Source organism: Lipotes vexillifer, unplaced genomic scaffold (genome assembly GCF_000442215.2).
Source record: "Lipotes vexillifer unplaced genomic scaffold, Lipotes_vexillifer_v1.1 scaffold973, whole genome shotgun sequence".
NCBI classification, from domain to species: Eukaryota; Metazoa; Chordata; class Mammalia; order Artiodactyla; family Lipotidae; genus Lipotes; species Lipotes vexillifer.
In genome coordinates this window covers 644,401-716,489 of record NW_006792653.1, presented here as the reverse complement: position 1 = coordinate 716,489, position 72,089 = coordinate 644,401, and positions in this window count along the sequence as shown.

Sequence of the window (72,089 nt, the reverse complement as noted above, 5' to 3'; positions counted from 1 at the left end):
AGAAGGGATGGGATTTGGCTAGCTGTTCTTCTACTAATTCAGATATTCAATGTATCAGATATTTTTCTGATAAAGTAGTTCCCTGGGAGTGTTGGCATTTGTTATGGAGAATGTTCTAGCCAAGAAGGTGGAGAAGTGATGGGCACCGTGGGCATCTAACGTTCTGCCTGAGACCGCGACCTGTCCACATCCGTGTGCCTTATGTCGGCAGGGAGTGGCCTACTGCATTTGCACACTTGCCATGGCCACGAGAAAGAAGGCTCGCATTTAGTCTCTTGTACTTACGCCTTTTGTCCTGTGTTCCTGGTGGTGCAGCCAGAGTCTGGGGAGAGCCCAGCTGTGAGAGAGGGGAGACCTCAGGATTCGGGGTTCCCTCTCCTTGGCAGTATCCTCCCAGTCCCCTCACAATTTGAAATGCAAATCGAGCAACCCTCTTGTTACTCTTCCCACATTTTACATCTACCATTTTTATCATTTTTTTTTTAAATTAAAAAGAAACCCTTTTAAAGAAAATCATTGGGCTCTGTGGGGCCTGTTTTTTTTTTACTTAGAAAAAAAATCTTTTAAATATTTGAGATGAAGTACTGTAAGATGACTTCAGTTGCTCGGATTTTTTTTTTATAAGATGGTTTCAGATATAGGAAATTTTTAGAAATTCCATGTTCATGCATGATGGCTAATAGCTTCAGGTGGCATGGAGATGGGTTTTACTGATTTTGGAAGAGTCAGGATGCCTCTTGGATGGCAGTGGAGGGGATGGAACGTCCTTTCTGAATGTGATCAGTCGCACTCTCCCTCCCACTGTGGTGCCGAGGAAGGGGCTTAGGGGGCAGCCTGGTCTGTGCCACATTGCTGAACTGGTAGAATGTTGTGCTCACTCTGTAGAGAAGAACACTGGGTGATGATGGTGATGATGATGATGTTGATGTGAATGTAGATAGACGTGGAAACACATTCACAATGTCTTCATTTGAGCTGTGTCCTTCCACTTCCCCCTCTCCTCTCTACACAAGGATGCTGGTTGGAGGGGCAAACACATTTTCTTGGAAAACAGTGTGTGTGGCTATTTGGCTTCCTGTTTGATTTAAGGATGGGCCCCTTTGGGCTCACCAAGAACTGTTTACTTTCCATGTGTGTATTTGTTCAAAGCCTAGGTTCTGAGAGCTGTATGGTGACTTCACCACACCTCAGTGTCAGCTCCGCCAGTCAGTACACATCCTTGTTCCTCATGGTGGGCCGAGGTCTTGGGCCTTCTTTGGGATACCTGGTGTTGGAAGGACACAGGCCATCTCAAATGAGGCTCCCATATCCCTTCCCACTCAGGTCCACTCAGAACTTTCCCTTTGGGCTCCCTAGAAATTCCTGCTGTCCTACATTTGGATGGTCTCTTGGCCTCATGGTGAAACACCTCTTTTCTCCCCTGAGTCCAGTGTGGGAAGGTCACATTGCTCAAGGCCAGCAACATACTTTCCAGGATTCCAACCAGGAAACTCCCTAATAGGTAAAGTCTTTAATATAAAAACAATAATTTAACCTACCTGACTGTGGGAGCCAGTGCCTAAGAGGGAAAGGAAAAGTCTAACCCAAACACAATACATCATAGCAGAAAGCTGGAAAATGTGTTGAATTACACAGGGTAGTTGTAAAACACTAGGAGGTGTTTCACAATGATTCCTTTTGCTCTCCCCTTGCTGGAAATGTGAGGGGAGTTTTCTCAGAACTTCAACATGAGAATCTGGTGGAATTCTTGGAGGTAAAATCCAAGAAAGTGTTGGGGGGACCCTGAGATTGGGACCGAGAGTTTCTTCTTCTAAAGCTAGTCCACACTCAGCCTCCAGCAGTCATTAAATCACCATGTAAGTGGTCCTATCAGTTTATGGCTCCAGCCACTTCTGATTCAGCTAAGATCATCTCAGCTGTGGTTCTCAGTATTCACTTGTCTTTCCAGATTTTGTAATGGGATTTTGCCTTGCGATCTCAAACCTCTGATGGATTTAAGAAAAATCACTGACTTTTAGTTGGCTCAGTTTTTATTTTGTTATAAGGATGGGAGTAATAACTTCCAGGCTCTTTATATTTTAAAGCTGAAACCACATGTATACATTTATAGGTCATTTATATTAAATTCCTGAGCACTTCCCATTTATGTCCTTTAACAGTGTCTCCTGGCTTTTTCATATTTTGTTATTGATTTTTAAATTCTCTTTCACAGCAACTAAATTAGCTGTAATGAAGTACATAAGTAGTTTCAAATTTGGCTTTTGGTTTCGAAGTGTATCTATGTGTGTGTGTGTGTGTGTGTGTGTGTGTGTGTGTGTGTGTGTGCATCAATATTCCCAGAGGCTTCAGTTATGATAGTCAAAACATGTAAAAGATTCTGTCCCTGAATTTCCTTCTCCATCACTTGGCAATCATCTCTAGGTAGCTCCATCTACAGAGCCTTCACCGGGGAGAAATATGAGAACCATGAAAGTTTTAAATTTTATGAAGTCAAACTTCTCAACCTCATTTTTCATCAGTTTTAGATGGTGCTATTTTAGGAAGGCCTATGTGTATTACATAATGATAATAGTAGTAATAATAATAATAATTTTATTTTTATTATTACTACTATTAATAGCTTTATTGAGATATAATGATACATTTTGTATATTTAAAATATAAAATTTGTTAAGTATTAGCCTGTGAAACCATTACCACAATCAAGATAATAAACATATCCAACAACTCCAAATGTTTCTCATGGCCCTTTATAATCCTTTCTCTTACCCCTAATTGCCCCACCAACCCACTGGAAACCATTGATCTGCTTTCTGTCACTATTGATTAGCTTGTATTTTCTGGAATTTTATGTAAGAGAAATCACATTAATTTTTTCATTTTTTTCACTCAGTATAATTATTTTAAGATTTATCCATGCTCACCCATATATCAATAGTTAATTCTACTTTTGCTGTTGTTTTTGCAGAGTACCATTTTATTTTAATACTGCAATATTCATTCACCTATTGGTAGACAATTGTGTTGTTTCCAGTTTGGGACTATCACATATAAAGCTGTTATGAACATTTGTTTACAAATCTGAGTGTGAACATTAGCTTTTATTTCTCTTAGATAAATAAAGAATAATAGAATAGCTAGGTCATGCGGTAGGGGGATATTTACTTATTTAAGAAACTGCTAAACTGTTTTATAAAGTGGTCATTCCCTTTCAAAGTTCAACCTACAGTTTGTGATCATCCCAGTTGCTCCATATCATCGTTGGCACTGGATATTATCAATCTTTTAAATGTGGATACTTTAATAGGATTTTAATGCTTTTCAATGTGAATTTAATTTGCCTTTTATAATGATTAACACTGTTAAGTATCTGTAGATGTGCTTATTTGCCAAATGACTATCTTCTATGGTGACTTGTGTGTACATATCTTTTGCAAATCATTTTTTTAAAATAAATTTATTTACTTTATTTATTTATTTTTGGCTGTGTTGGGTCTTCTTTGCTGTGGATGGGCTTTCTCTAGTTGCAACGAGGGGAGGGGGCTGCTCTTCATTGCGGTGTGCTGGCTTTTTATTGCAGTGGCTTCTCTTGTTGCGGAGCACGGGCTCAAGGCGCGCGGGCTTCAGTAGTTGCAGAACGTGGGCTCAGCAGTCGTGGCACGTGGGCTTCAGTAGTTGTGGCTCATGGGTTCTAGAGCACAGACTCAGTAGTTGTGGAGCACAGGCTTAGTTACTCCATGGCATGTGGGATCTTGCCGGACCAGGGCTCGAGCCCATGTCCCCTGCATTGGCAGGCGGATTCTTAACCACTGTGCCACCAAGGAAGTCCCTGCAAATCTTTTTAATTGGGTTGTTATATCATTATTATTGAGAGTTCTTTATATATGCTGGATACATGTTTTATTTATCAAATATTTGATCTGTAAATATTTTTACCTCTCACTTGGCATTTCATTCTCTCAATAGTGTCTGTCAAGGAGCAGAAGTTCGTATTTGTTATGATGTTCAATTTATCATATTTTTTTTTGATAGAGCCTGCTTTGGTATTGTAGCTGAGAAATTTTTGGTTATTCTAACTTTACATAGACCTTCTTATTATATTGTATTCTAGAAATTTTATAAAGTTAGGTTTAACATTTTAGTTTATAATCAATTTGATTTGATTGATCAAATCACTTCATAAATTCTCTACCTTAGATACCCGGTGTCAAACCACTCTTATGTTGATTTTTTGTCTGTTCTGGTGAATCTATGGGATTTTAATTAGTTTACAGACAATTATCTTGAATGATAGTACTATACACTTTAGCCTAATTAACAGATTTGTTAATTGTGTTTTTATGTTTACAAACATTAGATGAAATTCTGGTTTTAATCTGACTACATAGATGTGTTTTCAGGAGTAAAGTATCCCTTGTTTTTAGTTAGTTTTGGTAATACAGTGAAAATTCTTTATTTTCATTAATATGAACATAGAAATTAACTATTCATATAATATGATATTTTCATTTCTGATTTTTCAATAATCACTATCCAACTAATGTTTTATAGATCAGCACTCATCTTAATTCTTCTTTGGCAAAAGATATTTCATAGGAATTGCAGGGAAACTGCCAAAATGATCCCATATGTTTGCAGCACCAAAATGGATTAATCTCAGAACTTCTGGAAGCCACAGCCTAGGATTTCAACTGCCTGTGTATAGCTATTGCCAGAGAATGAGATTTCCTTCTCTTCCATCTTCTAAGTTTTTCATTGTCAGCTCCTATTTTGGGAACATATTGGAAAGGGATTTTGGGAAATGCATTTTCAAGCTTCTCTCATACGATATAGGAAAGAAGGTAAAGGTTACAGACATGATGTTGAATTGCCAACATTTTATGTAGCATGGCTGTACCCTTTGTCAACCCCATAGAAACATCTATCTATATTAAAACTATTGAACATCAACAGCCCTGTCATTCCTCTACCTAACACTATCAGCTCATTCCTACTACAAATGACAGTATGCTTACTGTCTCTGTAAAATTATGGGCATGTAGTTCCATAAGTCTCTTTATCCATATCTGGACAGTGTTTTACTTTACTAAACTCAGTCTCAATATCCTTTTGATATCTAATCTAAATACTAAAACCCAAAGTTAAATATTGCAGACAAATGTTAAGTAAAAGTACAGGATGAAGGGAGTGGGGAAATCAGTTAATATATACAAACATATACTTGTTTTTGTTTTGTTTTTCATTAAGCTGCTTATAGGGGACTTTCTGTGAGATCATAGGAAATATTGAAAAAAAAAGGAGCAATGAAGCAGGGTTCATAGGAATCTTAACCTCTCGTTTAAGCAACTACTTGTTCCTTCAGGACCATTGAGAATCCAACCTCCTATCAAAAAGAGTCCTGCTACATGCCATAAATTTAGTGTACACTCGGGATTATAGCCATACTATGATAGGTAGTTCAGGTTCGTGGGTCTTATAAAGCATTCAGTCTCCATAAGGGCTTGGTGGTAAATTGATTTCTGTTTTTAAAAAAGGGAATATTTTACTCAAGAAAAGAATAAGAATCTTCTCTAATGCCCTCAGGTTTTGTGCTGTGATACTCCTTTCAGTAATTAGCAGAGGTTTCATAAACCTTTTCTATCTGCCAGAGAAACTTGAAATTGGATCAGATACACTGGATCATTTGGTCAAAGAAGCAGAATAGCTCATGCTGTATTCTGAAACTGATGGGAATTTTTTTTTTTTCTGCATCCCATTCAAAACTGAAAGCCTAACAGTTCACTTGGTAAATTGGTTAAATCAGGGGAAGGACATCTCAGGCAGAGGAAATAGCACATGCATATTTGGTTTTGTCACTTCTACTATCAAAAGGGACCAATGAATAACTATAACTCTTTTTCTTTTTTGTGTTACAGGGTACACGGTATAACAACTGGTTCTTAATTTTGGAGCAAACACCTCAACATGCTCAAGATAATGTATTAGGAAAACTCTTCTTTTAGTCTAAGGCCCTGTGTGACTATGTTGACAGACCTTCCCATAGACCTGTATCGGATATTTAATATAGACAAAAGATAAACCTTTATTTTGATAATTAAGTGAGATTTTGGATTTGTTTGCTAATTCAGCAAAACCTAGAACATCCTGAGTGATATAAATGCAGTAATCACATTGAGAGCTTTCTATGTTTTATATTTTACTAAGATGAATGTGCTCATTCATCTACTAAAATTTTATGCAGAACCTAGGTTCTCTTTTAGGGGACAGTGTTTGGAGCAGTAAAAAAAAGAGAGCCAGAGACAGTAACAGGGACAGAGATAGAAACAGAAACAGAGAGATACTTGCCTTCCAGAGATGGAAAACAAATATCAAACCAAGTGAAAAAAAGCAAAATTATATAAGATTTCAATGGTGATAAGAACTGAGGAGAAAAACTAAAGCAAGCAAGCAAAATAAGGTATGTTGTGGTAGAATGTTACCATGTCAGATAGATGACCTCACCATGTAACATTTGAGAAAGACTTGAAATTAGCCAAGAGGAGATTCTGTTTTTCACCATTCCAGTTAGTAGATACAACATGTACAAAATCTCCAAAACAAGAGAGTGCCTGATTGGTTCAAAGAAGAGAAGAAAGCATGGATCAACTGGGGATGATTTTTCTCTGCTTTGAATGTTTTACCGTGATCTTCTTCTATCTGGTTAGCTAACCATTATTCAAATTAGACAAGCTCTTCTGAAAACTTTGCTGTTCATTCATTTGTTCAGCAATATTCATTTATGTTCTGTATCAAACTTCACTGATTCCCCCCAAAACTGCAGAGAAAACTGCTTAAAATAATGCAAAAAAGCATGACAAAATCATGTTTCTATAGGGACATGGGGAACTATTTCAAAATGATAGAATATATTTGATTATTTGCCAAAGACTGGCAGGGTGGTAGAAGATGAGGCTGGAAATATTTTTTTTAGGGATTTTGTATGTCATCTCATTTTTATTCATTGCTGGCTACATATAAAAATATCCTCTGCTACACTTTTGGTAGATGGAAAAGTATTTCAAATTTGCCTCATTCACTACATCTTTATCTCTGTGAAATTGTGAGTACATAGTAGATGACAAACTCAAGTATTCAACTCCTTGTGCCCTATTTTAATTTTCTAATATAGTCCTCAAATCTTAAAGTTATAATATAAAAATACTTTCTGTGGGCAATCATATTTTTCAAGAAAATTTTCATCGAATTGTGCATTCATTTCCCCAGAAATAAAACTCTCTATTCTTTCTTTTTTCCTGTTTCCTTCCTTCTCTCCTCTCCTCTTCATTCCTTCCTTCCTTTCTTTTTTTCTACTTTGTTACTTTTTAGGAGAGGATATGCACCTTATATGTATTGCTAGAAAACTGGAGTTTTCTATCTGTTGGTTAGCATATTTTTTAAAAATTCCATATAAAATACACACTGAAACTAGACTTTTTATTTTTTTTAATTACATACCCTGAATAAATAAAAGATTTTCTCCAACTGGGAAAAATAATCTCTGGTATTAATTTCAGCATTGACAGATAAACATCCAAAGGAGTTAATTTCTCAATTAATTCCATAATACAATCTAAAACCCAGGAATATAAAAGGTAGGTTTTACTTATTGACAGATAATTTTTACTGATGAGAAGAGTTTGAAATATAATGAAATTATGAAAGAAAGAAATGATTATCATGAAATAAAGTGAACAAATAAACAAAGTGGCTTTGTGACTAATACTGCAAACAGGTTGGCTTTTATTTTGTGTATATATAGTCGTTTGAGCCTAGCCCCCCTATATGACTGATCCTAAATTCTCGCTAAAATCATCCATAAAATTCAGTTCTTCAGTCATCTGAAAAATCAGCTCTATTGTGTTTCTTTGAATAAATTTTTGTATTGGCTGAATTCACAGACCATTACATTCTAAAGAGAGGGTTTCATTTAATAATAAAATAAATCCATAAAGCCAGGGTTATATGGTTATATTTCTCAACATCATTCTTATGTATATATCATGATTTATACTTATGAATAAATTGTGACAACAAAAACATATTACTTTTAAATATTTATGAGGAAAACAAACTCCCTAAGTTCTAATTCAAGAAACATTCAATTTAAAACATAGCTGTGCTATCAAAAATGATGACTGTCTGAAAAGATTTGCTTATAATTTAAGATCAACCTTTTTACTGGTGTCTCTATTATAGGATTACCATGCATAACAAATGTTCAGTATAGTTATTTTAGGAAGTATAATATTGGTTATTTGTAAGTTGGAATTGCTACTGTAATATATGTGTATATTTTTTCATATGTATATACACATAAATATATATATTTTTTAAATTTTATAATGTTTGTGCATTATACATCCTGAAAAACTAGTATGTAAACTATTCATTGTAGGCTAAATCTCATTTATTTCCCAACAATATCAGTGTGCTATTGAGGTTGCCATTTCTAATATACAACTGTCTAGGTATACTTACATGTGTTTTGAAGAAATATACTTAGCCACAATATTTTTAAAAAGCAATATAAATTGATAAGAATACACATATTTCTTTGTGAAGACATTGAAAACTTTGCATAATAGTGAGTATTTACTTGCCTAAAATATAACATACTATGGTCAAGATGTTCAGAGCATGTCACCCCCATAATATGCCAATTTGACATATTGATTATTTTGATTTGAAGACACTGGAAAAATTGCAAATGTAGACCCTCCTTTTCTTCCTGAAAGTAAAAGATAAAACTCCCATATGAAAGGTGTCTCACCTGTACTAAGAGAAAGGAAAATATTGTCATTACCAGAGATGGGGTATTGGGGATGAGAAATCTGTTCAAAAAAACCTTGTTAAACTAACCTTTATCTTCCTAGTTACTTCTCTACAATTTACTAACCTTACCCCAAACACTTTTTTCCTGCCATTTCTCTAAAATTTATTGTCCTTTATTGAAGATGCTATATAAGCTGAAATTCTAAGCCACCATTTTGAGTCACTTTGGTTTAGGTTTCTTCTCTGGTGTGGGCTGCATGTGTTGATGAAATGTTTTTCTCTGTTAATCTGTCTTTCTGTTATAGGGGTATTAGCCAAAAACTCAGAAGGATAGAGGGAAACCCTTATAGGAGGGGAAACCGACAGAGGTGGACAGAGCACTAGAGCCAAGTTTGCTTTAAGGTAAGTTACAGAACCTGGTTTGGGCTTTGGTGTTCTCTGCTTTACAGGTTTCTGGAAATAAAGAGCAAATCCCCAAATCAAGGGAAGGTCAAATAGGAGACAAACCCCTTATAACTGAGTTCCCACAGATGCACCCTCTCCAGAAGTAAACAAGTCCCCCCTCCAATCTAAGTGACTACAAAGAAAGTGTTACTACATAGTCGGGGAGTAAAATTAATTATCCTTGTGAAGTTATCATCATGAACATGCCCTCATATGGATTTGCAACACAAATGCATATTATCTATGTTATGCAAAAACAAGACAACACCAAGCCATGAATTTAATTGAAATGGTCTTGGGCTAATGGTCTCTCAGTGCCTGAAAGATGCAAACACCTATCCGTTCTGGAGGAGTAATTTATTATCCAAGGCTTGAAATAATTTTCACAGACACTCTTCCACTGAAAGTTGCTCACAGAAAAGTCTTTGTATGTGTGTGTATATTTCCATATACAGGAAAGCAGTGTATATTATCTAAAATGGAAAAATCAGGAAATAGTAAAATAACAAGCATAGGGAAAACACTGAATGAGCTAAATTCAATTTAGTGTATCTTAGGGGAAAAAAGAACTATATATTTTCTTTTTCTGTCTCTTTCTATGTACTTGTAGATTATTTCTTCTTCACTACTCTGGAAAGAGGTCTTCAGAGGCCTCACAATTTTTGTGTAAAGTAACATCACTTTTATCCACATGAACGGTCTACTCTCTTGACAAATGTCCATTCCAGTATCATAGTCATATAACTCTATACTCTTGTTCACTTTAACTCTACTGCCTCTTCCAAGCCATATCAAACCTGTGAATCTTTAGTAAAGTGAAGGGAAGCAACAATTGCCTTTCCGTCTCATGATTGTACCTCCTCACCATCCTTGAATTCTGTCCACTTCTCTGCAATCCACCTTAGGTATCTACTCCAGACTATTGTCATCTCCTTTGAGAAACTAGAAACCATTTTTCTTACCTTGGATTTAACTCCCTTGCACTCATTCTCCATGATACATCCGTGGAAATCTTATTATCTACAGACTTTTATATTTTCTTTAGGTAGTAGGAGGTAATCTTATGGACAAAAGTGAAGGAGAAAGTGGCAGGGCAGGAATGAAAAGAACCAAGAAGGTTTAAAATGAACAAAGGAGGTTAAAAAAAAGTAGGAGAGAGTGGAAATGAGTAAAGGACATGTCAACCACCAACAACTTGAAACCTATCCAGAACAGATTTGCACTGAGACAAATCCAGGTTTACTCAGTTTGTTATAGCAAGATGAATCACACCCAAGGAAAGAACAAGGAAAATTTTAATAAGGAGAAGTTGGGAGGGGCTTAAGGAAGGATTTAAAAAGAGGGGACCATTTCTGAATTTGAATCAATGTTATTTTGATGATTGGGTATCTCAATAATCTTTATACAAGGGCAGGGATATTAAAGCACGGCAAGTTTTGTCATTGATATAGAAGTGGAGATCAGTTAAAAATGAGGGTGGTATGCATTGGAAGGGGAGAGTCTTTTGGTGATTGTGCTTGTGCCTGTACCTTGTTTCTTCAAAGGAACAAGAGGAAGAAGGATTGACTGGAAGCACTGATCACCTAATCTATCTGGAGATCATAAATGTACAGTGTCACAATTCTGCCTGCTTTTATCATAGAGGAAAAACATTGAAAAACATTTGATTAATCTTAAATGGGTGTTTTTGTCAAGTGAGATCACTGAAATGAATGAATCAAAGTAAATTAGAATACTGACAAGATTTAGGTAGATTGATATACTATGAAATATTCATCGAACATGGAAGAAAATGAAGATAGAAGGAATCTGATTAGCAGGACATAAGAGAGATTTGAGTTGTTTGGGAATTTGACAATAAGTATAGCAGCAAAAATGATGCTCTTCAGGAATGGAATAGCAGCATTAATATTTTACAAATGGGAACACTCTGGGTGCTGACTAGGTCCACGCTGTAGCCATGCTAAGGGGGGTGAATTGAGGAAGGTGAATAGCACTAGAGATGATGTCTAGTTATATTCAAGTTACCCAGCTTGATGCCAGTACAGACAAAAAAAGATATAAGCCCAGTACTCACTGATTTGGTGAATGAGAAAGAGTGAAGGGGATCTCAGTACAACTATGAAGGTCATGAGAAAACAAACCGAAAAAGATTGAGACTTTATATTTTTTTAAATTTTATTATTTTTTTTACATATTTATTGGACTACAATTGCTTTACAATGTTGTGTTAGTTTCTGCTGTATAACAAACTGAATCAGCTATATGTACAGATATACCTATATCCCCTCCCTCTGTGTTACCCTCCCACCCTCCCTATCCCACCCCTCCAAGTGGTCACAAAGCATGGAGCTGATCTCCCTGTGCTATGTGGCTGCTTCCCACTAGCTATCTATTTTACATTCGGTAGTGTATATATGTCAATGCTACTCTTTCACTTTGTCCCAGCTTCCCCTTCCCCACGCCCACACTGTGTCCTCAAGTCCATTCTCTACATCTGCATCTTTATTCCTGTCCTGCCACTAGGTTCATCAGAACCATTTTTCTTTTTTTTTTTTAGATTCCATATATATGTATTAGCATACAGTATTTTCTTTTTCTGACTTACTTCACTCTGTATGACAGACTCTAGGTCCATCTACTTCACTACAAATAACTCAGTTTCATTTCTTTGTATGACTGAGTAATATTCCATTGTGTATATATGCCACATCTTCTTTATCCATTCATCTGTTGATGGACACTTAGGTTGTTTCCATGTCCTGACTATTGTAAATAGTGCTGCAATGAATATTGTGGTACATGTCTCTTTTTGAATTATGGTTTTCTCAGGATATATGCCCAGTAGTGGGATTTCTGGGTCATATGATAGTTCTATTTTTAGTTTTTTAAGGAACCTCCATACTGTTCTCCATAGTGGCTGTATCAATTTACATTCCCACCAACAGTGCAGGAGGGTTCCCTTTTCTCCACACCCTCTCCAGCATTTATTGTTTGTAGATATTTTGATGATGGCCATTCTGACTGGTGTGAGGTGATACCTCATTGTAGTTTGGATTTGCATTTCTCTAATGATTAGTGATGTTGAGCACTTGTGTTTGTTGGCAATCTGTATATCTTCTTTGAAGAGATATCTATTTAGGTCTTCTGCCCATTTTTGGATTGGGTTGTTTGTTTTTTTGATATTGAGCTCTATGAGCTGTTTGTATATTTTGGAGATTAATCCTTTGTCAGTTGCTTGAAAGTGAAAAGCTTTTGCACAGCAAAAGAAACTATAAACAAGATGAAAAGACAGCCCTCAGAATGGGAGAGACTTTATCTTAAAGAAGTCTAAAGAAAGATGACAAAGAATGATATTATGTGATTCTGAACCAGATAAAAAGAACATTAGTGGGGCAACTGGTAAAAGTTAAATAAAATCTGTATATTATATAAATAGTACTTTGTCAAGGTTACTTTTGTGATATGTATTATAGAACTGTGATTATTTAAGACAATGCCCTTTTAAAAAAGCACACTATTATATAGATAATTATTCAGATGTAAAGGAGAAACTCATTTACAACTTACTCTCACACATGTGTGTATATGGGTGTGTATACACACACACACACAAGTTTTGTAAAACACATAAGTAGAACATGAATGAAATTTGCAAGGATTTTCTTTTTAATATTTTTCAGATGGAGTATAAGTTTAAGGTATTTCAAAATAAAGAGGTAAAGAAAACCTGAAGAGAACATAGTGCATAGCATACTGGCAAGAGCCTCAAATTCACAGATTCCTTTACATAAATGTGAAATCATGATTTAGGAAGAGCACCATGGCAGCAGGGGTCAAAGAGGATGCTTACATTTCTTTCTGACTCCTAATTCTTTGGGATGTGGAAAATGAGCAAGCTCCATTTGAGAGAGCTTAAGATTAAGTACTATATTCAGGAAAATGGTAAACTAAAATTATTATTTTATTATTATTGGAATGGAGACTAGTTTCTCAAACAAACATAAAGGTAAGCTTATCTATGAATAAATTGATTTTTTTCAGTTAGTATTGAAATTAAAGATACATTATGTAGTTATTGTTTCTGTGTGAGACTAAGTGGCTCCTACTGGGACTGGGCATAGATCCTGGACCTCATTAGGGAAATATACCAACTGACTGAGCCAAACACCCAGACCCAGTCAGCCTACACTTCACAGACTGAGTGATTAACAATGTGTAACTAGGAAAGGGAAATTGATAAATTAGTAAAATAAGTTCCAGTTTGGAAAACATAACCCAGTGAAAGTAAAGTAAATAATATACTCAAGTTTCAACTAAAAAACTAATATTCTTTTCTAATTAATTTAGTTTTTCATCCAGGTTTTATTAATTCAATTCCATAATGTCTGTTACATATCATGAAAATGAAACAACATATATTTTAAACATGGTTTTCCTGCTTTCTTTATTCTGCATTGCCTGTTTTTGAGGACAACATCTAAATTTAATCTTATTATATAAAAAGCAGTGAAACAGAAATTTAGAAATAGTGCAACCTCCTTATTTGTCTGAATATAGGAAACATAATAATTAATAAAAATATTTTAACTGTTTAAACTTATTTTTAATTGCAATTATGTGGAGTTAAATGATGCATTTATGTGGAGTTAGAACACTTGACCATCTTCTAACATTCAATAAAGCATTTCTATGGCATAAATCAAATTATTAATTTTGAAATTACTTCTTGAAAATGCTTTGTTTATAAGTAATAAACCCAAATTATTTTTACAATATTCTATGCTTTGTCCTGTGGCTTCTCCTGAGAACTTGGAATTATTCAGTATCTTCATGAATGTTAACACATTATCACATAGTGTCTTAGACAAAGTTATTAGGTGACTGTTAAAACTGTCTTAGATTTCAAGCATACTATTGTACCTTCAAGGACATAATATATAAAAGATGTGTTCGATGACTCTGAAAATGTATCAGTCAGGTTCCAACTGGAGACAGATGACATATGCAAATTAAGATAATCTGAAAAAGTTTTATTTATATAAGGATACATTATAAAGGTGTGAGGGAGGTGTAGTGGAATCTTAAATGTCAATGCAGATTCCAGCAGTAACAGTAATGGAAAAATTAAGGAAGGGTGGGGTTATACAGGAAAGAAGTGACTTTGAAGTTTTGTCATCTGTAGTCAAGGAATACAGCCAACCTGTGTTGACCTTACTCAGAGAGAGCCTGAGGATAATTTTCCTGATCTATCTTTCTATCATCCTTCAGATTTACTACTACAGCTCACAGTTGGTGCAAGTCAACCAGAAGCCAGAGGGCATGGGAGTCATGTAGACGTAGCCCACATGTGTCATTGTCCTGCGTCAGAAGCAGAGCCGGCAAGTGGGAAAGTGGATGTGGAGGGGCAAGTAAGAAATAGTTATATTTAGAAGACTTTGAATTTGTTGCAACAAACATTGAGGAACAACCAAGTAAGAATAATTTTCTCTTTGGAGCTGAGTTTGAAATTTATTTGGGGGTAAAAACAAATAAAAAAAACCTGTGCACATAAGGAACGGGTCAAAAGGAAAAGTTCAGTGCCTGGTTTTAGATCTTAATCATAACTCTCTTAGTCCATTGGAGCTGCTCTAATGAAATATAATAGATTTGGTGGCTTATAAACAGCAGAAATGTACTGCTCACAGTTATTACGACTGGGAAGTCCAAGATCAAGACACTGGTAGATTTGGTGTCTGATGACAGCCGATTCCTGATTAATAGATGGCTGTCTTTTGGCTGTGTCCTCACATGGCAGAAACAGGGAAGGAATTCTCTACAGAGAGTAGAGAGAAAGAGAGAAACTCTCTTTTATCAGGGCACTAATCCCATTCATGGGGGTGCTGCTGTCATGACCTAATCACCTCCCCAAGAACCTACCTCCAAATAACATCACAATGGAGATAGTTCTTGACCTATGAATTTTGGGAAACAAAAATATTCAGTCTATAGATATAACTAAATGACAAATGAATTCAAAAAGTGAAAAAGTGTAATAGACAAATACAAGTTTCAACTATTTGAGCTGGAGCATGGGGGTCTGTGTGAAATCTTTCACAGAAAGTTTCTTATATTTCCCTAGGTACACACATTGTGTATTTGCATATACAAGCTATGTGTGTAAGTACAGACTATGTGTAATCCATACTGTGTATCACACATAATGTATATTTACATTGATTGTCACACAATACTCAAGAAACAGGATTTCTGAACAATACCTTACAGAGAACCACAGTAATTAATCCTCTTAGATGAGGCCATTATTTCAAGTGCTCCAGTTAGTGCAGGTTATATTTGTTACCCTGTGGCTGTAACTATAGATGTTAGCAGTTTGAATTAAGACAGACACAGTCACTCTTACATGTAACTACATTCTAGAATTCACAAATCTGTAAGTTAAAAAGCACAAGAAAGTATTCTCATTGCATATTTTGCTATGATTGATACTATATTAGTTACAGATGCCTCAGTTTGGATAACCAAGAAAAAAATGATTCTAAAACATTAGACATTTTTTTAAGTGAAGTATAATGAACACAACAATATATTAGTTTCGGGTGTACAATATAGGGAAGGGATTCAACATGAATATACATTACAAATTGATCACCATGGTAAGTTTAATAACCTACTGTCACCATACAAAGTTATTGCAATATTATCAACTATATTCCCTACAGTGTACATTGCATCCCCATAACTTATTTACTTTATGACAGGAAGTTTGTACCTCTTAATCCCCTTCACTTATTTTGCCCAATGCCCTCCCCCACCCCCATCCTCTCTGGAAACCATCAGTTTGTTTTCTGTATCTTGAGTCTATTTCCCTTTAGTTTTGTTGGGTTGTTTTATTTTTAGGTTCCATAAATATGTGAAATTGTATGGTATTTGTTTTTCTTTGTTTGACTTATTTCACTTAGCATAATATCCTCTAGGTCCCTCCTTGTTGCTGCAGATGACAAGATTTCTTCTTTTTAAGGTTGAGTAATATTCCACCGTGTAGATATACTTTATCTTTTTATCCACTCATCTGTCCATGAACACTTAAGCTGTGTCCATATAGTGGCTATTGTAAATAATGCTACAGTGAACATAGGGGTACATATATCTTTTTAAATTAGTGTTGTTATTTCCATCAGAAATACACCCAGAAGTGGAGTTGCTGAATCATATGGTAGTTCTACTTTTAGTTTTTTGAGGAAACTCCGTACGGTTTTCCATAGCAGCTGCACCAATGTACATCCTTACCAACAGTGTAAGAAGGTTCCCTTTTCTCCACATCCTGGGCAACACTTGTTATTTGTTCTTTTTGATAATAGCCATTCTGACAGATGTGAGATAATGTCTCTTTGTGGTTTTGAGTTGCATTTCCCTGATGATCAGTGATACTGAGCATCTTTACATGTGTCTGTTGGCCATCTGTATATCTTCCTTTGAAAACTGTCTATTCAGGTCCTCTGCTCATATTTTAATCAGATTTTTTTATAATGAGCTGTGTGAGTTCTTTATATATTTTGGATATTAACCATTATTGGATATATCATCTGCAAAGATCTTCTCTCATTTATTAGGCTGACTTTTTGTTTTGTTGATGGTTTCCTTCCCCTTGCAAAAGCTTTTATAATTTGATAGTCAACTTCATCTTCTACTCACAGTTTTTAAACATTGAATGCATGATATTTCAAATGATTATTTTAAAGTCATTAGAGTGACATCGTTAATTCCATTATTTGATTACTGTTAGTCTTGCATCAATAATTTTGAGGAAAAATTTATTTTCTTGTGTTTTTTAAAAAGCACATTATAATCAGATTTAAAATCAATTAAAAAGTGTCAGTGTAATGCGATTATGGAAATAAAAATCCCACAGTCTAATTATATAAGAGAATTCAGGCAGAAATGCAGTTAAAGAGAGTGTTTGTATATAATGTGAAAAGGTTGGCTAAAAAACTAATAGTGTGGATTCTACAATCATGATTTTCACAAAACCTCTCAGGTAAGGAAGCTACATGATTACGTTTTATACATTATGAATTTAAAATACTCTAAGAGATAGTGGTGAAAAATAAGCATTTATTGAATATCCAGAAATTATATTTATTACTGTACATACTTTATATTACCTAAACTAAAACTCAATCTTATATGATAGCTACTACATTCATTATTCTAATCATGGCCCTAGTTTTGATTCAAAATATATATTTGCAGTATTTGGTTACCCAGGGGAGGAGCACTGCATTTAATTAAAGTTTAGGTATTTAGTTCATATAAAGAATTGGATACACCAAAAACCAAACTCATGTATCTGTTTTTAAATAGATTATACTATAGAAAGAGAGAATTATTGATCAGTCATCTTCTAATGAAATTCAAGTATGCTCTCCTCTGTGTTCTAATCAACACACAAGAGGATAAAAGGGCATATGTGAGAGATATCCAGAAATGAGTAGCAGCCAAAACGGAAAAATTTACAGCAACTTTCAGGAGAAAATTGAAAATGTATATATTCAATACTTCAGGGAATGCTTTTCTTTCTTTAATTTGAGTTATCCATTTATAGATGTCTATTAATTGATATAACTATCCAGAACTCCAAGGAGAAATAATAAACAAAAACTGTTGTGTATATTACAAAATTATATCTAAGAAATATTTTCATTTTTTTGTGCTTTAAAGAACCAAGATGATAAGTAAATACACACTATAATATAATTTGAACACTATCTAATTCCTCATTGGCTCAAGTCTATCATAGAATATAGAGTCTAATGCCACCGATATTAAGTATTTTTTAAAGAAAAGATGATAAAAGAAATAAATATTTATGACTAACAGACTTCTCAAAGAAGAGTTTATAAATGCAAGTTCATAGAAGTAGAAATGAGGTCTGAGTGTAAGAAACAGAGCATTAGAAGTCGTTCCATGTTTAGGGAGTGAGAAAACATTACATATGTATCATGAGTTTATAAAAATCATTAAAATCATTTGCCTGAAACAAATCTTAATAGACCTTATTAATTGGCTTTGGTTGGTTAGTTTGTTGTAATTTCATGAGGTGGAAAATCTCCTTTAGAATTTGGTGATTTGCCTAACTTTTCAGGTTTTTATTATCTGTTCACACAGTTTGAAGAGAAGATTCTTTGACAATATACCTATTTACATTGCCTCTGCTAATTATCTTTATTATTTTTACTACTATTATTATTATTTATTTTTTATGTTTCCTGATTTCATTTTGTTACTATTACATAGCTCTCTTTATTTTCTTATTTCCACCATATCGTGCTTCTGTTAATTTTGTTTTATATATATTTAAGGAGAATAATTGCTTTACAACTGTGTGTTAGTTTCTGCTTTATAAAAAAGTGAATCAGCTATACATAAACATATATCCCCATATCCCCTCCCTCTTGAGCCTCCCTCCCATCCTCCATATCCCACCCATCTAGGTCATCACAAAGCATCAAGCTGATCTCCCTGTGCTGTGCAGCTGCTTCCCACTAACCATCTATTTTACATTTGGTAGTGAATATATGTCAATGTTACTCTCTCACTTTGTCCCAGAATCCCCTTCCCCCCACCCATCCTGTGTCCTGAAATCCATTCTCTACCTCTGAGTCTTTATTCCTGTCCTGCCACTAGGTTCATCAGAACCCTTTTTTTTTTTTTTTTTTTTTTGGATTCCATATATATGTGTTAGCATACGGTATTTGTTTTTTTCTTTCTGAGTTACTTCACTCTGTATGACAGACTCTAGGTAAATGCACTTCACTACAAATAACTCAATTTCATTTCTTTTTATGGCTGAGTAAATCCCATTGTATATATGTGCCACATCTTCTTTATTCATTCATCTGTTGATGGACACTTAAGTTGCTTCCATGTCCTGGCTATTGTAAATAGTGCTGCAATGAACATTGTGGTACATGTCTCTTTTTGTATTATGGTTTTCTCAGGATATATGCCCAGAAGTGGGATTGTTGGGTCATATGGTAGTTCTATTTTTAGTTTTTTAAGGAACCTCCATACTGTTCTCCATAGTGGCTGTATCAATTTACATTCCCATCAACAGTGCAAGAGGGTTCCCTTTTCTCCACACCCACTCCAGCAGTTATTGTTTGTAGATATTTTGATGATGGCCATTCTGACTGGTATGAGGTGATACCTCATTGTAGTTTTGATCTGAATTTCTCTAATGATTAGTGATGTTGAGCAACTTTTCATGTGTTTATTGGCAATCTGTATATCTTCTCTGGAGAAATGTCTATTTAGGTCTTCCGCCCATTTTTGGTTTGGGTTGTTTTTTTGATATTGAGCTGTTTGAGCTGCCTGTATATTTTGGAGATTAATCCTTTGTCAGTTGCTTCATTTGCAAATATTTTCTCCCATTCTGAGGATTGTCTTTTTGTCTTGTTTATGGTTTCCTTTTCTGTGCAAAAGCTTTGAAGTTTCATTCAATCCCATTTGTTTATTTTTTGTTTTATTTCCATTACTCTAGGAGATGGGTCAAGAAAGATCTTGCTGTGATCTCTGTCAAAGAGTGTTCTGCTTATGTTTTCCTCTATGAGTTTTATAGTGTCTGGTCTTACATTTAGGTCTTTAATCCATTTTGAGTTTATTTTTGTGTATGGTATTAGGAAGTGTTCTAATTTCTTTCTTTTACATGTAGCTGTCCAGTTTTCCCAGCACCACTTATTGAAGAGGCTGTCTTTTCTCCATTGTATATTCTTGCCTTCTTCATCAAAGATAAGGTGACCATATGTGCATGGGTTTATCTCTGGGCTTTCTATCCTGTTTCATTGATCCATATTTCTGTTTTTGTGCCAGTACCATAATGTCTTGCGTACTGTAGCTTTGTAGTATAGGCTGAAGTCAGGGAACCTGATTCTTCAAGCTCCACTTTTCTTTCTCAAGATAGCTTTGGCTATTTGGGATCTTTTGTGTTTCCATATAAATTGTAAAATTTTTTGTTCTAGTTCTGTGAAAAATGCCACTGGTAATTTGATAGGGATTGCATTGAATCTGTTGATTGCTTTGGATAGTAGAGTCATTTTCACGATGTTGATTCTTCCAATCCAAGAACATGGTATACCTTTACATCTGTTTGTATCGACTTTGATTTCTTTCATCAGTGTCTTATAGTTTTCTGCATACAGGGCTTTTGCCTCCTGAGGTAGGTTTGTTCCTAGGTATTTTATTCCTTTGGTTGCAGTGGTAAATGGGAGTGTTTCTGTGATTTCTCTTTCTGATATTTTGTTGTTAGTGTATAGGAATGCCAGAGATTTCTGTGCATTAATTTTGTATCCTGCTACTTTACCAAATTCATTGATTAGCTCTAGTAGTTTTCTGGTGGCATGTTTAGGATTTTCTTATGTATAGTATAATGTCAGTTTTACTTCTTTTCCAGTTTGGATTCCTTTTATTTCTTTGTCTTCTCTGATTACCATGGCTAAAACTTCTAAAACTATTTTGAATAATAATGGTGAGAGTGGGTAACCTTGTCTTGTTCCTAATCTTAGAGGAAATGGTTTCAGTTTTTTATCATTGAGAACAATGTTGGCTGTGGGTTTGTCATATATGGCTTTTATTATGTTGAGGTAGGCTCCCTCTATGCCAACTTTCTGGACAATTTTTATCATAAATGGTGTTGAATTTTGTCAGAAGCTTTGTCTGCATTTATTGAGATTATCATATGGTTTTTATTTTTCAATTTGCTAATATGGTGTATCACGTGGATTTATTTGCATATATTGAAGAATCCTTACATCCCTGGGATAAACCCCACTTGATCATAGTTGTATGATCCTTTCATTCTGCTGTTGGATTCTGTTTGCTGGTATATTGTTGAGGATTTTTGCATCTATGCTCATCAGTGATATTGGCCTGTAGTTTTCTTTCTTTCTGACATCTTTGGTTTTTGTATCAGGGTGATGGTGGCTTCATTGAATGAGTTTGGGAGTGTTCCTCCCTCTGCTATATTTTGGAAGGGTTTGAGAAACATAGGTGTTAGCTCTTCTCTAAATGTTTGATAAAATTCGCCTGTGAAGCTATCTGGTCCTGGGCTTTTGTTTGTTGGAAGCTATTTAATCACAGTTTCAATTTCAGTGCTTGTGATTGATCTGTTCATGTTTTCTGTTTCTTCCTGGTTCAGTCTTGGAAAGTTGTACTTTTCTAAGAATTTGTCCATTTCTTCCAGGTTGTCCATTTTATTGGCATATAGCTGCTTGTAGTCATCTCTCATGATCCTTTGTATTTCTGCAGTGTCATTTGTTTCTTCTCCTTTTTCATTTCTAATTCTATTGATTTGAGTCTTCCTTTTTTTCCTGATGAGTCTGGCTAATGGTTTATCAATTTTGTTTATCTTCTCAAAGAACCAGCTTTTAGTTTTATTGATCTTTGCTATTCTTTGCTTCATTTCTTTTTCATTTATTTTTGATCTGATCTTTATGATTTCTTTCCTTCTGCTAACTTTGGGGTTTTTTTGTTCTTCTTTCTCTAATTGCTTTAGGTGTAAGGTTAGGTTTTTTTTTTTGAGATTTTTCTTGTGTCTTGAGGTAGGATTGTATTGCTATATACTTCCCTCTTAGAACTTCTACTGCATCTTTTAGGTTTTGGGTCATTGTGTTTTCATTGTCATTTATCTCTAGGTATTTTTTGATTTCCTCATTGATCTCTTGGTTATTAAGTAGTGTATTGTTTAGCCTCTGTGTGTTTGTATTTTTTACACATTTTTTCCTGTAATTGATATTTATTTTCATAGCATTGTGGTCAGAAAAGATAGTTGATACGATTTCAGTTTTCTTAAATTTACCAAGGCTTGATTTCTGACCCAAGATATGATCTATCCTGGAGAATGTTCCATGAGCACTTGAGAAGAAAGTATATTCTATTGTTTTTGGATGGAATGTCCTGTAAATATCAATTAAGTCCAGCTGGTCTAATGTAATTTAAAGCTTGTGTTTCCTTATTTATTTTCTGTTTGGATGATCTGTCCATTGGTGTAAGTGGGGTGGTAAAGTCACCTACTATTATTGTGTTATTGTTGACTTCCCCTTTTACATCTGTTAGCATTTGCCTTATGTATTGAGGCCCTCCTATGTTGGGTACATAGATATTTATAATTTTTATATCTTCTTCTTGGATTGATCCCTTGGTCATTATATATCGTCCTACCTTGTCTCTTGTAATAGTTTTTATTTTAAAGTCTATTTATTCTGATATGAGTATTGCTACTCTAGCTTTCTTTTGATTTCCATTTACATGGAATATCTTTTTCCATCCCCTCACTTTCAGTCTGTATGTGTCCCTAGGTCTGTGGTGGGTCTGTTGTAGACAGCATATATACAGGTCTTGCTTTTGTATCCATTCAGCCAGTCTATGTCTTTTGGTTGGAGCATTTAATCCATTTACATTTAAGGTGATTATTGATATGTATGTTCCTTTCACTATTTTCTTAATTGTTTTGGGTCTATTTTTGTAAATCTTTTCCTTCTCTTGTGTTTCCTGACTAGAGAAGTTCCTTTAGCATTTGTTGTAAAGCTGGTTTGGTGGTGCTGAATTCTCTTAGCTTTTGCTTGTCTGCAAAGCTTTTGATTTCTCTGTTGAATCTGAATGAGATCCTTGCTGGGCAGAGTAATCTTGGTTGTAGGTTTTTCCCTTTCATCACTTTAAATATATCTTGCCACTCTTTTCTGGCCTGCAGAATTTCTGCTGAAAGATCAGCTGTTAACCTTATGGGGATTCCCTTGTATGTTATTTGTTGCTTTTCCTTTCCTGCTTTTAATATTTTTTCTTTGTGTTTAATTTTTGTTATTTTGAGTAATATGTGTCTTGGCCTCTTTCTCCTTGTATTTATCCTGTATGGGACTCTCTGTGCTTACTGGACTTGATTGACTATTTCCTTTCCCATGTTGGTGAAGTTTTCAACTCTAATCTCTTAAAATATTTTCTCAGACCCTTTCTTAATTTCTCCTTCCCTGGGACACCTATAGTTTGAATATTGGTGCCCTTAATTTTGTCCCAGAGGTCTCTGAGACTGTCCTCCATTCATTTCATTCTTTTTTCTTTACTCTGTTCTGCGGCAGTTATTTCCACCATTCTATCTTCCAGCTCACTTATCCGTTCTTCTGCCTCAGTTATTCTGCTATTGATTCCTTCTAGAGTATTTTCAATTTCAGTTATTGTGTTGTTCATTACTGTTTGTTTGCTCTTTCATTCTTCTAGGTCCTTGTTAAACATTTTTTGTTTTTCCTGTATTCCATTTCCAAGATTTTGGATCATCTTTACTATCATTACTCTGAATTCTTTTCCATGTAGTTTGCCTATTTCCTGTTCATTTATTTGGTCTTGTGGGTTCTTATCTTGCTCCATTGCCAGTAAGATATTTCTCTGTCTTCTCATTTTGTCTAATTTACAGTATATGTGATCTCCTTTCCATAGGCTGCAGGGTCATAGTTCCTCTTGCTTCTGTTCTCTGCCACCCAGTGATGGGGTTAGTCCAGTGTCTTGTGTAGGCTTCCTGATAGGAGGGACTGGTGCCTGCTTTCTGGTGGGTGGAGCTGAGTTTTTTCCCTCTGATGAGCAGGGCCATGTCATGTGGTATGTTTTTGGATGTCTGTGAGCTTCGTATCACTTTAGGTAATCTGTGTGCTGATGGGTGGGTTTGTGTTCTTGTCTTGTTTGTTTGGTGTGAGGCGTCCATCACTGGGAGCTGCCAGCAGTTGGGTAGAGCCAGGTTTTGGATTCAGACAGAGGACTCTGTGAGAGCTCTTGGCGATTAACCTCCCTGGGGCTGGGAATTATCTAGTGGTCCAGCAACCTGGACTCAGTGCTACCACTCCAGAGCCTCAGGCCCGATTTCTGACCAAGAGACCAAGACCCTGCAAGTCACTCATCCTGGCAATAAAGGGGAGTAAAAAAAAACAACAAAAAGAGTAACAAAATCCCAGACAAATTGTAAAAAGTAAAATCAAACAAACAGAAACAAGGAAACACACACACACAAGAAACAAAAAGAGAACCAACTGAATCAAACAGCAAGACAACCAGACAAACAAAAGAACCCAAGAATGAAATCAAACAGTTAAGGAGAAAGCTGACAAAAACCCAAAACCAAAAAAGCAAAACCAAAGCATAGTGCCAACTGAAGAATGAAGCAAAGAAACAAAGCAAACACACAAAAATGATAGGAAAAAAGCAAGAGAAAGAGAAAGGGGAAAGAATACAGAACAACAGAAAAACAATGTAGAAACAGAAATATAAAAAAAAAAATAGAAAATATATTAAAGAAAGAAAAAAAGACAAACAGAATCCCAGAGCAATGGTAAAAAACAAAATCAAATGAAAAACGGAAAAAAGGAAACACACACACATGTAAAAGAAACAAAAACAGAGCCAAATAAAACAAAAAGCAAGAGAACAACCAGACAAATAGAACTCAAAAAATGAAATCAAACAAGATTAAAACTAACAAAAACACATAACCTAAAAACAAAACCAATAAAAGTGGTTTAAAAAATAATAATTATAAAATAAAATAAAATAAAAAGGGAAAAAATACAGAACAACAGAAAAGCAAAGTAGAAATGGAAATAAAACAAAAAAAAAGAAAATATGTGAAAGAAAAAGAGGAAGAAAATATAAGGGAAAAGAACACAGAATAACAGAAAAGCAAAGTAAAAATAGAAATGTATAAAACAATAAAAAATAAAAACATGTTATAAAGCACAGAGATCCCAAAAGACTGAAAAAAAAAAGCAAAAAAACTAAAAGAACAACAAAGAAAAAGAAGAAACCAAAAAAAAAAAAAAGAGGCTAGAGCCAACAACAGAATGAACCAAAGCATAATAAAATTAATAGTAAAAATTATGTTTCCCTGGGGTCTCTGCTGTATGTATCCTTGTACACACCGTGAGCCACCATGAGCCACAGCCCACCTCTCCCTCTCAAGAGACCCTCCTCTGCCTCTAGAGTGGTCTCTGGACCTTATGTGGGCCCTGTGGGGACCACTCAGACTCTGATATGGCCCAATTCCTGCATGTGCTTGCCCCCAAAGTCCACAGCTGTGAGAGCTAGACCGTTTTCGTTTGTGGGAACACTCATTGTCTACTCAGATATTCCATAGATGCAGGGTCTACCTAGCTGATTGCGTGGATTTAATCTGCAGCTTGTACAGCTGAAGGAAAGATTTTCGATCTCCTTCCCTAGTCACCCCATCCCTGGGGTTCATCTTTGGTTTTATCCCCACCTCTGTGTGTGGTCCACCCACAGCAGCCTGGTCCTGAAGCTGCCTTGTAGCTCCTGGGTCTGCCCCTGTGAGGACCTGGCACAGAGGTGGTAGACTACTTGGATTGTGGGAGCCCTGATGGCACCAAAAGCACAGGGAAGCCAGCAGCCACGGGAGCAAGAGATATGGCCCTAGTGAGGGCCTTTTCTGGTGCCTGGCATAAGGTGCATGAAGGCCAGCCCTGAGAGGGCTTGTTTTTTTTTTTAATTGCCCTGCAGCTGGTGAGTGAGGGCCAGCTCTGAGGGTTTTTTTTTATTGCTGGCAGCCAGTGCACAAGAGCCAGCCATGAGCAGGCTTCTTTTATTGTCCTTGGCAGGTTCCGGCGTGTGGGGAGAGAGAGGTTACAGTAGTGGCTCCTCCCCGTGCATGTGACTCAGCAGTAGCACCTGTTTTCACAGCAGTGCAGTCTTCCTCTGTAGGCATTCCCTGCTGCAGATTTCCTCCCTCCCGTCCCCTCAGTCCATGTCCCCAAAGCCAAAAGCAGTTCTCACTCTGGGCCTGTTCTCCAATCCCCACGCACCAGCTCCCAGGCCCCTTGCACACCTGTGAACACATGTCCCAGTCTAGGGCATGTAGGGCCACAGTATGGATCCTCTGTGTATTTCTCACTCTGTCCCGTCTGCCACAGATTGGCCGCTTCACCTTCTTCTGATGGCCTCAAATGCTTCCCTTCTGTCCCATTCAGTGTTCTGTGAGAATTGTTGCATCTGTAGATGTATTCCTGATGCATCCGTGCAGAGAGATGAACTCCACATCCACCTACTCCTTCTGTGTCTTGAACCTCTCACTTCTGTTAATTTTTGAAATAAAATATATCTTGTCTGGAGGCTTCAAAAATTTAATAGCTTTTTGGATTTTGTGTAACAATAATTATTGTAGGACCATAAGCCAGAACATAATCAAAATGGAGGTTGTAAAATAATTTAAATACTTAAAAGTCTTGACTTTTGTTTTCTGGGATACCTGTGGGCACCATTATATGACTTCCTTACACACCAGTAGCCACAAGAGCAGGTGGTCAAAGGAGATTCCTCTCCTTCTAAATACTTCTGTAGTTTAGATTTCCCATACTATTACTTCTGTAGCAAATGCTTCATTCTCTTCTTTCATTTCTCTTTCTCTTTTTTTTTAACCTAACTCTACCTCATAACTAATAATAACCTTTAGAGAAATTCAAAACAGTTTCACACTTTAGAGGCAGAAAGGCAAAAAAAAAAAAATCTGTGAGAAAGTAGATTAACTTTTATAAGAATAAAGAGATTAATATAGCAGAAAGGAAAAGGGATATGTTGTTTAATGGAATCAGAAGAAAAATAGGGAGTCTGGGACATGCAAGAAATTAATAGCGTTTATTACCAATGAAAGTCTGCAACATTTTTTCTCCCTTCTTAAAGATGATATACCCAGATCATGGGGATGCTCAAGAATATCATACATGTGGGGATCCCTTTTCTATACCAGGGTTGCAGAAATCATTCAAGGTGCTGTAGTTTAGAGGTTAAATGTGACTTTCCCAGGAAGCTTACCAGTTTTTATAGCACTATTAGAACTAATACCTAATTTCAGATGGAAGAAATTGTGGTTTTGTCTAAGACTATAAGAATAAAAACTCGTGTGTGTGTGTGTGTGTGTGTGTGTGTGTGTGTGTGTGTGAGTGTGTTTTAATAGGAAAAGGCATGTGAGCTCCAAAGACCCTATTAAGAAATGATACTTGAGGTATAGCCATTTGGATTTTGGGAGTCAATCAGTAGCAACTTTCATTTTACCTACCAAACAGTCCAAGGCTACTGGTTGGAAATATATGATATCAAAATAAGAACTTGAAAAATAAAAACATTATTCTTATATATTATTTTACATATACATATATTATTCTTATAGATATATTATTTTACATATATCATATATTATTTTATATAGAGATATATTATTTTAGATTATTATTTTACATAAACAAAATATCCATACATGCTTGCAATTACATTTCCTTATTTATAATAGTCATTTTTATTAAAAAATTAGAAATTGAATTTCCACAGAATTTTCTTCAAATATGATGAATATTTCAATGATATAAATGTGTAGGGACTATATATATACATAATATATTATATATACATATATACTTTTCTGCATATAAGGGGAAAATATTCCCTAAAATTCTTGTAAATCAAATCCTTAAAAATCATATGTTAAAGTCTAATCAACCTTCTTGTGAATAGCTTAGTTCACAAAAAATTCATGAAAGATCCAAAGCTATTTATAATCTCCCATCAAATCTTTGGCTAGTCCATAAATGAGATGTTATGGAGCTTAGTGGAAAACCACATCTCAAAGCATGATAAGCTGAATGGAAATTTAGCCACTACTTAATGCAAGGAACACATTTAGCAGTTCGAGTATCTTCAACACAGAGGTTGTTGGGAAACACATCAGTTTTTCCAGTGAAACCACAGAAGAACTTTGCCTAACAAGTGAAGACTGCATTACAAATCTATGGGTTCAATGGAAGAGTAAGGGCAAAACTGAAACAGACTCACTCTAAAAAAAGCTCTAAATTTAAGACTACAAGTTAAAGTGAGCAGCCAAAAGTCTTGCTGTCTACTTGAACAGAAATCAGTTCTCTTCATGAAGAAAGAACAACAAAGAGTCAACAATATATCATCCCAAATGTTCATTAAGCCATAAAGATGACCGGATATGTGATAGAATAGGAAAATATGACTCATGGGCAGTAGACACAGGTCTCAAGATAAAACAGAGATAGAAATTAGCAGACAGGGTTTTAAAGTAGTTATTGTAAATATGTTCAAATACCCATAGAAAGGAAAATCTTAATAAGTAAAAAAAAGAAATATTTAAAACAACAAAACTGGGGGCTTGAGAGTCTGCCTGCCAACGCAGGGGACACGGGTTTGTGCCCCGGTCTGGGAAGATCCCACATGCCACGGAGTGGCTAGGCCTGTGAGCCATGGCTGCTGAGCTTGCCCGTCTGGAGCCTGTGCTCTGCAATGGGAGAGGCTGCAACAGTGAGAGGCCCGCGTACCCCCCCAAAAAAACAAAAACAAAGAAACAAACAAAAAAAAAACCTGAAGCTTTAAGAAATTACAATTTATTGAATGTGACTAACAAGATATTGAAGGTGACAGAAGAAAGGTTCAGTGACCTTGGAAACAGATCAATAGAAAGTATCCAATATAAAACACAGAGAAAAAACAGATTGAAAAAATGAATAAGTTGGATGTCAGTAACCAGTAGGTCTAATATATGTGTAATTAGAGTCCCAGGAGAGGAGAGAGAAAATATGAGAAAGAGAAAAAGTGTGTACATTTTTTGAAGAAATACTGACAAAGATCCCCAAAACATGAAGGAAAACACAAATATACAGATTTATGTAGCTCAGAAATCCTAAAGTAGGCTAAATTAAAGTAAAATCACACCTAGACATTTTATAATTAAATTGCCTACAAGGAGAGATAAAAATAAATATCTTGAAAGCAGCCAAAGAAAAAGTGACACATTAAATATAGAAGAATAATGATTAAAATAACAGTGGAATTCTCAAGAATCAGAAAAAATAAATGCTGGCACACAATGCACCAATGTCTTTAAGGTATGTATAGGAGGAACAAACAAGCAAACAAAAACAAAAATGCTATATCCAGCCAAAATGCCTTCAAAAATAAAAGTAAACTGAAAAAATATTTTCAGAAAATTAAAGATAAAATAACTTGTCACCGAAAGACCTGCACCACAAAATCTGCTATGGGAAATATTCAGATAGAGGCACATGATTTCACATGGAACTGGTCAAAGGACAGAAACAAGACACTAGATAGATAAATACATTAGGTAAATGAGGAAGACTAACTTTGTGTTTCTCCTCTTATTACTTTAATATTCTACTGATAGTTTAATGCAAAAATATAACATTTTATGGTTAGGTTTATAACATATGTAGAAGTAAAATATATAGCCATAGCACAACAAATTTGAAGTGAATGAAGTACCATTGTTACAACGTGCTTACATTTTGCATAAAGCATTAAATTATCAACTCCATACTCTGATAAATTAAAGAAACATAGAATAATCCCAAGAGCAATAATGAAATAGATATAGAATGGTATAGCAGAAAGGAATTTAAGTGAAGTGTTAAAAAAAATAGTCAATCAACCTAAGAGAAGGAAGGAAAGGAGATACACAGAAACAGAAAAATAAGTGAATGCATAAATACAGGTAGATAAATGATAGATAGATAGATGATAGATAGATAGATAAATAGTTGGAGAATGGTAAATATAAATCAAAGTACATTGTGATTACATCAGATATAAATAGAATTAACAATTCAATTAAGATGTACATATTGTCAGTCGAAATTTTAAAATAATAATTTAAGCCAGACATAATTACTCCTCTCACTAAGAGATATGTACTATAAATATAAAGACACAAATGGTTTGAAAGTAAAATGACATAAAAATAAATTCCATGTACACAGTAAACATAAGAAAGCTAGTGTGTCTACATTAATAAAATAAACATCAAGACAAACCATATTATAAGAAATAAAGAGTGACATTTAATATAAGTTTAGAAAAGAAAACCTTCTGAAGACTATTTTTCAATTGAGCCTTATCAACAATTATCACTCCCATATTTGGAGCATCTAGTATTATCCCATGCCAGAAAATGTTTCCTGGCCTAGGATTTGTATGGATTCAATATTTTAAAGTATCTGATGTTCAAACTGTCATTATTCAAAATACCTTTTGAGCCTGAGCTGTGTAGTTTTCAGCTGCCATTTATTTGTTGGTCAAGGTCACAAGAGATAAGAGGTAATATTAATGCTACATGTCAGATACTAGAGAATTCTTGTTCTGATCTGCACAAGCTCTTGTGGAACAATGGGAAATCAGAGAAAGAACAAGAGGTCATCTGTAGCCAAACCTGGTCATGAAGATAGAGAATCTTTCATCTTTCTTTTGTTCCCTCAATCCTACTCTCTTCTTTCAGTTGGAAGTATTATTGTGAATACAGTCAGCAGAAAATAAATGGAGATATCAAAAATTAAATTTTTTCAGACTTGTTCCCTGAATTTCAGGATAAATATTAGTGTCTGAGCTGGGACATATCAGAAGACATCTGGGACAATGTAGTCATCTTCTTCATACTTGGTAATATGAACTCATTAGAGTGACTGAAATAAAAGAAAAAATAATGAGGTATTCTCTAAGATGCAAAGGAAACTAGAGTAACACATAATGAGTGTTGACTGTTCAAACACAAGCTTAAATATTTGCCAGGGGATGAGGAAATCATGTCAACAAGATTTACAATTACTGTCAAATTTTCAAACTGAAAGGTCGAAAAGATTTTAGGATTGAATTTTATTGTTTTACCAGAAGAAATGCAGCTGTATACCTTTAAACATTAGCATTTGTCTAATATAGAGATTAGTTTCTTTCTATTGCTATATTAAAAAATAATGATTTTAAGCTTCTAACTTACATGCAAAAAGTCTGATTTTTTAAAAATAATATTCCAAACAATTTAAAATACGCCAGCTAAAAAATAGCTAATGATAATTAAGTTTTGAATCAGTTTTGAAAATCAAATTCCAAATTCAGCTGTTAATGAATTGATCATTTTATCTTTAAGGAAATTAGCTATAGGCCTGACAGTGTGTCACATACATAGTTGAAACTGTCAATATAACATTACTTTGAATAGAACTGATAAAACATTGTAATAGATTGCTTATTTCAAAAAATTACCTAACTTACCGAATTTTTGAAATTTTATAGTCAGATTGAATGACTTTACTTTCATTAAGCAACACATCGTTTAACTGAGTTTTCTTTCTTGACTAAAGTTCATTATGGTCAAAAATATTAAAGGTGTTGTGGGAAACTACTGCATGAAGCATGTGTCTCAGTGCCCACCATCTACTGTGGTCAGGGTAGAAAAGACTAAAGTGAAGACACTGATGGGCAAATTAAGAGAACACAGGTGACCCAGACCAGAATTCCCCTAGTTGGAGCATGCACCAGCTTCCACTTGCCATAGGGTGGAGTTGCCATTTCAGCCTGAGTGTTAATATAAGCTACATCCCCATTTTTCCCCATGAGGAACCTTGAGTGATGTTTTGTGGAATACCTAAATGTAGTACACTAAGGAATGTGCTATGGAGTATCCAAATACAAGGTTCATGTCTGCAAAGAGGGATACAGACAAGAATCTGAGTCCTCTGTCATGATTATTCACCTTATGGCCTTTGGATAAGGCATGTCCTTCATTTTCAGTATCCTAAGTACTTTTATGTGTTGACAGGATTAGGCATGATGAACATAAGGTGACTGGCAGAAGACATTCAAAGAAGCAGTGATTAATTCACTGTTATTATCATATTCAACTTACAAGGTAGTGGGGGGATGAGATGTATCTCATGGGGAAAAACAATAAATAGAAATATCTGTGTTTTAACAAGTTAAATGTTGGGCTATTCCTTTTCAATCCTATCAGACCCACTCCCACATGTAATGAATCTCTTATTGTGTAATGATAACCAGAGAAATTATAACCTAATTTCAAAGACAGCTACAAAAATAATATAATGCTCTAAATGTATTATTAAGTGAAACATAAAAATGCATTTAAATTAAAAATAATATGTACATCAATAATCAGATTCTTGGTCATATCTTTGGTAGAAGGCACAATGAAAAAGCCCAAAACCTTGCATTATATTGAATAGACAATTGCAACTTATACATGTAGTTCAGTAACAAGCATGGCATTGCCAATGGTGATGTGGATTTTTGGAAATATTTAACAATGATGATTTATTATGTTAAAAGTATTATTTTCTCTATTTGCACAATTGTCACATTATTGGAAAATTACATGAATAAAAGGTGCTTCCAACAACACTGTTTATGCAAAAAAGTTTTGTTCTAGGTTGAGATAATTATAAGTTTTTATCTTATGTAAATATATAAATGTGTATATCAGATAATTTTAGTATGTGCATGCTGCAGCCCTGGCCCATATACATTAAATGCCAGTGGTTCCTCATCCTCATTGACACCAAAAAACTCCTACACATTTCCAAATGCTTAATTGGATAGAATTTCCCTCACTAAGATAGTCCCTTTTGGATAATTCCTACCATGGTAATTTAGCAAAGAACACTTTCTCTTTGTTGTTTGAGTTTCCTAAATAGAGGGGTATTGAAATAAAGCTGGACTTTTGGAAACATCACACAATGGGATTCAGATTTTGCAATGCATTCCTTTTTTTCCTCTCTTTCTTTTTTCTCTCTTTTCATTGTCTGTTTTGTTCCCCTTGCTTTGAACAATATTTATAATACATTTACTAGACATAAAACACTATCCTGGTGATAGAACAATGAATGAGTAAATCAAACTCCTTGTTGTCATAAAGCTTTTTTAGGTGGGGAGGCTAGAAATGAATACGAGTAACTCCAAGGGTGTGTGTGTGTGTGTGTGTGTGTGTGTGTTAAATCAAAGTTAAAATAGCAAATCTGAGCACTTGGATAGGAGAGTAGGATCTGGGGGTAAAATGGGAACTAGAAGAAAAAAAATAAAAGAAGTTTGAGGTGAGAGAGGCTGATAAGGCTGGTGATGTCATTCATAAATGGGAAAGTTATGAATGACATCTCTGAGAAAGCACTATTTGAAAAATACTTACGTGAGACAGTGAGAAGATCTTCTGGTGAAGACAATCTCAAGAGCGAAGTTCCTATGTAAGGTGCATGCAGGGCACTGTAGGAGTTTAGACCTTATTCTAACTTCAGTGAAAAGCTATAGGAGAGTCTTGTACTTTAAAAGGATCACTTCAGATAAGGAGTTGTATAGAACTCCCTGAAATGAGAGATTGTGCAACGGAGGCTGTATTTTGAAGGTAGAACTGACAGTATTTGATGATGAATTGGAGCAGTAGAAGGAGGAAAATCGAAGATTCTCATGTTTGGGAATGAGCCCCTGGACGAATAATGGTGCAATTTACTGTGAAACAAAAGACAGGGAGGACTAAGCTGGCACTGGAACATGGCAGAATTGGAACAAGGCATTTGGAGACATTATATTTGAATGTCCTAATAGATATCCAAATAAAAATCAAGAAGGAGGCAAGAGCAAGTAGAATAGTTGAATTTCGAACTCAGGAGAGAGTCATCACTAGAGAAATACATGTATTTGTCATCAGCAGCTTATCTGTGTCATGTGGAACATAAGTGAACATAAGACTGGAAATTAGTGAAGGACTTTGCATGCAAAAAATAAAGTTATTTTAGGAAATAGAGAATTATTAAAGAATCGAATTTTCAAACCATGCAAAATTAATATATATTTTTACGATTTTGTTAAACAAATATTTATCACTGTATAAACAATATTAATTTCTGTCACTGAAATTATATATTTCCACAAAATTATGGGGAAAATAACATGCACAAAGGAGATGAAATCTCCTCTCTGTTGATAGGATTGTAAGCAAAGCTTCTTGTTGTCATTTGTTCTTTCCCTTAAAAGACATGCATTATTTTTTAATTGGCAAATATATTAACTGTAAAATTGTGCACTATAAGGATTAATGTGCTAGCAGTGTACAGGCTAAATTAGCATCAACTAGGGGCAATGTGAGGCACTAGAGCTAGACATCATTTGTAAGACATTTGCATCACTGGATCTTGCAGTAGAATGAAAAAAGCTCCCAGTTATGGAGGAAGGTTTTTTTTCTTTTGGGTGTCAAATTTAAATAAATTATAGCTTAGAGAAAGTCACCACATAATCTTGAAGTTTTGATGGTGAATAAATACAATACTGGCCCTTGGTACCTCTGTGCTTTGTCTTACATGTTGGCAAACTAAAGAAAACCTTGATTAAACACATTTATCTACCCCTTTTGCATGTGCAAATGTGTGATTAAAAGTGACTGAAAAAATATATAACCATGTGGATTGGAATCAATGTAATTCTGAATAACAGTGTTCAAAAGAGCCCACAAAAATACCAGGCAGAGATAAAATTTTTACTTGTTCAATCACCCCCCAGCCACCCCAACTATGGGACTCTTTCATACCTGCTTCTCTATCGTCAAACCTCCTATATAGTCACACCTACTCAACTCAGCTGGTGACCCGATTTCCTCCTTCACCGTCAAAGTAGATGCAATAACAAAGGAATCTACACACTCCCACTGCCACACATTCCTACTTACCAGTATCTGATGATATTGTATTCTTACATGTTATCATACTTGAAATACCATGATTCTGCCTAAATTCAATAATTTCTGTTTTTCACACCCTGTCTCCCCTTTACCCTTTGTACTTCAGTACATAGCCCCAGGAATACTTTGGGGCTCTCTTCTATATCAGCAATTATTTTCTCTCTATGGGCAGTTTCCATCATTATAAAAACATAATGTTACTGTCACATCTTTAAAAAACATTATTGTTTTTGAACGACTGGCTGTCATAGCTGTTTCCACTTGTGTAAAAGTCTAAGAAATAACTGTCTACGCTAAGCATCTCCAAATTCTCACATTTTCTTCTCTTTAAATCCAATCCAACTAAGATTTTGCTCCTAGAATTCAACATTAGGTATCCCCAATGATTTCTACATTGTCAAATTTAATATCAGTGTTTCTTCTTAATTTAATTTATTTATTAGCATTTGACATAGTTTAACATATACTCAAGCTTGATCACTAATTCCCTTGGATATCAAGACACCACTCTCTCCTATTTCCTTTTTTTTTCTCCCTCACTGGTAGGTCCTACTCAGTCACCTTTACCAGTTTCTACTTACTGTACCCTCTTGACACTACTGCAATCCAGAACTCTGTCCTTGGTCCACTTATCCTGTGTACTTGCTTTGAATACATGTATTTGTTGCCAACTGCCACATCCTTATTTCCTACTTAGATCTTTTTTCTGAATTCCAGGCCTATATATGTAACTGCCTTTTTAACATCCCCATATCTCATTGTCATCTCAAATCCAGCATGTCACAACGAATGCACCCCCTCTAAAATATCTGCTCCTCCTGCATTCTTTTCCATCTCAGTAATCAAGGGTAGGGGTACTCTTGATTATACTTCTAATTGCTTTCATCAAAAATATTTAGACAATTGATTCCTTTTTTTCCTCTCATGCTGCATATCCAATATCTCTATAATGTATCTAGAGTAATCAGTACTCACCACTTCCATTGCTATCATTAAGATCTGAACCATTTCATCTCTGGACTCTAGTCTCTACAGACTATTAGATAGTCTTCACTTTTCTTTTCTTTTCTTTATTTTTTTTGACCATGATCCTTCCCTCCTCCTTTTTTCTCTTCACAAATAAGCTATTAGAGAAGTTGATTTGAAATGTGAATCAGTCCTGTAATGGCTTCTTATTTTATTCAGAGTAAAAACACAAATCCTTACAAGGACCCCTAAGACCAACCAGGACTGCTTTTCCATTACTTCCCTGACCTCGTCTGCCACTCCCTCTCTCTCAAGCAATCTTACAGCTGTTATTACCTCCATGCTCTTCAGCAAATGCTTCAGGCGTACACCTAGCTTCACACTTTTGCTACTGTTCCTTCTTCCTGGAATTCTCCACTGCACATATCAAATGGTCACCCTCCTTACCTGCTCCAGATTATTACTGAAATATCGTTTTCTCAAGGATACTCTTCTTAGGCATGCCCTGATTAAACTATTTAAAATCACCACCACACTTTCCCCCAGAACTCATAAATATATTCTATTCTGCTTTAAAAAAAAAAAGTTTTTCTCCAGCATTTAATAATGTTCTAAGAGTAGAGTCAAGCCTCATTATTAGAGGATTTTGTATTTGAGATTTCATCTACTCTCTAAAATTTATTGTAACCTCAAAGTTCATATCCAAGGCATTTTCATGGTCATTCTTGGACATGTGCAGAGAGGCAAGAAATTTGGGTCACCTGACGTGCAACTTCCCAGCTGAAGTCAATAATGCTATACTCCGACTGTTGGTTTCAGCTTTCATACAGTAAACGAGTGTCCTTTTCATGGTGTTTTTAGTGCCACATTTTTCACCTTTTTGTGTGTTTTTGGTGATAACTTTCCTGCTTTAAATTGCCCTCAAACATAGTGCAGATGTGCTTTCTAGTGTCCTTAAGTGTTAGCGTGCTGCGATGTGCCTTATGGAGAAAATTTGTGTTAGACAATGTTAGTTTTCAGGCTTGAATGATGTTGTTGGCCATGGGTTTAGTGTAAATGAATCAACAATACATATTAAATAAGGTGTCTTTAAACAGAAACACACATAAAACAGGCTATGTATTGATCAATTGACAGAAATGTGACAGAAGCTCACAGGAACCTAACTTTGTATTTCTTCTAGGACCAATGGTTAAATATTCACTACTTTAGTGTCTCTAGTGACTTTACAGAGATTAACTATCTTGATTAATGAGAATTCTTTGTATTTGCTTTTTACTGGATAGAATGTAAGCTCCTTGATGGCAAATCACAGAAAATATGTAGCATTATCTTATTTTCATAATTTATTTATTTAGTAATTTAAAAAAAAACACATGATGTATACACATATATTCATAGGCACACAGCAAATAAAACAAAAATTATGTTAATCATAGTCACTGTAAGTAGGTTAAAATGTAAACGTACTCAAAATAATTTGTTTGCTTGTTGAATGTGTGATATGTTTCACAAATTCTGATTTATTGGACATACATGGTAATATATGGAGAGACTAGCCTGATATACCTATCTATCTATCTGACCATGAAATTCTCTATCAATCTAACATTGCCTGGCTTATAATATGTGCTCAATACTTTTCATGGAAAGAAGGGAATAAATTTGTTATTTCTCAACCTCACTAGGGCTGGAATAAAGACACTTAATTTCATGATTTCATGAAAAAAAGTCTGTTATTTTGTTATGTTGAATAAATTTACAGCATTTCAAAGGAATAAAAGTAAAAACAAAATAAAAGTATTGCCTTATTGCTTGTCTTTCAAAGCAAGCTTCAACATATCTAATCAAAATGCTTCTCTTCTTATAGCATTAACAGGTACTGTTCTAAAGTAATCCAGTAGGGACTTCCCTGGTGGCACAGTGGTTAAGAATCTGCCTGCCAATGCAGGGAACACGGGTTCAAGCCCTGGTCCAGGAAGATCCCACATGCTGTGGAGCAGCTAAGCCCATGTGGCACAACTACTGAGCCTGCACTCTAGAGTCCAACAGGCAAAACTACTGAGCCTGTGAGCCACAACTACTGAAGCCCGCAACCCTGCTCTACAACAAAAGAAGCCATCACAATGAGAAGTACATACACTGCAATGAAGAGTAGCCCCCGCTCACCACAACTAGAGAAAGCTGGTGAGCAGCAACAAAGACCCAGTGCAGCCAAAAACAAATAAATTTTTTAAAAAGTAAAGTAATCCAGTAATCCAATGACTGTTCTAAACAGAAGACATGCTGCAAAGAAAATATCTCCATAATATCGTTTTAGAGCACTGAAAAATTAATCAAAAAATTGTAGGCTGTTGCAATGACAAGTGCACTAGTCTCTCATCAGCTATATTCATATTTCAAATTATATATTTTCTAAATATCTTTCCATGCTGTTATACATTTATCTTTTTAAAAAGTCTTTTTTGTTGTTTAGCAAAGAGGAAATAAACTGTTTTAATGGATTAACTGCACTAACAAAAAGCATTCAGGAAAATGCCACAGGAACCCTGCTATAAGGACCTCAAATATACATTATCAAAGAACACATCCCTAGTCACAAGTATAATGCATAGAGGGACCTAATGAAACTTAAAATCTTTTGCAAAGCAAAGGAAACTACAAACAAGACAAAAAGACAACCCTCAGAATGGGAGAAAATATTTGCAAATGAATCAACAGACAAAGGATTCATCTCCAAAATACATAAACAGCACATGCAGCTCAGTATTAAAGAAACAAACAACCCAATCCAAAAATGGGCAGAACACTTAAATAGACATTTCTCCAAAGAAGACATACAGATGGCCAAGAAGCACATGCAAAGCTGCTCAACATCACTAATTACTAGAGAAATGAGAGTCAAAACTACAATGAGGTATCACCTCACATCAGTTAGAATGGGCATCATCAGAAAATCTACAAACAACAAATGCTGGAGAGGGTGTGGAGAAAAGGGAACCCTCTTTCACTGTTGGTGGGAATGTAAATTGATACAGCCACTATGGAGAACAATACGGAGGTTCCTTAAAAAACTAAAAATAGAATTACCATATGACCCAGCAATCCCACTACTGGGCATATACCCAGAGAAAACCATAATTCAAAAAGACACATGCACCCCAATGTTCATTGCAGCATTATTTACAATAGCCAGGTCATGGATGCAACCTAAATGCCCATCGACAGACGAATGGATAAAGAAGATATGGTACATATATACAATGGAATATTACTCAGCCAGAAAAAGGAATGAAACTGGGTCATTTGTAGAGACGTGGATGGACCTAGAGACTGTCATACAGAGTGAAGTAAGTCAGAAAGAGAAAAACAAATATCAAATATTAACGCATATATGTGGAACCTAGAAAAATGGTACAGATGAACTGGTTTGCAGTGCAGAAATAGAGACACAGATGCAGAGAACAAACATATGGACACCATGGGAGGAAAGTGGTGGTGGTGGTGGGTGGTAGTGGTGGGATGAATTGGGAGATTGGGATTGACATGTATACACTAATATGTATAAAATAGATAACTAATAAGAACCTGTTGTATAAAAAAATAAATTAAAAATTTTAAATATATATATATAATGCATAGCATAAAATGTGTAATTGATTGATAGCTAGGTACTATTTTCTTTGAAAATAAATATTCTGTAAATGTTCCAGCATATAAACCAGAATATAGTAACTCTATAAATAAGATTTTAATGGATTTAGTATATGCCATTTTGTCTATTAGTCAATTACAAACATTAACACCACTCTCAAAACACAATTTGTCCTAAATTTAAACAGTACTTTTCACATTCTCTTCTAATCATTCTTTTTCTACTAGAAGAGTGTTATTATTATTTGCCTTATATAATTCATGGAAAAATATTGTATTATAATTTATATTGATGGTCTAATAAATTGAACCATTTTGATTAATTTTTCAAAGTTCTTTTATAATAAAAGGCAAAGATATTTTGTACAGATAAAGTTATACATAGTTTTATTTCATGGTGCATTAAAGAGCGAGCATTTTTTCATCCTTTACTAATAAGAATGTAGAGTTTTGTTAGGGCTTCCCTGGTGGTGCAGTGGATAAGAATCTACCTGCCAGTGCAGGGGACACGGGTTTGATCCCTGGTCTGGGAAGATCCCACATGCTGTGGAGCAACTAAGCCCGTGTGCCACAACTATTGAACCTGTGCTCTAGAGCCTGCAAGCCACAACTACTGAAGCCGTGTGCCTAGGGCCTGTGCTCTGCAATGAGAGAAGTCACCTCAATGAGAAGCCCACTCACTGCAATGAAGAGTAACCCCTGCTCGCCACAACTAGAGGAAGCCCACGTGCAGCAACGAAGTCGTAACACAGCCAAAAATAAATAAATAAATAAAAAAAAAAAAAAAAGAAGGGGGAGTTTTGTTTAAAAATCACATACAGGGGTTTCCCTGGTGGCGCAGTGGTTAAGAGTCCGCCTGCTGATGCAGGGGACACGGGCTCGTGCCCCGGTCCGGGAAGATCCCACATGCTGCAGAGCAGCTGGGCCCGTGAGCCATGGCCGCCTGAGCCTGTGCATCCAGAGCCTGTGCTCCGCAATGGGAGAGGCCACAACAGTGAGAGGCCCGCGTACTGCAAAAAAAAAAATCACATACAAAATTTAATATGTCCCGAGAGAGATGAGATAAATTTTTTATTTATATTAACCATTGGATTAAATTAGAATCTTAGATTAATTAACATTTACCTGATCAAAAACAGGTGTATTTTCTTTATTTGATAAACTTATTTGTCCTTTATTTGGGTTCTAAGCAAGACTCATAACCGACAAAATAGCTGGTAGTTATCATGACTGCACTGGTTATTGGCAGGGTGGGCATGATGTCTACATTAAGCACCATTCTAGACAGTGTGCTTGTCTATATTACTACATATATGAATCTTGAAGCATGTATTTAATGTCTGTTGTTTCAATGACTTGTGTGATATTATAAGATGTCCTTAATTATAGACAAATCCATAGAATTGGGTTGGCCAAAAAGTTCGTTCGGGTTTATACAGCCAACACGATATTAATGGTGGAAGAGCTGAAATTTAATTTATATCAGTGACAAACTAGGACAAATGCCAATGTGGAATTTAACTTCTGTATCTGGCTCAAGAGGAACATTATATATTGCCTGTGAGAATTATTGTAGTCTTGCTCAACTAAAAGATAACATTAATCTTTAGGACTTGGGACAGGTATGACGTAAATTAGAATGCTTTTAGAAAATTACTTAAATGGTTCAGATTAAAATTTTTTTGCTGCTCAATAGCCATAAATATGAGAAATAAGTATATTTTAGATAATTTTCTGAGATATTGAATGATTATTATGAATATATCATTTGTCACAAAATTTGATTAAAAACAGGTAAAAGGTTACTTCCTATTCTAGCCCCATTTATAAAAATTTTTCTCTAATATACCTGGTTAGTGAAATAATAAATATTATATAAATAGTACATAATGAGAGGAAAAGGCAATGAATGAAAATTTCTTGTCCTCTATGATTTTTGTTTAAGTAATTATAATGCAGAGAAACATTGAAATTGATAGAAGAATGTATAGAAGGATAGAGAGACAGAGACAGAAAAATAGTTATGAAGGTGGATGGATGAATGGATGGATAGATGGATATAAACAAATAAACAGATAAGCAGATTTTTAGATGACTATACATATCAAGTATTTGACTGTGTTATTCTAAGGGCTGAAATGTGCATTAAAATTTTATGTTTTTGGGGCTTCCCTGGTGGCACAGTGGTTGAGAGTCTGCCTGCCGATGCAGGGGACACGGGTTCGTGCCCCGGTCCGGGAAGATCCCACGTGCCGCAGAGCGGCTGGGCCCGTGAGCCATGGCCGCTGAGCCTGCGCGTCGGGAGCCTGTGCTCCGCAATGGGAGAGTCCACAACAGTGAGAGGCCTGTGTACTGCAAAAAAAAAAAAAAAAATTTTATGCTTTTGTATGTGTAGTTTTCTAGTTTTATAATGCCCATTGATTACTTTGACAAATACATATATGTAAATGTATATCTATAATAATATGTTTATACATAAGAATGTAATTATATTCATCATACCTTTTATATGTATCTATGGTATATTTATAATTCATTATGTTAATAACTTTTATATATACATATTTACTGAACAACATTTAGACAAGTTAAGGATTGCTTATATATTTGGAGCTATAAGTTTAGGTGTATGTTTCTGAATGTGTAGTGAAATTAGTATTCTAAAGAATTAAATATAATTAGAGCCTGCAATTGTTTTGACAAGAATTTTTTAATATTTTATATTATTAGACAGTGACTTTTGTGCATACCTGTATACTTGCAATTTCCTTATTACATTTTTGAGTTTCATTGTAATTATCTTCTTACTATCTGTAATATAAATATTTATTTATGCTACAATATATACTCACTTTAACATGAAGGGGTTTGTTTTGTATGCAGCAGTGCAGCACTATTTAACCAATATTGTTTAGTCTGTATTCTTTATTATACAGTCTACTGAAATTAACTATTTGATATTCAGCATAACAGACTAAAAAACAAATCAACCTCACTAATAGCCTTGTATTTTCAAATTTTTTATCAAAATGAATTACAGTCAAATGCACACCTATCTTAAACACCATGATGAAAACTTGTGTGTGTGTGTCTGTGTTTTTTCAAGTATGTTGTAAAACTGAGGTTATTCTGTGATAGTTCCTCAACTAATATCTCACCATATATGTATTGTATTATTGCTTACTGAACTGATTCTCCTGAATTTGGCTTATGATTCTTTAGATGCAATCCTGAATATAAGATGGGAGATAAAATATTTTGAAGAGGTAATATACATGTGTATATCTACCTATGTATAATAGGAATATGAAATAGTTCTATGACTGTTATAAATATGTTACTTTCTCTTTTCCAAAACTGGAAACTGTTAATTAAAATATGCTAAAAAATATAACCAAATTTGCTCTTACCCAAGATTGCTTTTAGTGTGGGATAGAGAAAATCCTATGTTTAATTCAGATACATAATGGAGTGGCAAGAACTAGAGCAGTTATACAATCTCATCCCTTTGCCTGTACAGTATTCCATTAAATTTTTATTGTTTTAAACAATATCTTTACTTCTATCCTCAAGCAATCTTTTCTCATTTTAACATGAAGGAAAAAATACCTATCTAACAGCCCTGGGAAGAGGAAGTTATTAGCTGAGAATGTAATATGGCATCTTTCTATATTTCCTACAGAGACATGTACAATAAAAGCAAAATCAATTGTGACGTCTAAAGCATTGTTCTACAACTCCATAATTTCTGCAGATTTGTTGTTTATTTGTTTTCAGCAGCAAATTCAGTAATGTGTTCTCTGAGAAACAAGAGTGCCAGGGCTATAATTAGACTTGAATAAAGTTAGATTCTTGGAATGAGAGTTGTCCAAAGACAAATTAATAGAAATCAAGTTCAAAAAGAAATATGTTATAGAAAAAGGAATTGGGGGATCCTGGGAAGATGGCGGAAGAGTAAGATGCAGAGATCACCTTCCTCCCCACAGATACATCAGAAATACATCTACACGTGGAACAGCTCCTACAGAACACCTACTGAACGGTGGCAGAAGACCTCAGACCTCCCAAAAGGCAAGAAACTCCCCACGTACCTGGGTAGGGCAAAAGAAAAAAGAATAAACAGAGACAAAAGGATAGGGACGGGACCTGCACCAGTGGGAGGGAGCCATGAAGGAAGAAAGGTTTCCACACACTAGGAGCCCCTTTGCGGGCAGAGATTGCGGGAGGCGGAGCGGGGAGCTTCGGGGCTCTGGAGGAGAGCACAGCAACAGGGGAGCTGAGGGCAAAGCGGAGAGATTCCCGCACAGAGGATCGGTGCCGACCAGCACTCACCAGGCCGAGAGGCTTGTCTGCTCACCCGCCGGGATGGGCAGGGCTGGGAACTGAGGCTCGGGCTTCCGTCGGAGCGCAGAGAGAGGACTGGGGTTGGTGGCGTGAACACAGCCTGCAGGGGTTAGTGCGCCACGGCTGGCCGGGAGGGAGTCCGGGAAAAAGTCTGGACCTGCCGAAGAGGCAAGAGACTTTTTCTTCCCTCTTTGTTTCCTTGTGCACGAAGAGAGGGGATTAAGAGCACGCTTAAAGGAGCTCCAGAGGCGTGAGCCGCGGCTAACAGCGCAGACCCCAGAGACGGTCATGAGACGCTAAGGCTGCTGCTGCCGCCACTAAGAAGCCTGTGTGCGAGCACAGGTCACTCCACACCTCCCTTCCGGGGAGGCTGTGCAGCCCGCCACTGCCAGGGTCCCGGGATCCAGGGACAACTTCCTCAGGAGAACGCATATCGCGCCTCAGGCTGGTGCAATGTCACACTGGCCTCTGCTGCCGCAGGCTCGCCCCGCCTCCGTACCCCTCCCTCCCCCCGGCCTGAGTGAGCCAGAGCCCCCGAATCAGCGACTCCTTTAACCCATCCTGTCTGAGCGAAGAACAGACGCCCTCCGGCGACTTACATGCAGAGACGGGGCCAAATCCAAAGCTGAAACCCGGGAGCTGTGCGAACAAAGAAGAGAAAGGGAAATCTCTCCCAGCAGCCTCCGAGCAGCGGATTCCTGCATCTGTGGAATACATGAATAGACAACGAATCATCCCAAATTGAGGAGGTGGACTTTGAGAGCAAGATTTATGATTTTTTCCCCTTTTCCTCTTTTTGTGAGTGTGTATGTGTATGCTTCTGTGTGATATTTTGTCTGTATAGCTCTGCTTTCACCATTTGTCCTAGGGTTTTATCTGTCCGTTTTGTTTTTGTTTTTGTTTTTGTTTTTTACTTAAAAAATTTTTTTTCTTAATAATTATTTTTTATTTTAATAATCTTATTTTACTTTACCTTATTTTATTTTATTTTATTTTATCCTCTTTCTTCCTTCCTTCCTTCCTTTCTTTCTTTCTTTCTTTCTTTCTTTCTTTCTTTCTTTCTTCTTTCTTTCTACTTTTTCTCCCTTTATTCTGAGCCATGTGGATGAAAGGCTCTTGGTGCTGCAGCCAGGAGTCAGTGCTGTGCCTCTGAGGTGGGAGAGCCAACTTCAGGACACTGGTCCACAAGGGACCTCCCAGCTCCACGTAATCTGAAATGGCGAAAATCTTCCAGAGATCTCCATCTCAACACCAACACCCAGCTTCACTCAAGGACCAGCAAGCTACAGTGCTGGACACCCTATGCCAAACAACTAGCAAGACAGGAACACAATCCCATCCATTAGCAGAGAGGCTGCCTAAAATCATAATAAGTCCACAGACACCCCGAAACACACCACCAGACGTGGACCTGCCCACCAGAAAGACAAGATCCAGCCTCATCCACCACAACACAGGCACTAGTCCCCTTCCCTCCTCTACAAAACCCACTGAACCAACTTTAGCCACTGGGGACAGACACCAAAAACAACAGGAACTACGAACCTGCAGCCTGCAAAAAGGAGAACCCAAACACAGTAAGATAAGCAAAATGAGAAGACACAAAAACACACAGCAGATGAAGGAGCAAGATAAAAACCCACCAGACCTAACAAATGAAGAAGAAATAGGCAGTCTACCTGAAAAAGAATTCAGAATAATGATAGTAAAGATGACCCCCAAATCTTGGAAATAGAATAGACAAAATGCAAGAAACATTTAACAAGGACCTAGAAGAACTAAAGATGAAACAAACAACGATGAACAACACAATAAATGAAATTAAAAATACTCTAGAAGGGATCAATAGCAGAATAACTGAGGCAGAAGAACAGATAAGTGACCTGGAAGATAAAATAGTGAAAATAACTACTGCAGAGCAGAATAAAGAGAAAAGAATGAAAAGAACTGAGGACAGTCTCAGAGACTTCTGGGACAATATTAAATGCACCAACATTCAAATTATAGGGGTTCCAGAAGAAGAAGAGAAAAAGAAAGGGACTGATAAAATATTTGAAGGGATTATAGTTGAAAACTTCCCTAATATGGGAAAGGAAATAGTTAATCAAGTCCAGGAAACATAGAGAGTCCCATACAGGATAAATCCAAGGAGAAACATGCCAAGACACATATTAATCAAACAGTCAAAAATTAAATACAAAGAAAACATATTAAAAGCAGCAAGGGAAAAACAACAAATAACACACAAGGGAACCCCCATAAGGTTAACAGCTGATCTTTCAGCAGAAATTCTGCAAGGCAGAAGGGAGTGGCAGGACATATTGAAAGTGATGAAGGAGAAAGACCTGCAACCAAGATTACTCTACCCAGCAAGTATCTCATTCAGATTTGATGGAGAAATTAAAACCTTTACAGACAAGCAAAAGCTGAGGGAGTTCAGCACCACCAAACGAGCTTTACAACAAATACTAAAGGATCTTCTCTAGGCAAGAAACACAAGAGAAGGAAAAGACCTACAATAACAAACCCAAAACAATTAAGAAAATGGTAATAGGAACATACATATCGATAATTACCTTAAATGTAAATGGATTTAATGCTCCCACCAAAAGACACAGACTGGCTGAATGGATACAAAAATAAGACCCATATATATGCTGTCTACAAGAGACCCACTTCAGACCTAGAGACACATACAGACTGAAAATAAGGGATGGCAAAAGATATTCCATGACAAATGGAAACCAAAAGAAAGCTGGAGTAGCAATTCTCATATCAGACAAAATAGACTTTAAAATAAGGACTATCAGAAGAGACAAAGAAGGACACTACATAATGATCAAGGGATCGATCCAAGAAGAAGATATAACAATTGTAAATATTTATGCACCCAACATAGGAGCACCTCAATACATAAGGCAAAAACTAGCAGCTATAAAAGGGGAAATCGACAGTAACACATTCATAGTAGGGGACTTCAACACCCCACTTTCACCAATGGACAGATCATCCAAAATGAAAATAAATAAGGAAACACAAGCTTTAAATGATACATTAAACAAGATGGACTTAATTGATATTTATAGGACACTCCATCCAAAAACAACAGAATACACATTTTTCTCAAGTGCTCATGGAACATTCTCCAGGATAGATCATATCTTGGGTCACAAACAAGCCTTGGTAAATTTAAGAAAATTGAAATTGTATCAAGTATCTTTTCCGACCACAACGCTATTAGGCTAGATATCAATTATAGGAAAAGATATGTAAAAAATACAAACACATGGAGGCTAAACAATACACTACTTAATAACGAAGTGATCACTGAAGAAATCAAAGAGGAAATTAAAAAATACCTAGAAACAAATGACAATGGAGACACGACGACCCAAAACCTATGAGATGCAGCAAAAGCAGTTCTAAGAGGGAAGTTTATAGCAATACAATCCTACCTTAAGAAACAGAAAACATCTCGAATAAACAACCTAACCTTGCACCTAAAGCAATTAGAGAAAGAAGAACAAAAAAACCCCAAAGTTAGCAGAAGGAAATAAATCATAAAGATCAGATCAGAAATAAATGAGAAAGAAATGAAGAAAACAATAGCAAAGACCAGTAAAACTAAAAGCTGGTTCTTCGAGAAGATAAACAAAATTGATAAACCATTAACCAGACTCATCAAGAAAAAAAGGGAGAATACTCAAATCAATAGAATTAGAAATGAAAAAGGGGAAGTAACGACTGACATTGCAGAAATACAAAGGATCATGAGAGATTACTACAAGGAACTATATGCCAAAAAAATGGACAACCTAGAAGAAATGGACAAATTCTTAGAAAATTACAACCTTCTGAGACTGAACCAGGAAGAAATAGACAATATGAACAGACCAGTCACAAGCACTGAAATTGAAACTGTGATTAAAAATCTTCAAACAAACAAAAGCCCAGGACTAGATGGCTTCACAGGCGAATTCTGTCAACCATTTAGAGAAGAGCGAATGCATATCTTTCTCAAACTCTTCCAAAATATAGGAGAGGGAAGAACACTCCCAAACTCATTGTATGAGGCCACCAACACCGTGATACCAAAACCAGACAAGGATGTCACAAAGAAAGAAAACTACAGGCCAATATCACTGACGAACATAGATGCAAAAATCCTCAACAAAATACTGGCAAACAGAATCCAACAGCACATTAAAAGGATCATACACCATGATCAAGTGGGGTTTATTCCAGGAATGCAAGGATTCTTCAATATACACAAATCAATCAACGTGATACACCATATTAACAAATTGAAGGAGAAAAACCAATAGAATAGAAGAGAAAACCAATAGAAGCAGAGAAAGTTTTCAACAAAATTCAGCATCCATTTATGATAAAAACCCTGCAGAAAGTAGGCATAGAGGGAACTTTCCTCAACATAATAAAGGCCATATATGACAAACCCACAGCTAACATCATCCTCAATGGTGAAAAACTGAAAGCATTTCCACTAAGATCAGGAACAAGACAAGGCTGCCCACTCTCACCAGTCTTACTCAACATAGTTTTGGAGGTTTTAGCCACAGCAATCAGAGAAGAAAAGGAATCCAAATCGGAAAAGAAGAAGTAAAGCTGTCACTGTTTGCAGATGACATGATAATATACACAGAGAATCCTAAAGATGCTACCAGAAAACTACTAGAGCTAAACAATGAATTTGGTAAAGTAGCAGGATACAAAATTAATGCACAGAAATCTCTGGCATTCCTATACACTAATGATGAAAAATCTGAAAGTGAAATCAAGAAAACACTCCCATTTACCATTGCAACAAAAAGAATAAAATATCTAGGAATAAATCTACCTAAGGAGACAAAAGACCTGTATGCAGAAAATTATAAGACACTGATGAAAGAAATTAAAGATGATACAGATAGATGGAGAGATACACCATGTTCTTGGATTGGAAGAATCAACATTGTGAAAATGACTCTACTACCCAAAGCAATCTACAGATTCAAAGCAATCCCTATGAAACTTCCAGTGGCATTTTTCAGAGAACTAGAACAAAAATATTCACAATTTGTATGGAAACACAAAAGACCCCGAATAGCCAAAGCAATCTTGAGAAAGAAAAATGGAGCTGGAGGACTCAGGCTCCCTGACTTCAGACTATACTACAAAGCTACAGTAATCAAGACAGTATGGTACTGGCACAAAAACAGAAATATAAATCAATGGAACAGGATAGAAAGCCCAGAGATAAAACCCCGCACATATGGTCACCTTATCTTTAATAAAGAAGGCAGGAACGTACAGTGAAGAAAGGACAGCCTCTTCAATAAATGGTGCTGGGAAAATTGGACAGGTACATATAAAAGTATGAGATTAGATCACTCCCTAACACCACACACAAAAATAAACTCAAAACGGATTAAAGACCTAAATGTAAGGCCAGAAACTATCAAACACTTAGAGGAAAATATAGGCAGAACACTCTATGACATAAATCACAGCAAGATCCTTTTTGACCCACCTCCTAGAGAAATGGAAATAAAAATAAACTAATAGGACCTAATGAAACTTAAAACCTTTTGCACAGCAAAGGAAACCATAAATAAGACAAAAAGACAACCCTCAGAATGGGAGAAAATATTTGCAAATGAAGCAACTGACAAAGGATTAATCTCCAAAATATACAAGCAGCTCATGCAGCTCAATATCAAAAAAACAAGCAACCCAATCCAAAAATGGGCAGAAGACCTAAATAGACATTTCTCCAAAGAAGATATACAGATTGCCAACAAACACATGAAAGAATGCTCAACATCATTAATCATTAGAGAAATGCAAATCAAAACTACAATGAGATATCATCTCACACCAGTCAGAATGGCCATTATCAAAAAATCTAGAAACAATAAATGCTGGATAGGGTGTGGAGAAAAGGGAACACTCTTGCACTGCTGGTGGCAATGTGACTTGGTACAGCCACTATGGAGAACAGTATGGAGGTTCCTTAAAAAGCTACAAATAGGGCTTCCCTGGTGGCTCAGTGGTTGAGAGTCTGCTTGCCAATGCAGAGGACACGGGTTCGTGCCCCAGTCTGGGAAGATCCCACATGCTGCGGAGCAGCTGGTCCCGTAAGCCATGGCCGCTGAGCCTGCATGTCTGCAGCCTGTGCTCCGCAACGGGAGAGGCCACAACTTGGTACAGCCACTATGGAGAACAGTATGGAGGTTCCTTAAAAAACTACAAATAGAACTACCATATGACACAGCAATCCCACTACTGGGCATATACCCTGAGAAAACCATAATTCAAAAAGAGTCATGTACCAAACTGTTCATTGCAGCTCTATTTACAATAGCCAAGAGATGGAAACAACCTAAGTGTCCATCATCAGATGAATGGATAAAGAAGATGTGGCACATATATGCAGTGGAATATTACTCAGCCATAAAAAGAAACGAAATTGAGCTATTTGTAATGAGGTGTATGGACCTAGAGTCTGTCATACAGAGTGAAGTAAGTCAGAAAGAGAAAGGCAAATACCGTATGCTAACACATATATATGGAACTTAAGAAAAAAAAAGTGTCATGAAGAACCTAGAGGTAAGACAGGAATAAAGACACAGACCTACTAGAGAATGGACTTGAGGATATGGGGAGGGGGAAGGGTAAGCTGTGACAAAGTGAGAGAGTGGCATGGACATATATACACTACCAAACGTAAAATAGATAACTAGTGGGAAGCAGCCACATAGCACAGGGTGATCAGCTCGGTGGTTTGTGACCACCTAGAGGGGTGGGATAGGGAGGGTGGGAGGGAGGGAGATGCAAGAGGGAAGAGATATGGGAACATATGTATATGTATAACTGATTCACTTTGTTATAAAGGAGGAACTAACACACCATTGTAAAGCAATTATACTCCAGTAAAGATATAAAATAAATAAATAAATAAAAAGGAATCAGAGAAGTAGAGTTTTATTCCAATAAGTCAATATAACCCACTAGGAAGAAAATAAAAAGGAAACAGTATCAAATATAAGCAGAATATAGTGTAGGATCGAATGGGTTCTGAAAAAAAAATTAATTCAAGACTGTTGTATTTTACCCGAGAAGATAAAAGTCTGTATGAAGAAGGCAAGATACTGTATGAGAAGGGTAAGATAATGAGTAACAACTTCCCGATAACGTGAATGCAAACTACCTATCCCCCCACAAATGAAGATTTGTTTCCCCCTGAAGATGTATAGTTATTAATTTTTCATTCGTGAATGCATGCACACCACAAACATTTGCTGAGTGATAACTGTATGACAGGTGCTGGGTTATGTGTTGGCCATAATAAAAAGAATAAAACAAACACCCTGTTGCTGTGTAAAGTAGTGAAGAGAGTGATAGAAAGAGCATGTGAACAAATAAAGGGAGAACAATTTACAAGTGATAACTGCGTACAGGGTATAGGGATGCGGTGCGGGTGTAGGACAAAGAGGGATTAGTTTACCCTGGTATTAGGCATCACACACAAAGTAAAAAATTGATTTGAATTTTAAAGGTTACACAGTGATCTAAAAGTGGAAGGTTTTGGTTGCAACATGAAAGGTGTGGTGCGTATTTCAGGCAAAAAGAGAATCATGAGAATAATTGAACAAAAGCTTTTCTCATTTGTTGAATTGCAGAGTTACATATATATATATATATATATATATGTATTATCTATAACATTATCTAGATATAAAACTTTATCAGTGTATACATGCTGATACTGATATACATACAGTTTGTATATTCATAACGTCGATCACCATATCATTTAGTTTGTATACTGATCACTATAGCATAGGATATAAGAAATAAGAACTCAGAGACACAGAGTGTTTAGAATTTAGTATTTCAAGCAAAGTTGCCAGTTTTTTTCTGTAAGCGTTCAGATACTTAAGCATTGTAGGCCATATCTTTGTCGCAGCTACCCAACTCTGCCATTATAAGAGCTAAAACAGCCATATACAATATAAAAATTAATAGGTGTGGTAATATTTCAATGTAACTTTACAAAAACAGGTGGAACCAACCTTTATATTAATTTTTGAGGTTTGGCTTAAAGACTGTATTCCCCCCAAAATAATTTATATTTTGTGTTCTCGATCTCTTGGTGACATTAAATGCCTACAGCTAGTTTATATAAAAAAGTATTCCCTAGAGTTCTTCAGAAACACATAAGAACTATGAATTCAGATATCATGTGTATGTGAATGTTTTTGATTCTGAATTCTTAAGGAAGAAGTTTTACCCTGGCATAAAGGTAAAGTTAGAAACAAGCATGTTTTCTTGACATTCTCTCTCTCTCTCTCTTTTTTTTTTTTTTTTTTTTTTTTTTTTTTATGGTACGCGGGCCTCTCACTGCTGTGGCCTCTCCCGTTGTGGAGCTCAGGCTCCAGATGCGCAGGTTCAGCGGCCATGGCTCACAGGCCCAGCCGCTCCACGGCATGTGGGATCCTCCCGGACCGGGGAACGAACCCGCGTCCCCTGAATCGGCAGGCGGACTCCCAACCACTGCGCCACCAGGGAAGCTCGACATTCTCTTTTGTAGGATGGATTACTCTTTAGCTTACACTCATTCTAAGAGAAGAACCATTAAGTCACTCAGCTTTATTTGTTGAGGCTTCTACCAGATTTCCCACAAAATCAGACCCTAGATTTTGTCTTTTGCTGCATAATAGCATAAATTGAAGGTCACATCAAAAGGATTTAGTAAATGACCCTTCTTAACTCTCTGGATTTCTTTTACTTTGTTTTTGGTCTCTAAGAATTTTTTAAATATATTTTCCAACTCATTGATGCATTTCATGAGATACTTTTATTTTTATATTTTTTCGCATTTTAAGGGTTTTTTTGCTATATATAATCAGGTACATCATTCTTTAACAGCAGTGTTGATCAATCTTCCTTTCTATTATCACTGTGTTTGAAGTAGATTATATTTTCATTATCTCATACTTGTATCTTCATAGAAATTTTCTGGTTAAAAATCATCCCAAATACTTCTTCCAAAATTGACTTTTTCCCCAATCTGTAGTTTAAATGGGTTCCTATAAGTTTCAACCTCGTACTCATATTATTCAACGTTACTTCTCAAAATATTTACTTTCTGTTATGGGCTGAATTGCTTTCTTCCAAAAGATATGTTGGTATGATCTGGATACAACCTGTTTGAAAATAGGGTCATTGCAGATGTAATTAGTTAAGAGAAGGTCATACTGGAATAGGCAGGGTCCTTAATCCAATATGCCTATTGTGTTTATAAGAGACATAGAGACAATCAGGGTGAAGACCACCACGTGACTATGGAGGCAGAGATGGGAATGAGGTATCTACAAGCCAAGGAAGGCTGAGAATTTGGAGTAATTGTCAGAAGCTAGGAGAGAAACCTGGAACATACTCTCTTTCTGAGAGCTTCAAAAGGAATCAACATTGCAGCACCTTGATTTTGGACATCTAGCCTCCAACTGTGACAGAATCAAATTTCGTTGTTTTAAGCCACCTCGTTTGTGGTAATTTGTTAAGACAGCCCTAGGGAACTAAATAATTGACAAACCTGATTTCCAACTATATTCTTTCAAAGATTCTTTATGAAAAAACATCTAAACAATTCTCTCATCTTCTGAAATGCATATGATAATTAAGCTAATTTTTGACTTTTTTCTATTTTTTCAATTCTTACCACTGTTTTCTCTCAGCCAATACATTCTGCTATATTATTTTTCTTAGCTATGTCACACATTTTTTTCTCAGAATTCTTCAAATATATATATAATTTCTCATATGCATATTATATTTTTGTACTTTACACAATATAGTATGTGCTGGACTCATTTAATATATTTAATTTAATATAAGCACACTTCTGTAAAATGACTATATGAACTCTTGGTAAATTAGGCCCCAAATAAAATACACTAGACATTTTCCAAATAAAGGATTGTCCCTCTGTTAGGAATGCAAATAATAATATTTCAAATAATATTTCAAATTTAATTTTGAAAACTGTAGACTTTACATATCAGAAAACAAAAATTGACTTCCTGATTTCAATATTTCCAGCTTTTAACAACAGGTGGTTATAAGCAGCATTCATTGTTTCTTTTGTCTCACCAATTGTGTGTGCTCTGGCACTATTTGTCTTAAACCAAATATTTCTTCTCAGATTTTGACCAAGACTGAGTTTTAAGTAGTCAAATATTTTTTGAATAATATGCATACTCTTTGAAAAAAACGTTGTTGACTGCATTTTTGTAACTGAAACTATGGCTATTTAAGTATTTAATTTTAAACCTGGGTGAGATAAATGATTAAAAAAAGCATTCTATAGCATTAGCTGTTTTTCATTAATGTGTGGCAATAACTAGTTGAATTTTTAATATTTAACTGAAGTGTTCCTGATTTTTGAAGTTCATAAATTTAATTTTGTGGTGCTATTTATTTAATAAAGCTGTTGTTTAAGTTGTTCTTTAAAATATGTTGCATCTAAGATTACATTCTTTGATTTTTTTTAAGTTTTAAAATATATGTATGGGATTATTGAGACCCGAATAAGTTATTTGTCCATGATTACACAGATAGCCAGTGAGAAGATAATTAGTTTCAGTATCCCAACTACTTATTATTTTCTTTCTTGGTCACCAACGTATTTCATAAATCAATATATATTTGTGTGAATCACAGTATGTTTAGCACTGTTCTGGAAGCTAAATAGTGGTATGAGTATTAATTATCCTCAGGTTGTGTTGTACTTTGTATTTTTCTAAATTCTTAATTTGGCTTTTCACTTTCTTTCTCAAGGTCTTGTATCTAACGTAACTCTGAAAATCCCAAGGCAGAAGTTCCTGTACAGTGTTCTATGAAGGATAAAAAATCCTTTGTTTGCTGGTGAGTGATGTTGACCTTAGGCTTAGAGCAAGAGGGAAGCAATCTCTCCTCAGCCTCCTCTATTTCATTCCATGTTTACCTGGCTGACTGATTATGTACTCTGAATGGACACCTGGCCAGAAAATTCAAGACAGTTCAATGTTTTATGCCTCTGACATTGCAATTCACCCTCCAAGTCTTATTTGTTCAGAAATTTAAAAAATATTATTTCCAGATCATTGGATCTTAAAATACTGAAACAGTTAAAGCCAAAAGGACAAAGAGGGTAAATACTAATATTCTAAAAATATCCTCCACATAGGATTTAGATAATAGTCTAAATTGTAGTAATAGATTTAGAGAATAGTCTAAATTTAGATAATAGTCTAAATGAATGTTAACAACCTAAGATTCATTGAATTATTTTACATCGTGTTGTATCTTTGTTTAATTTGACTGTATTATAAGATTTAATAGGTATGTAGATTTTTTGTCAAACCAAGGCAATAAGATACAAACTGTGAAATGAAGTAGGCTTATGGATTGATCATTTTGCCCCACCAAATTATTTCATATTGTATATGTCCCCATCACAACAGAAACACACACACACATACACACACCACACATGATGTGTTTCATAAACACCTTGAATTAGAGCATGCAAAACAAATTAAAACCTCTGCTTTTTCTTAAAGTCTGGGGACACTTTAAAATTTATTAAACTCCATCCACACTTGAAGATGTTGACTGTTGTAGATTCTTCAATATTTGAAGGAGAAGATGATGAACATTTATTAAATAACTTCACTGAGCACTGAGCAATGGCTTAAGGGAAGGTGAGCTGGGCCTGAAAGACAATTTTAAAATCATGACTAATTTGTCCCTTTGTTTTCTGTCGCAACTTTTCTTTGTACTATTACTATCATGTGATATGTCATTTCACAATGTGAGGGATTATTAAAAGTAGCATTAACGTAGAGGAATTTTCTATCTCCACCCATGATGCAAGAAAAAATTGAGTTTAGTATATACCTGTGGCCTTTGTATTAAAAATTTACAGTTACTACCTATGTATATGATGTGATGCAAAAATCACTCATGTGTATAGTGTGACTGGAAACATCCAGTGTGTGACATTCAGTCATCACCTGTCATCCTGTATATAAGCTTAATCTATCTATTGGTTAGCCATTATTTTCAGACCCAGAAGTTACATCAGAAACACAGTCTTCTGCCAAAAAGATAATGTCACTTGAATTTAAAATAAATGTGACATCTCTGGTTATTACATGGATACTATATCTGACTGTTGCTGCTACCAAACTGTCAAATGACTCTTTACTGATTTTGGTTTATGAGAGAAACACCATAGAGTTGTCATGTTTTTCTTTAGTTGTAGAGTTTCTTTGAACTTGTTATTTTATAAATTTCACATTAAATCAAACTAAGTTGTGTTATGCACCGTTTTACATTTGCAGAGTGATTCCACATGTCTTCATAACAATCTCTTAAGTTAGATCTTATTATATCGAACCTAGACTACTGTGAAGCCTAATGAGTTCTCAAGGACACAGGCCATATTATAAGGTGAAAACCTGGGATCAGAGAGAATCAGAGCAATCAACAGCTATCACCTACCAGAATTTCCCATTAGAATATTTCATGAGTGTTGCAAGCTGAAGCTTGAGCTAGGCCCCCAATTCCTAAACAAATGGATTTGTTCTAGGGAGTGAGGGATGGCCAGAACACTCCTTGAATATACAGATATATAATGGGACACTTTTAATTGGGTCAGTAAGAAATGAGGAAAAGTACAGCAATAAATGGGGAAAAAAAGGTTATCAAGATATCCAGATAGGTTTTGAGCATTGGGATGCACCCCAAGAGAGGAAACTGGAAAGAAAATATAAATTACCATATGCATTGAGTAAGAAAAACAAGAGAGTAGGAGAAATGTTATAATTTGCTGAGCCAATAGGTACTGAGGACTCAACAGAGATCCCCCTAAATTAGTTAAACTTAATACAGAAAAAATATTTCCAAACACATAAATCCATGAATCTGAACCTATCTGTATGCACATTGCTTTGTTTTATTTTAAAAGATTGTTTCAGGAGTTGGATAAGCTAAATTGAAAATATTTTCAGCTGAGGTCCGAAAAGGGGCAGAGACCCTCACTTAAAACAAATGTTACTTAATGGATGGAACTTACTTCATTTGGTTAACATACCAAAACAAATGGCTGGTAGAACCGTAGTTTCATAATTCTGATATATTATTTTATGGTACACTCCCTCTGTTTTGCACCATTTCAACAAAACATGACAACACTGTTTGTTTGACTTCCTTGCAGGGGCTATTTTCCTGAATTTGTAATTCCAATTAATAATATTGTCTTATCATTCTGATGTTACTCTTAAAATAACCATCAAAGCTATGGTCATTTTTTTTTTGTAGCTACAAGTATCAAAAGGAGATTATAAAAAAAAGAGATTAGGGCTTCCCTAGTGGCGCAGTGGTTGGGAGTCCGCCTGCCGATGCAGGGGACACGGGTTCGTGCCCCGGTCCAGGAGGATCCCACGTGCCGCGGAGCGGCTGGGCCCGTGAGCCACGGCCGCTGAGCCTGCGCGTCCGGAGCCTGTGTTCCACAACGGGAGAGGCCACAGCAGTGAGAGGCCCGCATACCGCAAAAAAGAGATTAAAAGGATGAATGATCAGTAATCCTTTCACTTGATCCAAAGCACGTTTTAAACTTTGTCTTGCTAGAACAATGGATTACCCAGCATTTCATGAAAGGCATTCTCTGTATATTTGTATATGAGGCATACTGGGAGTGGTAAATGGGCTTGTCCTGTCCCTCCTAAATTTGGGGTGCATGCACAAGAATACATATGATTAAAGCGTTTGCAGTCAAAACTCTTTTAAAACTACCTGTGGGGGGGCGGGGGGAAGAGCATCACGTAACAACCAGTTATACAAAGATTAAGTTGCAACCCACTGCACTTGCCCGCAGACAGAGTGCATCCTGAAAGGAATCCGGGATAGAAAAAAGCAGGATGAGGCACTTTGTGTTTCTTTTGCGGTACGCAGACCTCTCACTGTTGTGGCCTGTCCCGTTGCAGAGTACAGGCTCCAGACGCGCAAGCTCAGGTGGCCATGGCTCCCAGGCCCAGCCGCTCTGCGGCATGTGGGATCTTCCCGGACCGGGGCACGAACCCGTGTCCCTTGCATCAGCAGGCGGGCTCTCAACCACTGCGCCACCAGGGAAACCCAGGATGAAGTACTTTGTGCTTTGGATAAATGGGTTCCTAGATAGTTAGATGTATGTCTCAGGAAGAATTTCAATGACCCCAGATTCCTGCATCTTCCCACATATAGAAAAACACTAAAGTCATCAACTTGAGATAGCTGTCCTTTGTGATTAGCAGTAATATTTAACCAAGATGTATGCTTGACTACATGTATTTCCCAGCCAAAAAGAATCATATATATATATATATATATATATATATATATATATATATATATACTGGCTCCTTCCTACCTCTTCAGAGCAGTTTACTCAGAATTACTGAGTGGCTTTCTCCTGAGCTATTGTTCTCAGTAAGACCCCATAAAAATGCAGACTCACAACTCTCATGTTGTGTGTTTTTCTTTAAGTAGGCATACCATTTTAAATTAAGAACACATGAAATGATATTTGGATATCTTAATCTAATCTTCTGTTTCTTTCTCTGTATACTGAGCAGATATCTGCAATTTATGAGATAGTTCAGCCGTATTATATAATAAAATTTGTTTTTAAACAAAATAAAATTTGTTTCACATTGTCTTTGAACAAAAGGAAATAGGATTTTAATTCATAGCCAATTAAAATGAAAGAACATGAGATTACCAGAGTTTTGGTTTTTTTGTTTCGTTCTGTTTTTGTTGTTTAAAGGAGAGGAGAGAACTTCAGACATGGTGGCTAGGTCCATGCACCCAAAGTTACCTGCAAAGTAGAAACTAGAACAGAAATCCACAAATCCCCAACTCATGGCACCACACTGTGTCTTTCTACATATATTGACTCATTAAGCCCTCACAACTACTGATGAGGAAAGTACTTTTATTTTAGACATGAGAAAGCTGAGACACAAAGAGTCTGGCTTCTTCAGTCTCATGCAGACTAATTATTGGAGGCAAGATCCAAACTAAGGCAGTGTGCCTAAAAATTATCTGATTTTATGGCAATGCTATGTGTAATCTAAAATTAGAAATTTTGAAAAATCATCAACATCAGTAACTGACTCAAAGTTTGAAGGACATAGAGGCAATCATAAAAAGTAAAGCCTCAAATACATTGTAAATATATATTTACTGCTTTATAAAGCAGTAAAATACTATACTGAAATAACAGGGTATTATAGGGGCATAATATATGTATATACACATAAGTTTCACAGATATATGTGAAACACAAGTTTCACATATATATGTATGTATACACATATTAATTTCACATATACACAGACACACGTATACATGAAGAATCAGATATCTTCATAGTCTAACTGATATAGGTCTTCTTAAGCTGATGTCCTGTTCCTACAGGCTTCATTAAAATCTAAATGTTTTAGTACATAGTGAATTTAACTTAATTATGATATAGCAAATTTACACCACAGTAGTTTTAATTTTTCAAAAGTATCCAAATTAGAAATTTAAAGCAACCAAATATTCACTTAAAAATAATGTGAATATCTATAAAAAGTTTGTGCATAATACTTCAAGTTCAATACAAGTCTCCCTCTTCCTTTCTGGGAAAAGAATGAAGAAGCACTGAATTTTTTTCATGATTGCTAAATGCATATGCATACATATGTAAACAAATTGCAAGGTGGCAAAGGATAATAGGGAAATCAGTTCCTCTAGATAGCAGCATAATAGGCTAAAATATGGCATTTAAGGAAGAGTCTCAGAGAAAAGCATATTATTTCATAATAAAAGAGCAGATTCAGTACAATGCTTCCATTTGCCTGTTGAAAGCAAGAACACTGATACTGTGGATGTCACCTCCTTTCCCCCACCATCGACTCATCAAGTTTTGAATAGTTATTAGTTACCAGTAGCTACTAATAACAGAGTAATAAATAATGTATTTCCAAGAATGAAAACTAGCCTATCAGAAAAGTGACCTAAAAATGAGTTTTTCACCACATAGCAGTGTTTAGTAGAAGAACGTGTTGAAAACCCAATCTCTCTATAGGTACTAATCTACATGGGACGTCAAGGCAAACACAAGAAAAGAAAATAAAAGGATTAATTCTCCTGTTGAAAATAAAGGAAGAGACTTTGCCCCCTTCCTTCCTTGGAGCATTTACTTTAGAAAACTTATAAGTTCTTTCTGTCTCTTTGAAATGTATGAATATCTTTTTAAAAGCTAAATAAGCCTCTTGCCATGTTTCATACCCTGGAATGTCTTTCCTGAGGGCCTAGGAATCATCTCCTTGAAATTATAATCATCAAAGAAGATTGGGCCTCTATCTCCCCGTTTTTTTGGAAGGGTAGAAGCTTAACTTCAGTGGGTGCCTTGCTCCAAGTTGCAAAAATTCCACCTATTATGAAGATGGTAGAAGTTTCTTTCCCTTTTGGATTAAGCCAATTAATAAACACAGATGGCCCACCAAAGACCAGATGAATCTAGGATTAACTTCCTGTGATAAATGGTGCCGACAAGTTCTCTTCCTTAGGACTAGCTATTGTTTATCTTGAGAATGCATATGTAATGGGTCATATATGCTTGGCTATACAAAGGGTGAGACTTCCTTCTGTCTTTGCAATCTCTTATTGGGCTGCATGTAATGCACATAATATTCTGCTTTAATGCCTGTTTAATAATAAAAATTTTGTTCTTTCTGTTCTAACTTTGTGGAGAAGTTTTCTGGTTTGGGAGAAGGTTTTGTTTTTATTTAAATCTTCCCAACAGGAGTCAACCCGTAAAAAGGGAAAATTCACTCTTGTTCATTTGACTTAGATATCATAAGTATAAACTCGGTGTAATGTAGTAAATGTAAAACTATATCTTATTCATGTTTAGTTCTTGGATTGTATTCTCAATGAAAGCATTTGGCTGAGAAATATCAACTTTGGACCTCCAGCACTTGCAAAAAATTTGGGCCTCTGACAATTTTTAAATAATTAATTTAAAGAAGTATTTGGTTTGTACTCAACATTTAGATTAATATTGCTAAATATCTCTTCATTTCTTAAAAAATATGAATTAGATTTATAAAACAAAATAACAATAGCTTCCTTTCTCCCTCAGCTTCTTAGTGATATAACTTGTATTGTTTGATAGTTTCACTGTGATGTTAAAATGCTGGTATATCTTTCCTGGGTCAAGACAGGGAGCACTGAAGCAGAGAAAAGGGAGAGGTTTCCACAATCCAGCTATGCTCTATTGCTCATTGCTTTTGGCATGCTTCATGATGAGTGAGGGTTACAGAGTGCTATGTACAGCCTTACTGCAGCCAGATAGAATTATATCAGTGAATATTTGAAATTATAGCTATTTCCAAGTGTGGGATCTATGAAACTAGATAATACAATTTTCACAACCACCAGCAAAGTTCACTTTGCATTATAACTGTTACCAATATTGATATTTATAACCTTTCAGTGAAAAATACAGGGACTTTTAATAAAATTGCTTCTTTAATCTGACCTAAAATCAACACTGCAGCACAACTCTGACACTATTATTTACTAAAAATCATCAGAGTACATTCTAGCTAGACTTAATCTTTCTTATGTGCTCCGACATGGAGAATTGGTAAAATAATTAACAACTTAATTATGAAACAATACACAGGTCTTGAATAAGGTGATCTATCTATTAACCCTAATCTAGCACAGTGTTGTTAACTAACCATGAAACTCTGAGGAGTCATTTAACCTCTCTTACCTTCAAATTCTGCAATTGTGAAATCAGATGGCTAACAGTACTTTTCTTTCTTCACCCCAATATTTCTTTGTTTATTCCTTCCTTTGTTTTTCTTATTGTTTTCTTTTCCTTAAAAATCAAATGAGATACTGTATGTGAAAGCAACTTGTAAAATTTCAAGTACTATACAGATACTGTTACTCATATTTGCCCCCTTTTCAAGCTAATTTGTACTTAAATGCTAACACCCATCCTTTGTTTCCTTAGCAGGTCCTTGAAATTTCCAGTATTCAGTAGTTCTAGACTGTTTTCAGAACTTGATTGGCTCTAAGAGTTTGACAGGACACTGACCTAAGAAAGAGAAAGACAGAACAGTCTGCATTTTATTACTGCTAAAAGAACTTGCTGAAAAGTAGTTGGCTTCCCCTTTTTATGACTCTACAATCAAATGCTTTTCATAGCTTTCCTAATTTGTCTATTCCTTCTTATGTTTTAAGATCCTTGGATGTATTTTCTGTTTAAATCCACGATCGTGCTTATATGCATGCATTTACACATTAATGCATGATAGGATATCCTAGGCATGAAACAGTGCAATTACAATTAGAGACAGCCTCCTGAGCCACTCCAGGAAATTGCTTAAGTCCTTTTTATACATACAGGGTCATATGGAGATGAAACTTGTATATGCCATGTATAATAAATCCTCAAATAAGTTTTAATGGAAACAAAGTAAGTCCTGAAGTGCCCAATCATGTAGGTGGTGGTGTTGCCCACAGACATGAGGAATGAGGAGAAACTTGTAAGCAGTCTTGTTGAAAAATCACCTTTAACAATTGCTTCAGCGAATCTTTATATGTAGCATTTTTATTTGTGCAGATATTCATCTTTCCCCAAAGGCAATGAGATGGGTAACAATAAAAATACTGTAAAAAGGTGAAATATAAATCAAAACAAAGTATCAGTAAAATATATATATATATACCCATACACACACATGTACGTGTATATGTATATATCCATATCTTAAGGAAAGAAGGAAAGGAAGGCCACATTAATATTCCATAAATGAGCTTCTGATTGCTTACTCAGCTTTAAAGCAGTCAAAACAATAGGATGAAACATGGTCGCTTGTAGAACTGCCATCATCTGAAAGGAAAAGAACATTAATTCCTTAGGGGAAGTAAGTTATAACTTGTATACTTCTACCAAAAACAAAATAAAACAAAACAAAACAAACTTAAAACTTCACCTGGGACTCTATCTAAAATAGAGCCCAGAATAATAGTTCTTTCTACAGTCTTCCTATAGATAATGAAGTCACAGATTTCAAATGGCTAGTTAGTGCAACTTCTTTAGACAAGGACCAGGGCTTAATATTAAAATAAAGCTCAGTAAGCTCATGTCTGTGTGGTCTGGCTTTTAGGGACAGACAGAAAATACCTACAGGAGTGGCCAGATTGGATACCATCCAAAGCATTTGACCAAGATAATTTCTCTAATCCGGTATATTTATTGGGACTCAAGAACAGTACAGAATAATGTGTTCTCAGATGAAAGCCTAAGGGACTGACTTTCTGAAATGCTGATGGAAGGTCATTCATATGTGTTAAAAATCAAACAATGAATAAATACAATCAAGAATTTCTCAAGGATTGATGGCTGGTTCAATTTAGACTCATAGGTGGTACAAAGTATTTGCTGAAGATCATGTCAAGCTTTATTTTTATTTTTATTTTTTTTTGCAGTATGCGAGCCTCTCACTGTGTGGCCTCTCCTGTTGCGGAGCACAGGCTCCGGACGTGCAGGCTCAGCGGCCATGGCTCACGGGCCCAGCCGCTCCGCGGGATAGGGGATCTTCCCGGACCGGGGCACGAACCCGTGTCCTTTGCATAGGCAGCCGAACTCTCAACAACTGCGCCACCAGGGAAGCCCTCAAGCTTTGTTTTAAGTACACATTTCTTTTGTATGTGCAAATTTAATCAGGTTAGCATCAAAACTCCAGGGAAATCATTTCAGTACATGAATATTTCTTCTTGATAATGCAGATTTCAAGATAAATGTTGTTATAATTTTTTAACAGAAATAACCATATCTCTCTACCAAGCTTGTAATTCTCTGTTTATCACCAAAAGTATAGTACTTATATAGTTATCAGATAAGAAATACTTAAAGCAGTCCTTTTTTTAAAAAGCTATATAGACTGCAAATATCCCCTAAGAAGAGCTTATATCTAATTTATTAAAGAGTATTTCAGGTCCTGCCTACTCCCAAAATAATGATGAAGACAAATTACCTCTGATATAGTTAAGAGTAGTATGATTCCGAAATTTAGAAATACAGCACTTTAGCAGAGTCTGTTAAAACATCATCATTTCCACTTCCTCCTAGATTGTATTTGCCAGCCTCCCTTCTTGTTAGCTGTGATTGAGTTCTATTCAACTAAGGTGAATGTAAGTAACTGATGCCTCTCCTATCCCGGCCCATAAAAATTGTCTTCCACTCATGACCCTCTGTGCCCTTTTCCCTCTGCCAGCCAAAAGTTGTTGCCAAGGGCAATCTTGGAGGACACATGTCTCTGACATCTTACTACTGAATTACTATCAGAACAGAGCACTTCCACCAACCTGCATCTGCCTTGATCTGGATGCCTGAATGAGGAATAAAAGTCTGTTGTGTGGAAACATTACACATGCAGGGGTATATTTATTACTAAATATTAGCTCAAGTCTATTAATGTTGTCTTGCACATGAGATCTTGCTTCTATTTGAGATGCATTTTACCTCTTTGTATTTCTATATAACTGTGAAAGACAGTCTTTAAATTTGTGTTTACACAAGTAGTAGTTTGGTTGTATTAGCTTATATTCCCCAACTTCTTTGAACTCATCTCTTATGTCTCCTTATGCTTCAGCCACTCTGGTCTTCTTTCTGTTCCTTGTATATGCCCGGCTCATTTTTGCTTTAGAACTCCTGCCCTACATTTTCCCTCTTCAATATTTTTCTTTCTCCCTTTCGTCTTTGCACGACTGTCTTCTTCTCATCTTTCGTGTGTTAGTTCAAATGTCATCATGTCTGAGAGCTTTCTTTCATCACATTAATGGGAACCACCTACTACTTGACTTCCCAAACCCTATTATATCATTATAGGAATTTTGCTTCTTTATTTATTTTGTTTTTGGTTGTGTATTTATGAGTGTGTATGTGAGTGTGTGTGTTTCTGCTCACTCTAAATCTAGCCTTCAATATGACAAAGATTTTATCTTTTTTATTCCCCAACTTTCTTCAGTGCTTTGGGTGGATAATTCCTGGTACATAGTAGAAGATCACTAAATACATTTTCAATTCACTATGAACAATGATGTTCAAAGATAGACCAATAGATAAAAAATTGGACTGTCAAAGCCAGTAGCTGCTCAATGAATATTTCTAGTGTAGTCCCAGTTTATCTTCAAGTATTACTGAGCAAACTAATTTACCATAGAGCTGCATTACATGGGGAGATAAAGAAGCAAATATTGACTCTGGTTGAAATATCATAAAAGTTTTATGGGTGCCTATTTAACATTTCATAAAAATTTAAATGAATCTGTAGTGCTTTACATACACCATAACCTCATAGTTAATGAAGAGCTTATTGCCTTTGTAGAAAGTAATTAAAAGGTGATTTACTGTTGATTTTCTTACAAGTATCAATGAACTTTTAAATATAGTAATATTGTATTTTGAAACTAATGGAAATATGAAAACCATGTTTAACTTATTTAAAAATAAAAATGATGTTGTCTTTTATTCAAACCTGATAATTAAATCTTATATACTCTTAAGAAAATCTATAGAGTTGCATTTAAAATATATTTTAATATGTACTATATATTTTTGCATAAATGGCTTATGGAATGACTGACAATGCAGTTGTTGAACATAAAAAAGGTTTAAATCTGATTATTTTATAATTAATTTAATCACATTCACTATAGTATAAATTAGGTTATATTATTTACAAGACATACACTTTTAATTACAAAGCACATATTTAGAAAATCAATTAATTTAATTTAAGCAACATGTTTGTTAAGAATAAAACTACTTTAAAGGGATCAAAAATGATAATTTCCTTTAAAAAGTGGAGGTCATTAAACGTTTTCATTTGAGATAGGTTTTATTTCTTTTTTTTGCAACAATATTGGAAACGAAGAGATATGCATTTCAATAACGTGGTCTATGTGGGAAGATATGATTTACCTTCTTCTGTCTTTACTCATATATGTATACTTCTCTTTATTCACATATTTAAAATAATTTACTACATTTTTGTATCTTCTCAAATTGAAATAAAACCTGGGAAAAAGAAATAAAAATATAGGTTCCTCTACTCAAGGAAATTATAGTTGATTTAATCAAAGTATTGACTAGACAGATGAATCCACAGGACAACATACATACTTAATGAAATACTATGATATTTATGTGTTATTGAGGATGTGAAGACTATGGAACAATATATGCATTTTGGGTTATGGAGAAAAATTATGTAGTAATTGGCATGGTCTTGTCAATAAAAACTATCATAAATCTCTGTTTAAGAAAAAAAATGTATCAGAAATATGACTCCCTTTTAGAAGGCACAGCACTTCAGTTAAGGAAAGCTATTTTGAAACACTATTTTTTGAACTCAAAAATACATTCTTTATTTGGGTAAATTATTTAGCTTCCTTCTGTGAGCTGAAAAAGGAGTTTATCACTGAATGAAGAACATGGATTCACTAATCAGTCTAAGAAAAATTCTCAATGAGATTAAGTTTTATTAAACTCTTTTCTCTATCATAACAGATACATTTTGCTATTTCTATTCCTGTGTTTACTTTTCATTCAATAGAAATGAATAAAAACTCTTGTTGTTGACTAGTTTTATTACAGAGATTGACTTGTCTAAATTGTAAATATTTATATTTTTATGAATGTCATAGCTGGTAAAATAAATTTTAAGAGTTGTGGAATGTCATAAACCATGGAAAGTGCAGTAAATAGTGACAGTTTAAAAGTGGAAACATTATTACTCACTTCAAATATAAATTAACTTGAAATGACTCTGTTCAGATGTTAGCACCTTAAATTGAATTATTTTTTCACAGACATTATTAAAAACCCCAAAGTGATTTATGGTATTTAAAAGAGATGCTCTCTCCTGTATTCTTTCTATGCTGGTAAAAATAAAAATTCTTTAGGAAGTTTCAAAATCTAATTATGAATTTATGCTTACTTAAGTGCTTACTTGTTTTCCAATAGCCTTTCTCCAAAGAGCTCATAGCATAGACTAATGCAGAAATAGACACAATGTTAAGGACAGTCCAATATGTTACAAGCTTTAAAAGGATTTTGTTTAACATCAAATGACTGTATGTTAAAGAAGTATCTAATGCTGCCTTATTTTTTTTTGTAGTTATGGCAATATTCTTTTATTTACTACTTACAAACATCTTTAGTGAAGGAAGCTGAGCTCCTTATAGGCTTGCAAATGGAAAGACTTATTAATGAATATGAAAATAACTTTCATCTTTAGTGTAGCCTCTCTATTTTCTTTCTTTCCATAGCCTGAGTAACTCAACTGCATTGGTGGGTGTATATTCTCCCTAGTTTACATAATGACCGAAAGAACTGAGCTTCAGCCTTATGCTTTTACAAACAAAATTAATTCATTATTTGATCATCTGACCCTGATGGGTAAAATTATATTAATAACTCTGTTCCTACTTTTTTCTCTAGCTCCAGTCATCAATAATGAATTTATTCTTATAACTGAATTTGTTTTGTATTCATTCATTCTTGTGACTAAACTACATAATACCCAGTAAGTCTCTAAATTGTACCTTGTTTTTTACTTCATACTTTAATAATCTTTGTATTGTACACTGATGACTGGTTATACTGCTTTAATGTAATTTTGATTTATTCCAAAAATCATCATCCTACACCAAAACATAGCACTCTTGTTTATGTCCCCAAAGTCCTGAAGTACACCTTCTTCAAAAAGATTGCAGTACTCTCCCAGAAACTCCTGAGCTATGGGTTATCTAGTTTATATTATCTGCTTGGTCAGGATCACATTCATATACCATGTGGCCCAGAATCCCCATTGGAATATGCTGCTAACTCTTTGAGATGTCTTGTTACTTTGGTTGACTTCCTATCAGAGAAGATGTGTCCAAAGATTGCATAGATATTGTGGCAGCCATTATACAATGTGTTAATTTACCACACTAAATATTTACTCTCACAAGTGTTTGAATCTGTCATTACTATGGTTAGGATTTGTGTGAAATACACATATCCTCAAAACTAACTTGTCTCAAGCATGACCAAGAAGGCAGAGTATGGAGACCCTGAACTCACGTCTTTCCAGAGCACATCAAAATTACAACCATTTACAAAGCAACTGTCTATGAGAATGACCTGAAGACTAGCAGAAAAGATTCTCCACGAATAAACATATAAAGAAGGAACCACAAGGAAATGGGTAGGAGGGATGGAGATGTAATATAGTCAAGACCAACACCCCTGGTAGGTGACCCAAAAACAGGAGGATAATCACAATTGCAGAGGTTCTCCCAAGAAAGTGAGGGATCCAAGCCCCACTTCAGGCTCCCTAGCCCAGATGTCCTGGAAAAATGAGCTCTCAGAATGTATAGCTTTGAAGGCAAGTGGGGCTTGTGTATGGGAGAGCTAGAGAGCTGTAGGAAATAGAGAATCCACTCTTAAAGGGTGCACAAAATCTCCCCCACGTTGAGGCCCAGCACAGAGGCAGAAATGTGAAAGGAACCTGGGTCAGACTGACTTGCTGTTCTTGGAGAGACTCCTGGAGAGGCAAGAAGCAATGGAGACTCCCCTGAGGATATAGATGCTGGAAGCAGCCATTTGGGGGAACTCATTCTGCCATGAAGATGCTGGTGCTGGAAAGCATCATTTTGGAGTCCTCCCTCTATCCTATTAGCTCCAGAGGCTTACCCACTCACCAGTGGGCCAACACCAGCCCCACCCCCATCCCCAGAGCCCTGCAGCCAGTTGTACCAGGAACTCACCCCATAAGTGGGCTGGTAGCCATTGCACGAGGCAGGGCCTCATAGCCAAATTGGCCAGGGGCCCTGCCTACTAGTGTGCCCACAGTGGTCATCCCTGCCACAACAGAAATGTCCACAAGTCCTGTATAGGGGACATCTGTGTTGACCAGTGGTGAGTGTGCTGCTGGGCCCCATAGAACATCTCCTACATAAAGTTACTTCTCCAAGATCAGGAAATGTAACAGACTTACTTAATACATATAAATTAACACAAAGAATTAGACAAAATGAAGAGACACAGAATATGTTTCAAACAAAGGAACAAGACAAAACCCAGAAGAAGAATTAAACAAAATAGAGGTAAGCAATCTACCTGATAAATGGTAGTGATCATAAAGATGCTCAATGAACTTGGGAGAATAATGGATGAACACAGTGAGAATTTTAACAAAGAGTTGAAATATAAAGAAGAAGCAAACAAAAATGAAGAATACAATAAATTTTTTAAAATACACTAAAGGAACCAACAGTAGATTAGATTATATAGAGAAACAGATCAGCAAATTGAAAGACAGTGTAGAGGAAATCACTTAAGCTGAACAGAAAAAAGAAAAAAAGTATTTTAAAAATGAAGATAATTTAAGAGACCTCTAGAACAACATCAGGTGTAATAACATGCACACTATGTAGAAGAGGAAGAGACAGAGAACTTATCTGAAGAAATAGTAACTGAAAACTTCCCCAATATATTTCCCTGTGTTTGCTGTACAATATACCCTTGTTCCTTATTCATTTTATACATAGCAGTTAGTGTCTCTTTATTCCATACCACTATCTCACTCCTCCCTCCTTTCCTCTCCCCACTGGTGACCACTAGTTTGTTCTCTGTATCTGTGAGTCTGCTTCTGTTTTGTTACATACATTCATTTGTTTTATTTTTAAATTCTACACATAAGTGGTAATATACAGTATTTTTCTTCTTTATCCATTCATCTGTTTATGGGAAAGTATGTTGCTTCCATATCTTGGCTACAGTAAATAATGCTGCTATGAACATTGGAGTGCATGTTCTTTTTGAATTAGTGTTTTCATTTCTTTGGATATATACCCAGCCGTTGAATTCCTGGATCATGTGGTAGTTCTATTTTTAATTTTTTGAGGAACCTCCATACAGTTTTCCATAGTGGCTTCATCAATTCACAGTCTCACCAATAGTATACTAGGGTTCCCTTCTCCCCGTATCCCCACTAACATTTGTTATTCTTAGATTTTTTCATGTTAGCCATTTTGACAGGTGTTAGGTGATATCTCATTGTGGTTTTAATTTGGATTTCTCTGACGATCAGTGATGTTGAGCATTTTTTTAATGTGCCTGTTGGCCATTTGTATTTCTTCTTTGGAAAAATGTGTATTCAGGTCTTTAGCCCATTTTCTAATAGTGTACCTATAGAGTCTTTGGAGTTTTCTACAACAACCCATCATATTATCTTGGAAAAATTATGATTCTTTTTTGTCTTTTCTAATCTTTATGTCATTAATTAATTTTTTCTTATTTCATTATGCTAATTAGGAATATGAGTATAATATTTATGATAAACTGTGATTGTTGAGATCCTTATATTTTTTGTTATTTTAAAATTATTGTCCTAGGATTTCACAATTTTTCAAGATTGATGTTGTGCAATAAAAGTTTTGTAGGTAATCTTCATCATGTTACAGAAGCTTTCTTTGTTTCCTAGGTTTTTAAAGATTTTCTTAATACTAGGAAGACATATCAGACTTTGACAATACATATTCTGAATCTGCCATGTATATTTTTTATTATGTTTACTCTGTTAATGCATTAAATAGTATTTATAGATTTCATTTGTTTACCTACATTTGTTCATTCCCAAAATAAAATCAACTTTTCATTTTGAAGTAACTATTATTTATACTACTAGAATATAGCATTAGTAGTTTGTTAAAGATACTGTGCTCTTTGTTGAGGAAGAAATTGACTATAATACTCCTTGGTAAAGTTTCTATCTCTTTTTGGTATGAAGGTAATGTAGCACCACTGAGTGAGCTGGAGAGTATTCCCTCTTATATATTTCCTTGAAAACTTTGGCCACCATTGGAATGATATGTTCCAGGAACATCTCGTGGCACTTCGCTTTAACAATCACCTGGATCATGTGTTTTCCTTGTGAGTTTTATTATGAATATCTCAGTTCATTTAGAATTTATAGGAGTATCCAGGTTTTCTGTGATTCACATGCAAGTTATATTTTTCTAGAAATTTTGGTGTTTTATCACAATCATCAAAAGTTAATATAATATTTATTTTCACATGCAGATATTTCTGATTTATTATCACTGATATTATATTTTATGTGTGTCTATTCCTTTTTGTTTCTTGCTCAATCTTTTCTATCTTATTTTTTTCACAGAACAAACATTGTATTTTTTTTTTCTTTATATTATGTTTGTTTTCTATTTCTTTGCTTTCTAACCTTATCTGTACTATCACTTTCATTTTTGTCTTCCTTGGCTAAATTATTTTTAATGTCTAAAAATACATCATTCAGTACGTTAGCCCCTTTTTTGCTAATAAAAATTTCAAATGCAATAAAAATAATTTTCATTTAGAGAAATTCTGTTCTTAGCTTAAATTTGTTTTTTATAACTAATAGACTCTGTCAATTGGTGAATGTTGTGATTTTATTATATTTTATTTCATTAAATTAATTATATATCTTATTTAAATGATTGTTATCTCAGGTGTTCTATGATCTCATCTATTAGCTTTTACTAATAAGGCTATATAATTACTCCCTTTGAATATAAACATATCATATTAGGCATGTGCTCCAATCTCTCAGGATCATTTTGGATTATGATTCTTTCACCCAGAGATTTAAATATTTGTTATCTGTACCTTGATTAAAATGTTCTTTAAATTACTGATAAAAATTAAAAAGTATAAAAGCAAAGGAAAGGCCTTTGGCAATGCTAAAGATATCTGTGGAATAACATCAATTCCTTGATCTTATTTTTTATGTATGGTCACTCATCACATTAATATTACACATAACTCAACTTTCTCTTTATGTTACCTCAAAAACATTCAGTGGTGATACCAAAGTATTGTTTTTCAAAGAAAAGTCAGTGTGATGCCGTATGTGTGTGTGCGTGTGTGTGTGTGTGTGTGTGTGTGTGTGTGTGTGTGTGTGTGTGTATGGGTTGGGGAAAAGTATTAATAAACGCCCAGAGTTGTTATTTGAAAACTATTAAACACCCACTTTGTTTTTTACAATTATATATTATAAGAAAAGTCAATAATTCATAACTTTTTAAATTTCATCTTGTCCTTTCATAATGTTTGAAGGATAGTATCATTTAAAAA